Source organism: Carettochelys insculpta, chromosome 3, assembly GCF_033958435.1.
Source record: "Carettochelys insculpta isolate YL-2023 chromosome 3, ASM3395843v1, whole genome shotgun sequence".
NCBI classification, from domain to species: Eukaryota; Metazoa; Chordata; order Testudines; family Carettochelyidae; genus Carettochelys; species Carettochelys insculpta.
This window is the reverse complement of record NC_134139.1, coordinates 142,430,973-142,503,061: the sequence shown is the minus strand read 5'-3', so window position 1 is coordinate 142,503,061 and position 72,089 is coordinate 142,430,973. Positions and strand designations below refer to the sequence as shown.

General features: G+C 45.1%; 1 protein-coding gene across 1 annotated transcript; it reads left to right on the top strand.

Annotated features, from left to right (window-relative positions):
* The first annotated feature begins 56,406 nt into the window (after positions 1 to 56,406).
* Positions 56,407 to 66,109, top strand: HTR1E (5-hydroxytryptamine receptor 1E). The gene is made up of 2 exons (XM_074988857.1): positions 56,407 to 56,453; positions 64,829 to 66,109. The coding sequence occupies exon 2, from the start codon at positions 65,015 to 65,017 to the stop codon at positions 66,107 to 66,109; it is 1,095 nt and encodes a 364-aa protein (XP_074844958.1). The 5' UTR covers positions 56,407 to 56,453; positions 64,829 to 65,014.
* Positions 66,110 to 72,089: the final 5,980 nt, after the last annotated feature.

Here is a 72,089-nt window from a genome sequence, read left to right as displayed (position 1 = left end):
GCATTTCCTGACCTCTTTTGAAAGAGTGGCCAGGGTGTAGCCACTGTCTATTCAAAGAGTGAATTAATCCTTCAATCTGGTCACGATCTTTCAAAATAATTTTTGGAAGAGATCTTGCTCCCTTAAACTTCAAGAGAAATGATTTCCCAACTTCACTATTATGTGCAAAAAGAGCAAATCTGAATGAGAACCAAAGAGCTCCCCACATTATTGCTACTGGGGTCCATAAAATATTGGTCTTCCAGAAACTGGAAGCCACCAAGAGAAAGGTGCTAGCTGAAGTCAAAGGGGCACTGAGGGAAAAATCAGGTAAGTAGATTCCAGGTAGATATGGATGTACTCTTTAGCCATCAGAATTTGGATCATCAAGTGGGTGATTTTCCGGTGGATTAGATCACCCACTGTCTTATGCTCATCGGAATACTCTTATCAATGAAGATGACAATGGATTACAACAATGCACAAGCCAAGAAAAAGAAATAATGAGGAAGATAAGTCTGAGATTAAATGCAAAGACATGTAAAGTCAGACTTAGAGGGATTATGGGGACAGAAATCAAAACTGAAAAATAGAAATGGGGGAAGTGGACAACTTTATGTATCTTGGAACTACCATCAGTCAAAATGATACCAGTTCCAAGGAAATAAGAATTGAGAAGACGAATGTTGCATTTGGAATAGTCAGAGACATACAGCAACTCAATAACATCTCCCTCAAGATGAAACTAAATGTGTACAAAGCAAATGTTATTGCCATCTTAACACATAGCAGTGAAAGATGGCAACTTACCAAGAAAGATACACAAAAGCTGGATACATTTAATCACAATGTCTGAGAAGAATATTTGGAATAATCCATAAAGCTAGAAAAATGAATGAAGAAGTTTGTAAAATTACTGGACGCAAGAAGTCTACAAAAGAAGACCTCAGTTGCTGGGACTTGCAATGAACATGGAAAAAATGTTTACCAAATCTCACCCTTGAATGGAAGCCAGAAAGTGCAAGAAGAATGAGAGGAAGACTGAATAAAATAGAAATGAACAGTTGTGACTGACATCAAGTACTTCAGTATGAAATGCAAAGATGTGGAGGGAAGAGCAGGTGATTAAACCTTAGGGAAGGCAATCCAGACTCCCATAGAAAGGCAGGGCTGGAGGAGACTTTGAGAGATCCAGTCCCCTTGCACTGAGACAAAATCAAGTAAACTTAGGGATCCTAGAAATCTGTTTGCCATGGGCCAATGCAAAATTTACATCTTTCAGAGACTCACTTGGGAGTTAGTAGTTATACTGAAGTTTAGCCAACTGTTCAGAGACAAAAGAGAGAAGGTGGGTGAGGCAGTATCTTTTATTGGACCAACTTCTGTAGGTGGTATAGACAAGTTGTCAAGTTTCTCAGAGCTCTTTTTTCAATTCTAGGAAAGGTAACTAGCATGTCACTGCTAAACAGAAGGTAGGACAGACTGTTAACTATGGGGAGTTTACATATATCTCAAACAAAAGGATGTGCCCCCCTCTGCAGTGACACAACAAAGGGCAGTGTGTAGATTACAGAATGTTGTAATGAGCCATAAAACTAGCGTCTCTGTTAAAACAATGGCTTTTTGGCTATGTCTAGATTAAAGTGATCTGTCGACGGAAGACTTTATCAAAAGATATCTCCCAGCAAAACTTCTGTCGACAGATCATAGGCAGACAGAAAAGCAGATCACTCTGCTTTGTCAACAGAGAGAGGCCGGACTGCCTGGCCACTCTTTTGACACAACGGGCATCCAGAGCATGGGGTACAGGGTCACAGGGATGGCAATCCCTTCTAGGATCCCCATGGAGACGGACCCTTAACCAGCCCCAGACACCCGTTCTCTGCCCATGCTGAGGTGTGCCTACCTCCATGAGGGACACCAGAACTGCTACAGCAGGTCTTCAATGCTTCCTGGGAGACACAGCTCTTTCCAGTGAGCCATGGTGCCAGAGCAGTCCTCGGCCATGCGCTGACCCCACTCAAAGGTACTTCAGCACCTGTTGCACCTCCTGACGGCTGTCCTCCTCTTCCTCACCGAGAGCAAGCTGACATTACCTTCGAGGAGGTTGTCGTGGGTGCCAGGCAGTCACACCCACGCCTGCCCACCTCAGGTGCAGAGGCAGATCTGGAGGCACTACGCTAGTTCTGACTGGTGGAACCAGCTGGTCATGGGGCAGTGGGACAACCAGCAGTGACTCCAGAACTTCTACATGCAGAAAGTCACCTTTCTGGAGCTCTGTGCCTGGCTCACCTCTGCCCTCTGGAGACAGGATATCCTGTTGCAGCCCACCCCTCCTGGGGAAAAGCAGGTTACAATGGCCCTCTGGAAGCTCGCCACCCACAATAGCTACTTTCCCGTCGGAGAACAGTTTGGGGTGGGGGAGTCCACCATCACGGCCCTCCTCATGGAAGTGAGGCACCCTTGGGCTGCAGTCCCTGCATGGGGAGGGTGTGGTGTCCTGCCCAAGTGGGACCCTCAGGAAGTGGGATCAGGAGTGCAAGGGATAGTGTTGGGTAGGGGGAAGCCTCGTCCCTGGAGAACCGTGCTGTCCTGCCCTCACACAGCCCTGTTGCTGGCAGGGCGGCCTCACAATGAGCTGGGGCAGAGGTGGCAGCCATGGGTGGCTAGGCCATCATGCCTTGCCAGATGCCAATGTTGGCGTTGAAGTGGGACATGAATTGGTCCCAGGCCCACAACTCCCACTCCCAGTCATCCCACAGCCGCTGCTCCAGGGGGTCCAGAACCCTCCAGAGGGCAGGAGTGTGGGCCATTTGGAGATCCTCATGCACACAGCAACAGCCCCCCCAGCTGTGGGCCCACCCTCTTGGTGGGGTGGGGCTGTCTCGCTTCTGTGCTGGGGGGGGCTGGCTCACTCTGGCGGTAAGTTGAGGGTGGCTCAGCCCTTGGTCAGTGCGGGTCCAGCTATAAAGAAAACAAGGAGGAGAGATGGTGAGTCATTCATGCAATGCAGCCCCTAGGGTCCTGCCCCCCCATTGTGAGCAGCAACCAACATCACCACCCCCAAGCCAAGGGAATGTCCCAAAAGCAAAGTCATGCGTGGCCTGCACAGTGGGCTCTTGTGAGTGGTGGGTGAGCCTGGCACTTCCTGCCCCTCCTCCACGTACATCTTGCAGCCCTGTCCGCAGAAGTGGGTTCTGCCTCCAGCCTGCAGGCATGCCCACGTGCTGGGAGCCGCACTCCTTGGTGTGTCCAGAGTCAGGCCAGTGCCCTTGTGCCTAGGCTGCTTCAAGCCATGGCAGGTGCTGGCAGGGTCCCCTCTCAGGTGCCTGGGGCTCATCCGGCCTCCGTGCCTAGGGGATGCTTGCTGGGTCTGGCTGACACACACTACCTAGCACGTGGTTCCACCCGAGCTGGCCAGGTGACTCATCTGCACATGCCTCCCATGCCCTGGGGTGTGTACTTATGGGGGGGACCTTCACCTAGCTCTGAGAACACACGGCAACTCCAGCACAATCATGAGGGTGCTCTCGCTCACCTCAGACCCTCTGTCCACCTCCAGCTTTGGTTGTGTTGGGTCTCTGGATGCTGCTCCTCCTCCTCCGGGGGCTCCGGCTACAGGGGAGGCCTCCTGCACTGTGTTGATGGGGGAGGTCAGAGGTGATATGTTGTCCCCGCCCCAGGATCTGGTGCGGCTCCCAGTAATAGGGAAGGTTGCTGATCCTGCAGCAGATCATCAGCTGGCATCATGGGCCCAGGCATAGCCCTGGTAAAGCTTTTTTACCTTTGCCCCAACCTGCTCCATGCTGTGGGCAGGGTGGCGCGGCTTCACAAATGCAGCGGCCATTCGTCAGGCATAGGCGGGGGCATTGCGCTGCTTGTCCTTGAAGCTGAGGAGGGAATCCTCCTCACCCCACAGGTCCAGTAGGGCCTGGACCTCAGCCCCAATTCAGGAGGGGGCAGCCACTTAGTGCCCCAGGGTGGCTGCTGTGACCCCTCCAGCTGGTCCCTCAAGGGCCCAGAGGGGTCTCAGGATGTTTGTTGCTCTGCCATCTGCGAGGGCTGGCTAGTGGAGAGTGGCTGAGAGGGCGTGGAGGCCTGCAGTTTATAGTTCTGCTGCTCCAACACCCTCACTTCCTGCCACGGGGTTTCCCAGGCTCCCTGCAGCTTTAAGAAGGGCTGGAGATAGGAACCATAGCGCTCTGATTGCTGTGGACTGGGTGTCCCCTGTGGCACCTGCAGGGCGCCCTGGAGGCCTTTTCTGTGGACAGAAGGCCCGATGGAATGTCCAGACTGGCTTTCTGTCGACAGAGGCATTCTTCCTCCTGGGGAGCTGGATAATGCTGTTGACAAAAGTGCTGAGTTGTGTCAATTTACCGTCCACATAACGCCAAGGGAATCTGGACGCTCCACGGGTTGTATCAACAAAACACCAGTGTTGTTGACAAATCCCTCTCATGTAGACATAAGCTTAGTGTTTAGCAGACTTCTGAATGTAAGTACCCTTGTTTGTTTTTGAAGGAGTTGTGCAGTTTTCCTTCGAGGACAAAGACACATAGGTAAAAAGTGCTCATCATGGGTGATCGTGCTTTTTGTCTTTTTTATTACTTTTATGTGAGTTCGTCTGAGAACACCAGGATTGAGTTCACCCATGTAGTTGTTGCTGGGACACTTGATGCAGTGGGTGAAGTATACCACATGCTGTGATAGGCATGTGTAGGCTGCAGAGGCCTTCAATGTTTATTGTGGGGCTATTTATCGTTGTAGTAGAGGAAATACGTGTGCCAGTTTTTTCTGGCAAGCTCTGGTGCTACTGAGAGTTAGTACGTCCTGGTCTGTGAGATGCTTCCTTCTGAGGATGAGCTTGGCAAGGCTGGGCTGTTATCTGAAGATCAAAAGGGAACCATATCCTGAAATAAAATCTTTCTCAACTGCCCCATCAAGCATGACTTGTATCTGTCTGAAGATTTCCCATACAGATTATAATGTGGCGTAACAGATGACAATTAGGGATTGATAGTAAGAGGGGGGTTTATTTCCATCATGAAGCAGCTCCTCTTGCTGTTTTTAGGTGGTCCATTTCATGATGCAATCTTTTTCTTTGGTGGAGTCACCTTGTTTAGTGAAGGCAATGTTTGTATCCCAGACTCTCTCTTCAGAGCATATGCTACGGTACCGTATTGAATGGCTGAATTGAATAGATACCTTGATAAGTTTTGTGTGTGGTAAGCCATCTGCTGCACACTGGCAGAAGAAGGGTTAAAACAACCCTGGGGAGGCTTTACAGCAGCCAGCGAATTAGGAAGGAGATTATAGAGACAGCCATTCATGAGGTTTAGGGCAGCATTGTCCAATAGGAATTCAAAGCTTGCCACACTTGTGGTTGTCAGCTTTCCAGATTCGCCACATTATACAAAACTTTATTAAATAATCTGAGAATATTGGTAGGTAAATAAATGCCCTCCCCCTCCCTCAGAGCCCGGTGCCCTCGGCCCTCCCCACCCCATTCCATTCTATTTCAATGCCAGCAACTCACCAGAGCTGCCAGAGTTGCCACTGGAGCCATCGCTGGGACTGCAGCTGGAGCCACTGCTGAGGCCACTACCAGAGCCGCTGCTGAGGCTGCTGCTGCCACCATACGCTTCTCCCACCAAGCGGTGGGACGTGTGTGTGGAGTGGGCAGACAACACTCCCCACACGTGGCTCTCTTGAGGAGACGCATTTAAAGGCTCCGAGAACTGCATGTGGCTCAAGAGACACAGGTTGGCCACCCCTATCTTGTGAGTTAGGTATGCATGCGTTCGCCACAAAGCCGTGTCCTATTCGCCACATGTGATCAGTAGCAAACATATTGGATACTGTGGGTTTAGAGAGACAGCCAAAAAGGGCCAGGTTGGGACCTATAAAAAGGGCTTCTGAACAAAGCAGCTTCAGTCACTCCCTGGAGTTTGAGAAGGGAGGACTGGCTGCCCTGAAGGAAGGCTGCCCCCAGAAGCTGCGTCTACACGTGCACGCTACTTCGAAGTAGCGGCGCCAACTTCGAAATAGCGCCAGTCACAGCTACACGTGTTGGGCGCTATTTCGAAGTTAACTTCGACGTTAGGCGGTGAGACGTCGAAGTCGCTAACCCCATGAGGGGATGGGAATAGCGCCCTACTTCGACGTTCAACGTCGAAGTAGGGAACGTGTAGATGATCCACGTCCCGCAACATCGAAATAGCGGGGTCCTCCATGGCGGCCATCAGCTGAGGGGTTGAGAGACGCTCTCTCTCCAGCCCCTGCGGGGCTCTATGGTCACCGTGTGCAGCAGCCCTTAGCCCAGGGCTTCTGGCTGCTGCTGCTGCTGCTGCTGCTGCAGCTGGGGATCCATGCTGCATGCACAGGGTCTGCAACCAGTTGTCGGCTCTGTGGATCTTGTGCTGTTTAGTGCAACTGTGTCTGGGAGGGGCCCTTTAAGGGAGCGGCTTGCTGTTGAGTCCGCTCTGTGACCCTGTCTGCAGCTGTTCCTGGCACCCGTATTTCGATGTGTGCTACTTTGGCGTGTAGACGTTCTCTCGCAGCGCCTATTTCGATGTGGTGCTGCCCAACGTCGATGTTGAACGTCGACGTTGCCAGCCCTGGAGGACGTGTAGACACTATTCATCGAAATAGCCTATTTCGATGTAATGTGCACGTGTAGACATAGCCAGACAGAGCAGTGCTGGACTGGAACATGGGAGCATAGGTGACCTCCCACCTGAGTGCTGCCAGACAAAGGGTCCTATACAAGGATGGAGAAGGTGCTAGGGCTGCAGAAAAGTGGCCCAGGGAAACAGACAGTGTGAGGGAAGGGGTTTGTAGGTAATGCTGTGCATGACTGCAGGCTAAAGGGTCCTTGGGCCAGGACGCAGCATGCAGGGGACCGGGGTCTCTCTTCCTTCCTGTTTGTCCCCACTGGCCATTGGAGGGAGTGGTTAGACCCTGGACTGAGGCGTGCTACTGCAGCAAGTGGCTGACAGAGTAGAGACAGCCCACTGGAAGTGAGGAGAGAATGTAATGGGGCACAGCCGGAAGGCTGTGTCCAGAAGAGGAGACTGCGTTCCTGAGCATATTACAGGTGCTGATGACAGCAAGATGCCACTTGATGAAAACGCACCAACAAACCAGAGCTAATTCCCAGGATGGCCAGCAGGAGGTGCTGTGGTGGTGAATGATGGCCTGTTACAGTGTAGTTAGGGCATCTGGGGAGGTAAGTCTGGTGGTTTGTGAGTTTCTTGTGTATAATTTCTGTAGGTTTCCATTGCTGAGGCAGATCATGACATCTCAGAAGTTGAAGCTAGTATGGGAGTTTTCTAGGGAGATGGATGGATAGTGGTTGAAGTTATGGTGGAAATCAGTTAGGAAGTTTAGGTTGCCTTCTCCAGAGAATGAAAATCTTATAGCTGTTGTTCAAATATATCATCGATTGTGTGGTGTCTTTCCAGAAATTCTTTTTTGATGTATGTTTTTCATATCCTCTGACCAGGACAGCTACAGCAACAATACATTTAGATCACCTGATGAAATACAACAACCCTCAAAACATAAATTCTATTACATCAATATCTACAATTGAGACATTTTTCAACCCACTCTCATGAAAAGGCAAACCAAAGCAGAAAATAACAGAATTTGAAAAATTACTCATTACACCAATGAAACACAAATGCTTCCTCTCAATTCTACACAAAGTAACTTCCCTCTGCTGTTTAGAAGAAATAGCTACATCTGCATCTGCTCCAGTCCCACAGACATAGACCAAAAACTTCAAGATCTCTACCAGGCATTTGTAAAATTTAATTACCCACCAGTTTGACAGGGCCAGCCAAATACCCAAAAACCAGCTACTGCAGGATAGGTCCAAAAAAGTTGATAACAGCACACCACTTCTCCTCACCTACAGCACCCAACTCAAACCTCTCCAGCACATTATCGCCAATCTACAACCTATATTGGAACATGAGGCAGCACTCTCACAGGCCCTTGGAAACAGACCTGTGCGTTCCTACAGGAAAACTCTCACAGGCAATCACGTGCCACACCACAGAAATACTAACTCTGGAACTTCTTCCTGCACCAAGCCCTATTGCCAACTCTGTCCACATATTTACAGTGAAGACACCACCACTGGACCTAACCACATCAGTCATATGATCAGGGGCTCATATATTTGCACTTCCACCAATGTGATATATGCCATCATGTGCCAGCAACGTCCCTCTGCCATGTATATTGGACAAACTAGACAATCAGGTCACCAAAGAATGAAAGGACACAAATCAGACATTAGGAATTTGAGTATACATACACCTGTCAGTGAGCATTTCAATCTAACAGGTCATAGCATCCACAATGGAAAGTCTGCATTCTAAAACAAAGAGACTTTGACATCCAGATGACCAAGGGAGACATCTGAATTGGAGTTCATTCTCAAGTTTGACACTTTTTACCTCGATCTCAACAAAGATGTCGATTACTTTATGCACTACAAGAACAGTTTCCCCACCTTTGATATTCGTAGTGATCCCAGGCAGCTCACTTAGCTTAATGGACACTTGGGCTGTGTTTACACTAGCACTGCACTTTCGAAAAAGGCATGCAAATGAGGAAATTGAAAATTTAAATGAGGTGCAGATTTACATATTGGGCACCTCGTTTGCATATTCTTCTTTTGAAAGAGCTTCTTTCAAAATTAAAAAAGCAGTGTAGATATGGCTTTTTCCAAATTAAACCCTATCTTCAAAAGAACCTTTCTTCCTAAAACAAATTAGGAAGAAATGTTCTTTTAAAGATGTTTCAAAAATGTTCTTTCAAAATGTTCTGTCAAAAACTTTTGAAAGAGCCTCATCTACGCTTTTTTTTTGAAAGGAGAATATGCAAATGAGGTGCCAGTTATATAAATCTGAACCTCATTTGCATTTTCAATTTCCTCATTTGTATGCCTCTCTTGCAAGTGCAATGCTTGTGTAGACACAGCCTTGGCAAAACTACTTTCTTTCACCTCTCCCAGCCCCATTCTGTCATATCTAGCTGATTCATCAGCTTTTATTTCATTTTTTTCAATCTCTCTGTTAAGTTTTCTTCGTCTTAATTATAATTATCATTTATCAGGATTTTCCATATCTGAAGAAGTGGGTCTGTCCCACAAAAGCTAATAAATTACATTGTTAGTCTTTAAACTGCTACAAGACTACTTTTTTGTTTTATTAAAAAAGAGAGTTTATGGTACAGAGATGGGCAAATGCTGGAGATAATGTACGGAAATGGGAGGATTTATCTGTATGTAATGGACATGCCCAAAAATTAAGACATTTTTGGGAAGCCACTTGAAATTCCACAAGGAAGATAGCAAGGTATCAGCTATCAAATAATTCCTTAATACTTTTAGTAAATAGTCTTGGAAACTCTGTCATAAAAGAAGTAATCACTTATCCCCCATTGCTGCTAAAATTACTTTCGCAAGGTGGTGGTGGAAGATGAGTGACTCCCCTAAAGCTATTGACTGGCATCAAAAAGTGTAGGAAGTTCTGGTACTAGAGAAATTAGCTTAACAAATCAGATTTTCACAGAAGAGAAGGAAAAAAAATAACCATTGAGAAATCTGGTGGCGCTTTTTGTTGTTGGGTTATCAATAGCGTCTTCACCTGCTACCGAAACCTTATCATTTGAGAATTCCTTTGAACAGTTAGGAAGGGAGAAACCCTTTTACAATAATTAAAATTAAACTCAAAGTTAAGATACTAGAATAAGGAAAATTGGTAGGAGGGAAAAGGAGAAAAGCTTAACATTGTGTGGTGTTTTGATAGGACAACTATAAAAGAGTTTGCACAATTAAATATAAGAAAAACAGAAGTTTGGACCTTGGCATAAGATGAACAAACACTATCAACAGACAAGACTGAAGAAGACAAAGAGCAGAAGAGTAGCAACCACTATATGTGATCAATATCACGTTGAAGAAAGTGACTGGTAATAAGTCTTGTCAAGACAGCTTTAGGGATTTTTTAGGCCAATTTACAGTTGTATATTTGTATACATACTAAGTTTACCTTTATTTAAGTTGTGAAACAATTTTTACAAAAATTATGTTATAAAATATATCTGTTAACAAACAAAACTTTTTTAAAAAGAACATTATTCCCATTTGGCCAAAAACGTTACCTAAAAGACATCTGAATTATTTTTGTCTCACATTCGCAAAGCATCGTGTTGTGCAGTTTACAAGTTCTACATGTCAGTCGTGGCTATACATGTGTAACTGATAAAACTGCAATAGAAAGTAATCAAAAAGAGTCAAGGTTTTGCACATACTATTTTAAAAATATAGTGCTTTCCATCCCAGAGGAGTTAACAAACTGTGCTTCTTCATACACTCACATGTGCATAACTATTCAGAGGAGTATCTCATTCAGTTCTCTGTGAAACTGATCTTGCTTTTTTACTATTCCCAGCTGTGTCTTTCACCTGTATTTTCTGTTGCTTTCAAACTTCAAATTCAGTCAGAAAAAGCATCTTCTTCTTCAGTGTTTTCAATTTTAAATATTGCGCTTAGACATTTAGAGTTATATGATTTTAATCTACCAATCTTTAGATACTCATCTATTTGTTATCTAGGGCCACGTCTACACGTGCACGCTACTTCGAAGTAGCGGCGCCAACTTCGAAATAGCAACCGTCACAGCTACACGTGTTGGGCGCTATTTCGAAGTTGAAATCGACGTTAGGCGGCGAGACGTCGAAGTCGCTAACCCCATGAGGGGATGGGAATAGCGCCCTACTTCGAAGTTGAACGTCGAAGTAGGGACCGTGTAGACAATCCGTGTCCCGCAACATCGAAATAGCGGGGTCCGCCGTGGCAGCCATCAGCTGAGGGGTTGAGAGACGCTCTCTCTCCAGCCCCTGCGGGGCTCTATGGTCACCGTGTGCAGCAGCCCTTAGCCCAGGGCTTCTGGCCGCTGCTGCTGCAGCTGGGGATCCATGCTACATGCACAGGGTCTGCAACCAGTTGTCGGCTCTGTGGATCTTGTGTTGTTTAGTGCAACTGTGTCTGGGAGGGGCCCTTTAAGGGAGCAGCTTGCTGTTGAGTCCGCCCTGTGACCCTGTCTGCAGCTGTTCCTGGCACCCTTATTTCGATGTGTGCTACTTTGGCGTGTAGACGTTCCCTCGCAGCGCCTATTTCGATGTGGTGCTGCCCAACGTCGAAGTTGAACGTCGACGTTGCCAGCCCTGGAGGACGTGTAGACGTTATTCATCGAAATAAGCTATTTTGATGTAGGCTTCACGTGTAGATGTAGCCTAGGTGTGTGAAAGTCTCTTCAGAGAATTTCTGCTACATTCTCAAGACATCATTGAACTAATAAAATACTTATAGAAACTTAAAAGCTACCTGACATTTTAATCTTTTTAGAATAAATTGAAATGTACATTTTAATACAAATCTATTTTCCCCTGTGAAACAGTCTGACTGCATACTGGAAGATGTTTTGTGTGATATATTAGAACCTGCTCCTAATATGCAGTGTAATTGAACAAATCTGATATCCATTTTGATCATTTTTAGCAAGTCTGTAGTTTCCACATTGTTCCTTTTCATGGCTTTTTTTTAATTAATTTTCTTTCCAGCATCTCATTGTCACCAGGCACCATAAGTTCATTTACAGTGGTGCCATACAAAAGACATGGGCCAATTTTTGTTGATTTTAACACATCCTAAAAATACAGTGAAAAAGTACATAATTCCAAGTAATTACTGAGGATAAATTGCATAGACAGTTGCTTGACTGCACTATGGTTCATTATGAAATATAGTAGCAGCAGCCAGCGGTCCACACACCCGCCCCTGCAGGAGCAGTGCTTGCCCTGCTCAGTGCTATGCAGGAGGCAGCTGACCACCTTTTATTCGTGGAAGAGGAGCTGCCCCCAGGGGAGGAGGAAGCAACCCAGACCTTGCTGCCCTCCGACCCCCCACCCCGGCCGCACACACCGCCGGCTGTGGAGCTACCCCATGAGCACAGACTGGTGGGAGCGGTTGGTGCTTGGTGAGTGGGACAGCGACCGCTGGCTCCAGAATTTCCGCATGAGCCGTCAGACATTCCTGGAGCTCTGCCAGTGGCTGACCCCTGCCTTACGGCACCAGGACACCCCCATGCGATGTGCCCTCATGGTTGAAGCTGGCCACTCCAGACAGCTACCGATACATAGGGCAGCAGTTTGGCATGGGCAAGGCCACCGTCGGGGCTGTCCTCATGGAGGTAAGAGGACCCGGGGGGGGGGGAGCCCTGGGGGCGGAGCCCTGGAGCGGGGAGCCCTGGGGTGGAAGGCCAGACACACCCTACACACCCCTCACTGGTGCTCTCTCATGTCCTTCCCCTGCAGGTCGTCCGCACAATCAATGCCCTGCTCCGCCACAGGCTCGTGCGGCTTGGGGACACGGATGCTGTGGGGGATACAACCATGCCCCTCTGTGTCGTTGCAGACGCGGCGTACCCCCTCCGGCCCTGGCTCATGCACCCTTACACGGGCCATCTCACAGCCAGCCAGGAGCGGTTCAACACGCGGTTGAACCATGTGCGCCAGGTGGTCGAGTGCACTTTCAGCCGCCTCAAAGGGCGCTGGAAGTGTCTCCTCACCCGCCTGGATGTAGGTCCCACCATCATCCCCCAGGTTGTGGGCATGTGCAGCGCACTCCACAACCTGGTGGAGAGCAAGGGAGAGGCATTCTTCCAGGGCTGGGCTGTGGAGGCTGGCAGGGCTGACGTGCAGCCACCCGCTGCCCCCAGTTGCCAGATGGACCCCGAGTGGATCCGGGTCCGGGAGTCCCTGCAAGCCCATTTCGACCAGGCCGCGGGGTGAACGCTGGCAGGCCACCCACTGCACCCCCCATCCTCCACAACACTCCCTGCCCCCACGCCCACACCACAGAGCACCCAAGAGCACAACCCCCCACTTTTCTTGCAAATAAATGGACCTGTTGTTTGAAACCAAACAGTGAAATATCTTATTAATACAATATATATATATATATATATATATATGTATAGAAAAAAAAGGGGGGAACTATTTACATGGGGGGCAGGTACCAGAACAGAACAGGGGTCCAACACAAACTATATACAAATAATGGGGGATATGTACAAAGGGAGGGGGGGGGCCACGTCCTCAGCCCCGCACCCTACTGTCCGGCGCCCAGGGTTGGAGGGCGCGACCCTCGCCTCGGCCGGAGCCCTGGCCGAGGCTGGGTGGGGGCCGGGCGAACCGGCAGATATGGCCGGCGGGTGTCTCCAGGCCCCAGGTCTGTGGCCGTCCTATGCTGGTGACTCCACCGTTGGCCTCGTCCTGGGGCTGGTCAGTGCTCTGCCGAGGGGCTGACCTGCTGGGATGGCCTCGGTGGGCTCTCCGGGACCACTCACACCTCGCCGGCGCTCTCCGGGCCCTCCGATGGTGCAGCTGCAGAACACAGGGGCGAAGAAGAGTGGAGACAGCCGTTAGTGTGGGGCCTGGTCCGTGGCCCTTGTCCCCCCACCCCTCTGCTGCTGGTTCCCCATCCCCATCCCCATCCCCAGGAGATGCTGATGATGATGATGGGTGTCCCACCCCCCCCCGGGGGACCCTAGGTTCTGCTCCCCCCATCCCCAGGGATGGGGCATGGCGCTGTCCGGCTGGGGGGCAGGGGGTGATACACTCTTCTGAGGGACATGCCACTGCTGTCCTTGGGGCCATGGTCATCTGGGCATGTGGAGGGCCTTGGTCATGTCTCTTGTCCCCACCCCTTAACCCCGGGGGTGTGCACTGGGGGGGTACATACCTGACGGTCCACTCCCACAGTCAGGGGACACCCACTATGTGGATGCCCTGCTGGAGCTCCGGGATGGGAGGGCAATCCGGAGCCCCCCATCGCTGGAGGAGTCCCCCTCCTCCTCCTCCGGCATCCCAAGGGTGGGCTGCTGGGGGGGCCCCTGGGGTGCACAGCTTGCCTCCGGGGCAGACTCCATCTCCGGGGAATGCTGGGGCTCGTCGGCCGTGGTGTCAAGAGTGGCCGGGGGTGAGGAGGTGTACCGGGGGCCCAGGATGGCCCTGAGCTCCCTGTAAAAGGGGCAAGTGGCGGGGGCCGCCCCAGATTGGCTGGCCGCATCCCAGGCCCAGGCATAACCCTGCCGCAGCTCCTTGACCTTACTCCTGACGTGGTTGGGAGTGCGGGCAGGGTGACCCTGGGCAGCCAGGCCCTCGGCCAGCCGAGCGAACACATCCGCGTTCCGCCTCTTGCTCCCCATTACCTGGAGCACCTCCTCCTCGCCCCAGAGCCCCAGCAGGTCCCAGATCTCGGCCTCCATCCAGGAGGGGCCCCGCTGCCTCTTCCCAGGCCGGCTGGCAGGCTGGGAGCCCTGGCTCCCCTTGGGGGGGTGTGCCCTGGGGGTGCTTGGGGGGCTGCCTGGCAGCCATCAGTGCAGGGTGGTGGGTTGAGGCTGCTGTGAGGCATGCAGGCTCGCCGTGTGGCAATGCTGCGGCCTGCACGTGCTCTCAGCTTCCTGCACAGGAACGCAGGGGGCGGGGAGCTTTAAGGGGCTGCTGCACGCGGTGACCATAGAGCTCAGGGGCTGGAGAGAGCGTCTCTCAACCCCTCAGCTGATGGCCGCCATGGCGGACCCCGCTATTTCGATGGTGCAGGACGCGCATCATCTACACTTGCCCTACTTCGACATTCAACTTCGAAGTAGGGCACTATTCCCATCTCCTGATAGGGATAGCGACTTTGACGTCTCGCCGCCTGTAGCCAGACATGAACCCCCATTTGGCCTTTTCCTCTTCTCCCCTCCCCCACTGGGAGAGACAGAGAGAGAAACAAGCAGGGGAGACAGGTAGTCTTTGATGTCCTGGGAACGCAGGTGTGCTGTCTCACCCAGCCTCTCTACTATACACAAAAACCAGATAGTGAATGGGCTAGCTAATGGCCGCCCTTCTGGCTGATCTCATTGATTGACACGCCTGATCACTTCCCCAGGAAGAACAGGGAACCCCCACCCATCACCTCAAAAGGTGCCCAATTGTCCACAATTCACAGGTGCAAATTGAGCCTTGCACCTTCCCTGGGAAACCTGGGGTTCAAAAACATTCCTCCCGATTGGCCACTTGAGACCAGGAAGAAGCCTCTGTGACAAAAGGGGTATAAAGGGGTTTGGCAGCCCACCCCCCCCTTTGAGTTTCAATCACCTACACCTGCTGGCCAGGTCTAGAATTAGCTCCCGAGACTGGGGACGCCTGGTTCATATCTACTTCTTCCCGAGGGATTGAGAGAGATTCTGGGTCACACCAGATCTAGGAGGCAGGGGTGAGAATTACACCTGTATTACACTTCTTTCCTATAGGAATTGAGGGAAAGACTCTGGTTCCACCAGGTCTAAGAGGCAGGGGTGAAAATCACACCTGCAACTTGCCTTTCTTGTGTACACATTACTTGTATTAGTTTAAGCTAGCTAGTATGTCTAAAACTTTTCTTAAGTTAAATTGTGTTGTTTCCCCTTTAAAAACCGCGGGTACTAACTGTTTTGGGCTATAAACTGCTAAAAACCATTAGCCTGTCACTCAAACCTAGGGAAGCCCTTGCCTTATCTTTAAAACCCGTTTACCCCTTTGATCTATTAGAACACTGGGATCCTCCACTATCTTTTACACAGAACTGTAGAAAATCATTATCTTGTCTATCAAACCACAGGGGGTCCTTATCTTACCTTAACTGGCAAGCTGCGGTCAGCAATTACCTTCTGTAAACATTAGTAACCACGAGAAAAATCATTATCCTGTCACTCACTCGGCGGCCATCTTGGTTTCATTCATAAATTGAGCGGTCAGTTTAAAACTCCCTTTTACACGCGGCAGCCGCTTCTGTTGAAAAATCGCTGCCAGCGGTTTCCTATTAACTGTTAGTAAAGTTATAAACAAAAATTCACAATTGTGGTACTTTGATCACTTGTCTTAGTTAAATTGTTTCCATCTTTGTATAAATAAAAAGTAACTGTTAAAGCCTCTCTAAGTGTAATTTTCCTCTTGCTGCTGTACCCAAACTAAACACAAACCAAAGAACCCAGCCTGCCCTGGCTGCTTAGCATAGCTGCTGGTGTGGCATCACCCCCTTTTGCCCCACCAAACGCTTAGCTGGCACCTGGGCATCGGCTCACACTGCCTTACGTCGATTTCAACTTCGAAATAGTGCTCGCCACGTGTAGACATGGTGGGCGCTATTTCAACGTTGGCACAGCTACTTCGAAGTAGCCGGCTCATGTAGATGCGGCTCCAGTTACACATTTCAGATGGCATTATTTACATGCTTGTAAAAGTTACACATCCCCTTACACTAAAACACAACCCATCAGGTTGTCCGACTTCCCTAATATGTTGTTCTATTCCTTCCTTATCTTGGGGTATGTCTGAACTATGAAATTAAGTCAAATTTGTTAAGGCCAATTTTGTAGCACACAATTTTCTAAAGTCAAGAGTGTATGTCCACACTGGCACATAAAGTCGATGGAGGCATCCCCATTAGGGTGGGCAGCTTCTATTTTTTGTCAGCAATGCACTCTGGATACCTATCCCACAGTTCCTGCTGCCCCCTTGCACTCTGGGTTAAGCTCCCAGTGTCTGATGGGTACTGCGGTTGGTTCCGGGTGTGTCATCAGCCTCCCACAGTACACTTCTCTCCTCTCCGCTGCTTTGGAATGCAATGGTGTTTTCATGCCATTTTCCATATCCATGCAGATGCTATTGCCAGGCAACAGCCCAAGGCACATATTCACCCACACGCCTCTGGCATATTAATTCATTTACTGCCTACAGACCTTCAGACATGGGTTTTTGGGGTCTATATGTGGACAAAAGAGAGGTTATGGCACCACCTTATGTACAGGTGTTAGTCAAGCCATAACCAAAAATAATCGCTTAACTTCCCCTAATGTTGTGTTGTGAAATAAGCTGACACAAGTTAGCCATATTGGTTGTAATCAGATCTATCAAGAGGTCTATTTACAAGAACACCAACCACCCATCAAGTCTATGTTCTTGCCAAGTTTCAAATTTCAGCTGCTTTTGCTATAGTGCCATTTTAAAAAATGCTTTTCCTCTCTCTAAAACTATATTTTCTTCCCAAAATCCCATCTCTCAAAAATAAAATCACCTTTGTCAGAGACCTCCACATGGAAAATGTCACTCGAAAGTGAGTGTTTCTGAAAGGCAGAGGTATGTGAGTAATGGCTATCATACTATAATCTTCTATATATTTTGGTTTAACTATACTCAGCATGGTCAGCGCCTACCACTCCAAATTGAACGAAGGATGCTGTTTTGCTAATTGGCTTGTAGAGCAGTGAGTGGTGGACAGTAAACTATTGAATGCTGAGAGTTCACTATTTCTAGAGATCATTCTTTTACTTGAGATAACAGAGAACTTCTCCTAACATGGAAAACTCAACTGAATCCTAGGATCATTCTGATTAAGGAGATGTAACTACACAGGAATGTAAGAACTGCTAAACTGAGTGACATCCAAAGCCAGCCCAGCTGGATCCAGCTGATGGTGGGGGCTCAAAGTGGCACACTAACAGCATGGCCCAGCCGGTGGGTGGTGTATGCAATAGCCAATTGGAGCACAGGACCCTGAAGGTGTGGGGCCCAAAGCAACTACCGTCCTTGCCTTGCCCTAAGGCCAGGCCTGGTGATATCTGAAGTCCATCTGGTTCAGTATTCTGTGCCTGACCATAATGACACCAGTTGCTTCTGGGGAATATGCAACGTACGCTTAAGTGGACATTTGAGTCAATTTCCTACTGCTAATGAAAAAGATTGTGGATAACAGAGTGAGCCTTCAGGGTAACATAAGGCTCGGTAGAGTACCCGTATATACTGTACGTACCAATCACATGCACATGCCTATCACATTGAAAACTCTAGATTTTTTATGCATCATTTTCTCATCCCATCTTCAGGGAGTGTCATCTTTCAGAATTTTGGTTTAAAATTGCTAACACAACATTACTCTTGTTCACTGAGAAATTTAAAAGGTTTCAGTTTTGTTGCTAAGTTACGGACTTATTTGATATGCAGTAAAGTTCCACTGGTATCTAGTAATCTTTAATAGCTAATGACTACAGCAATCAGTTACAAGAAGTCTCCTGTAGATTAATTTCATGATCTTTGAACTATAATATGTTAATCTGTGAACATAAGAAATGAATAAATGCCAATGAGGAAAAAAAGTGGAGTCAGGAGGTTGGTAATTGGATGAAGAATATTAGGGGTTCCAGGTAAAGGCTATGTCTATGTGATCATTGTATTTGTTTTTGGTATTACCCATAATGTGGTAGTCACCAAAATAAACTGTTCGGTATATGTGAGCTGGTTGTCTCAATGCTGTTTACGGTATAACTTCACATTTAACAACAAGGCATCCAGAGGGACCTTAAAGACTAACAGATGTAGTAGTCTTTTATGTAGGAATGGTTTGCCAACACTACCCCTTTAATATATGGCCTCCATTTCTCTATTATCTAGCTGCCTCGCAATAAATAATATCTTCATTCTCAACAAACATTTGAGTTAGGAAGGTGCTATTACCCCTCATTTTCAGAATGAGAACTGAGGCACACAGAGAAAGCAACTTATCCAACATGCCACAGAAAATTAAAGACAGAGCAAAAGAATGAAACTCAGATTTCTCATGTCCCAACTTAACATCTTAAACACTGGTCCATTCTTCTTCTGCACACGTGATGAGAATGAACATCTATTTCAGCAACTATAGCTGTCTTTCCAGCACCTTTCAGAACAACTGAAATTCATTTAATCTTTACAATTAAGAAAGGATAATTACAAGACTTAATTGGTTTGTGATGCTTTCCTTGACAGTCACTCCACCGTGACTGTCAGCAGCTCTTAGCCATTCAGCTCTGAGTGACTTGATATTTGTTCCTTTTGCTGAGATCCCACGGTCGGGGTAGAAACCTTTCCTTAAAAACTTTATTTGCTCAATATTGCTTTTGCACAATCAGGAAAGTTCTAAATTATAGTACAACTATATTTTTATTGTCTACTACTTTGAGAAGTTGTCTTGAAGGCTCTGCATAAGTAAACATTGGATGAATCCAAAACATCCTCTAAAGCAGATAGGCTGAACTGGGTGTAAATCATTTATTCTAGATGTACTTGAGATATGACTTAAGAGGGAGGATAGAATACTTTAAGCACTACTTGGGAGAGATGGTATGTAGTTTTATGACAAACTGTCTCACTCATCCTAATGGGTACTAAATAAGTATTACCTTTGAAATAGATTACTATGCCTGTGTCTACACTACCACCTTCCTTCGAAGGAAGGATGGTAATTAGGGTGTTGGGAGTTTACTAATGAAGAAAACTCATCGAGCAAATTCCTCCCTACAGCAATTTCTAAGTTTTAAACTTTGAAGTACCGGCACGCATCGAGCTGCGGCACACCGGCCAGTACGTCAAAGTGTCAGGGCAACTTCAAACTCCCCTTACTCCTCAAAATTTTGAGGAGTTTAAAACTTTAAAACGTTTAAAACTTTAACAAGTTTACAAAGTTTAAAACTTCAAAGTTGCCGCAGGGGAATTTGGTTAATGAAGTGCTGCCTATGCACGGCAGCACTTCATTAGTAAACTCCCAACACCCTAATTACCATCCTTCCTTCAAAGGAAGGTGGTAGTGTAGACAAGCCCTATGTGTATTTAGGTAATGCCTAAAGGCCCCTGGTGTCTCCAGTATGGTATGTACTGTGAAAGGACAAAGAAGAAATGTTCCTAATCCCCAAATGTTTACAATCTAAGTAGGCCAGGCAGAAAGTGCTGTGAAAAGTACCAAACATTAACCTCACAAGTGATGTGGCTTACAAGATACAAACCACAAAAGAATATTTTTCCAGTTTAATGAAAACAAATTGCACAATGGGACTTGCTTCTCCGCTCCCATTCGGCATCACAGGAAGGAAAGCTGCCATAGTTGGATGCTTGCTTATTTGGGAGTTGTTTAGTTAAAGAGGTGCTCGATGAAAGAAAAGAACCAGTTGTGAGGCAGTAAGGGAGCTGTTTTCACAGGGCCAGCTGCACCTCTGACAAAGCCTATGCTCAGCATAAGCTGACTAATACTTAAGGCCCTTGCAGTGGTCAGAAGTCACCACCTCAGAAGTCACTGGTGTGGTGCCCTGACAGGTCTCCTGCTCTGTCAAGCTGCGTCTACACGTGCACGCTACTTCGAAGTAGCGGCAGTAACTTCGAAATAGCGCCCGTCACGTCTACACGTGTTGGGCGCTATTTCGAAGTTGAAATCGACGTTAGGCGGCGAGACGTCGAAGTCGCTAACCCCATGAGGGGATGGGAATAGCGCCCTACTTCGACGTTCAACATCGAAGTAGGGACGTGTAGACAATCCGCGTCCCGCAACATCGAAATAGCGGGGTCCTCCATGGCGGCCATCAGCTGGGGGGTTGAGAGATACTCTCTCTCCAGCCCTTGCGGGGCTCTGTGGTCACCGTGGGCAGCAGCCCTTAGCCCAGGGCTTCTGGCTGCTGCTGCTGCAGCTGGGGGTCCGTGCTGCATATACAGGGTCTGCAACTAGTTGTTGGCTCTGTGTATCTTGCACTGTTTAATGAAAGTGTGTCTGGGAGGGGCCCTTTAAGGGAGCGACTTGCTGTTGAGTCCGCCCCGTGACCCTGTCTGCAGCTGTGCCTGGCTCCCTTATTTCGATGTGTGCTACTTTGGCGTGTAGACGTTCCCTCGCTGTGCCTATTTCAATGTTGGGCTGAGCAACGTCGAAGTTGAACATCGACGTTGCCAGCCCTGGAGGACGTGTAGACGTTATTCATCGAAATAGCCTATTTCGATGTCGCAACATCGAAATAAGCTATTTCGAAGTTGGGTGCACGTGTAGACGTAGCCTCAGTGATGTTAATGTGCTGCCCCAAGAAGCTCCAAGGACCTCCCAGTCAGTATGTAACAGGGGTGGGCAGAAGGGTTTAGAGCCCCCACTGGGCCTGCACAGCATCTGACCCCATCCATAGGCTCTGGTGCACTCACACTTTTACCTCTCAGGCTGGAATCCCAGAACTGTCCCACTCTCAGACTGCACCCTAGGCTGCAGTACCCTGCTTCTCAACCGTTCTCACCCTGCAGACCTGACAGGGCTCAATGAGAATCTGTGACCGCTGCATTACCGGGAACGCAAGCAGCCCTCCTGAAACCCAAGTATTGATTCTTGAACCACAAGTATTGATTCAAAGCACAGTTTAAGGGTAAAAAGGGATTTTAAAACAAAAAGGCCGCTGTCACTGGAGGACAGGCTCTCTTACATGAAGCAGGTCCAGTTACCCGTCCTAGCCTCCAGTCATTCATGGAAACAGCATTCTCAAAACAAAACAAAGTTCAAAGCTAGACCCAGACATCTCCTCCCATCTGTGACTATCACAGATTTCTCTGCATTGCTAAATTCTCCCACTCCTTCCATGCCTACTGGCCATATTTGGCTGTTGTTTGACTAAGAGTCACCCCATCCATCCATCACGCTGGAGAGAATGCAATGATACCATATCTTCAATTTGAAATAAGTGTGACATTTCCAAACATCTGTTTCAGCTTTCCCCCGGCTTTCCCTTGGCAGTAACCCTGGAAATATGTTTGTGTTTCAGGCAATATGGTTGTGAATTAGAACAAGCAGAACCCAGGGCTGTTTATCAAAGGACAAATTCTGCCCACAGCTACATACATTTTGCTCACCTTGACTTCAGTGGGAGCCACACATGAGTACCCCGGTCTCCCTATAATCCAAAAATGTTGTTATAAAACACTTCACCACTTTACTCCTTTATATCCACCGAAACATGATACTTTGCATCCCAAATTCAGATATGTCAGCTTGAAGCAGGTCTGGTAATGGAATGGTGGAAAATCACTTGGTAAGAAGGGTAAGCCGAAACGTCTAGACACGTAGAAATTACAGGAAATCTATCAAACTACAAACACAACAGATGGAAAATAAATTAAAACAGATCCAAATCATTTTTAGGAATCTGAACAGGCAGAAAATATATTCTGAGTAAAACAAGCAAGCGTTACTCATGGAGAAAGTAAAGGGGTATTTCTGCTGCAGATACAGTTTTTATTTTTATCAAAGATGAATAAAAAGTAGTTATTTTCTTATCACACACATTATTGTAGCTATTACAGCCACAGCTATGCTACCTAATGTTTTTATTAGCTTGATCTTACTTATCTTTTAAAAATACATTAGATGTTAACACTGCCTTTATTGTAAAAAAAAGAAAAAAACAGGAGTGCCAGTACTCAGTGAGCTCCCTGCCCCCACCCTTCAGCCAGTCCCATTGCTGGGGTTGCCAAGGTACCAGTATTTGGTACCGCCAAGTACTGGCACAAAAAACACTGGACGTTAGTCCATAAAGGGTTCGCTCTAACCAGCTTTTCAGGTGCTTTAGTCTGGCTTACACTCTGACCAGCCTGTGACAGTAGAAGGCATTTTAAATATTGGATCGTATATATTCTCAAGTACAAATCAACTGTTGACTTCACTTCTACTGATAACAAATCAGACTGTGACTACTGTCCCTGCTCATTTCTTTTCCTGCTGCCAACCCTCCAGCTGAATGGCAGTCTTTGCCAATGATATCATTTTGCATCTAGACCTGCCCTGTCTGGAGGATTAGGCATAGCTGTACAGATACCAAGTTTAGATGGTCAGACTGGGGAGCATCCAGCCAAAATCAGCGGCACACAGTGGCCAGTTCAGAGTTTACAGGATGTGGAGGGTCCAGTTTTCTGATTTTGTTTTGTAGTAAAAGCAACACTTGTTCTCATTTTGATGAGTCAATTCCCAAATTCCTGGTTTCTGACAACAAATTGGCAGGATCCAGATGCCAGAACTGAGTACCGCTGTGTGGAGCTAGTCCAAGCTTTTAAGATGCAACAGGAATGGCTAAGCAGAGGTGGCCAACCTGTGGCTTCAGAGCTGCATGCAGCTTTTCAGACATTAATATGTTCCATTAATACATTAATGCGAGGTTCCTCGTAGAAGCCCTGACTCCAGGGCTGGAGCCACAGGCACTGACTTTCCAATGTGCCAGGGAGTCCTCTGTGCTGAATGCCTGGGTGTGCCCTAGGACCTGCCCCCACTCCACCCCTTTTCTTAAGCCTCCAGCCTTCCCCCAAGCGTGCCATGCCCTTGCTCCTCCTGGCCCCGCCACCGTCCTCCAATCTCATGGCAACCACAAAACAGCTACTCAGGAAGGGTGTGAGGTCAGGGCAGGGCTGCTAACCGGTGGGAAGTGCTGGAGTTTGGGGGCGTTGATGGAGCACCGCTAAAGTATTACAGGTTGAACCTCTCTAATCCACAATTCTCTCATCCATCAACATCCATAATTCAGCATAATTTTAGTCAGCCACACTACCACCTACCAGGGCGGGGCCAAGTTTCCCATGGTCTCATGAAGTTTATTTCCAGCCACCACCCGCAGGCCCTCTGTGTTCTGTGCCGTTATTGTTGTCATTTACCCCGAGCCTTTTCTAAGAGCCCAGTAAAGAGTGGAAGTGTTGGTAATGCGCTACACAATATCGACCACCCGTGGTCCAGCAAATTCTCTCGTCCGGCACCAGTCACATCCCCAGGGTGCCGGACGAGAGAGGTTCAACTTGCACCTTAGTTCTTTGGCAATGTACCTCGGTGAATTCTGATTTGTTCTCAGACCCAGGTCGTCCCCAGCTAGAGACTGTCTGTTCCTCAGGCAAACGAATTCGGGGGCGGGGCGGGGCGGGGCGGGGGAGAGCAGAGATCGCTACTAGCAGGATCCCGGCCCTGGCTCGGTGGCTTTTGCAGCACTCTCGTGTTTGGGCCCCGCGCACGTGGCTGGAATGAGAGTGGCTCCCGCTTCTCGGTGGACGCCCGGAGGTGGGAGTCCAACGCGGCCGAGCTGCGCCTGGCACCCCGCGGGGTTTCCATCGGGGGAGCGGAAGTCTGGAGCTGGGGGACTCTGCTTTGACCTTCCCCTCCACCAGGCGCCTCCCTCGCTGCCTGCCTCATGCGGGAGCTGCTCCTTCCCCGGCCCGGGCACCTCGGCTCCAGCAGGCGCCAGCGAGCCACGTGGGGCGGGCTCTGTCGCTCTCCTCCCACCGGCGCCCGCGCGGAGCTGGGCGCGTTGCCCCCTAGTGCCCGCCGGGGGGACTTGCGGCGGGAGCCGGCCCTGGCTTCCCAGGCAGAGTTTTCCCGGCAGCCAGAGAGGAGTCAGCCCCGCTCCGCTCCGCTCCGGCGCTTCCCCGCCCTGCGCCGCCTCTCCCCGGGCAGCTCCTCACACAAACGCTGGGATCTGCTGAGTCCCCGTGGATGGACTCGGCTCCCAGCCCCCGAAGCGTGACTGGGCTGGACTTGCCGCGGCTGCCTGCCCCGCGCCTGGGACGGCTGCCCCGCAACCGGGCGAGCCCCGGAGGAGCTGCGTGCAGGCTTCTGGCCGTGGGAGGCGAGAGCTGAAGCCATCAAGGAGCGAGCGCAGGGGCCAGAGGAGATCATGGGGTGCGGCGAAGGCGGGAGCGCGGCGTGCCGGAGGTGAGTGCAGTGCAGCGCCGGGGCTGGGCTGGGCGGGGCGGGGCAGCGGCTTGACCCCCGGGGCACAGCTCTGCAGAAGCAGGCAGGGGTCGCGGGTGTGCTGGCAGCAACCATTGTTCACTGGCTGCTATAGGCAAAGTTCCTTTGGGGCTTTACCTCCGGCTTGGAGGCGGCGGGCAGCCGGAGGGCGGAATGAAGGTGGCGCCTAAAACCTAGCCCGCGAAAGTGGGAGACCTTCTCCCCGGCAGGGAGGGGAGCTCCGGGCGCCAAAGGCTTTTCTACCTTTCAGTCTGTGGTCCTGGGAGAGGGGCGGTGGGAGGAGGCGGCGGCGGCCGCAGTTAGCGAACGCTGTGAGTGGGACGCCAGGAGCGCAAAGGAGTTGGGTAACTCCGAGGGAAGGGGGCCACCCGGCTCCTCTTAACCCCAATCACCCAGCCCTGCTGCAAAGGGCTGGCACGTCCCTTTTCCCTTGCAGTAACACCAAGGGCACGTGTGTTCGGCTGCCTGGGGAATGCCAGCTGAACAGCGCCACTCCGGCCGTCCTCCGGCTTCTTTTGGCGAGGCTTCTTGCAAGGGGGTTGAGTTGGTTGACAGCAGTAGGGACAGTGATGCGCGTTGGGTAATAAACTCATCCATATGCCTTATGCCGTACTCTGCATTCCTCTAATGGAGTTTATTTCTACTGAGGGTTTCAGAGACAGCACAGCTACTCCTCCGTTTGGAATGGGCACCACACGAGATACGTATCAGAGGTAGCCCTGGTAGTCTGTAGCTTCTAGAGCAACAAGAAGTCTTGTGACACCTTAGAGACTAACAGATATTTTGGAGCATAAGCTTTCCTGCATCTGCTGAAGCGGGTCTTTGCCCAGGAAAGCTTATGCTCCAAAATATCTGTTAGTCTCTAAGGTGCCGCAAGACTTCTTGTGGTACACAAGATAATTATGGTTACAGTTAATGTAGGGTGGAAAGGCACCCTGTGTTCCTTGCCCCAGTGGTTCCCAGCCTGGGAACTGCGGACCCCTGGGGCTCCATGAGGGTATTGCAGGGGATCCTCGGGGCAAGGGGGGAAGGGAAATAAAAATGGTCTTAGAAAATAAGTTTTAAATAAATTGCAAAGTTATAACCAATTATTTTAAATTAAATCTCTTCCAGTAATGCTATTAATTGCTGTCTAAAAATATATGTTGTGGTTTACTCTTTCATGTACATAGCAGCAAGAATTGGCTTTAATATGGGTCCACAAACAGTTTGGGGAGGGGTGATTTGGAGTTCACACCAGTGAAATGATTGGGAACCATTGACCTACGGAATATGGCTTTGTTTCTTATTCTCACTAAGCAGGTTAGGAAACAAAAAACAGAAGAGGATAATAATGACAAAGCTAATGGGAACTTCTTTGCAACCACTGTCAAATTCTATCTTTGCATCCATTCGGCTGCTGCAAAGTACTTCTTTGGTCGCAAACAACAGGGGACCAACGATGAGTCAGCTGTTAGACAGCAGGCTGCATTGCAATTTCCTGTGAGCAGTTTTTAGTCCACTTTAAATCATATTGCTTTAAAGTGGGGGCTTGTCTGTCCATATACCTAGAGGAAGTGACTATTCAATTTTTAAAAATAAGTGGCAGTTTTTCTTTAATTGGACATCCCTACCAGCAGAGGGACCTAGGTGACCAAACTAAAATAGCACCAGTAGAAATACTGACACCTTTGCTAAGTATTCTATGGGTATGTCTACCACAGCAAGTTGGTTTTGAAACAATTTATGCAATTTGCGCTATGCAAATTACATAAATTATTTCAAAATCCCTTGTTCCAAACTTGGTGCCATCCAAACAGTACAGAAGTTCAGCATAAGTGGTTATTCTGAACATTCTGGTACCCATTGTACAACGAGGGGTACTGGAATCAGAATAGTGCGCTTGAAAAGCCACCGCTATTTTGAGCATGGGGAAAAGCCAGGGCATTGCTATTTCAGGATACATTTGTTTCCTGAAATAACAGTTGCGGTGTAGACATAGCCTATAGCCCTATCGTCTTCTGGACAGAATAATAAGATGAAGAAAGACATGCAAAAACGGTCCAAAAAGCAACTGTTTACGTCCCATTGACTTCAACAGATCAACTCTCATGCTCGAAGCTGAGCATACCCTTAAGTGCTTTGCTGAACCAGGACCTGGATCCCAATCCCATCAGCATTAATTCCTACTCCATACATTCAGCTCTTGAGAGATGAAGTAAAGACTAGGCAGTGCATACAGAGCAGTACTGACAGCAGTCCTAGGAAATGACATGAAGCAGCAAGCCATCAGCACAGACAATGTGGATTTTTCTTGCAGGTCTTGGGGCACATGAAGGTGTGGACGACCATGCTCCTGACCACACCATGGGAAAGAAAACCTTATCTCCAGTCCCACATGGGTTACATGATTTCTTGAGGTCAACAAGCAAAACCAGTAAATTGTCTCCTGCAGTTTTTTCTCAGGAGACCTATTTGGTAAAATTTATGTTTGCTGCAGAGCTACAGATATCAGACACAAAAAAATGTCAACAGTATAATTACCGAACAGCTAATTTTAAAGGGACACTACCAAAGCTGCCAGGTGCAAAATGTACCATTTTTTTCCCAAATCTGATTCTGAAAAGAAAGCAAACCGCCTGTCTAAAATTAAAATGGGAACATTATTAAACTCGTTTTTCTTTTCTACCAATCAACAGTGTATCAGGGGTCTAGAATACATCTGTGGTCCCTTTCAAGTCTCACCCCACTTTTCCGAGCTGCTCCTTTTAGGGAAGCAGACAGTATATTAAAAATCAGAAGTACTGCAGACTAAAACAAAACAAATCCAATTTAAAGTATTTCACATAGAATTTAAAAAATCCAAGTCAGAAATAAAATGCAGCACATTCGTCTAAAAATACCCTTCCTGGAAGGGATTTGGCTATTTAAATTGTCAAGGCACAAGATACACACTGTGATAAATTCACCATTAGCATTAGCATATGCCACGTTTCCACTTAGATACCTGTAAGCTTCTCACATCCATTTGGGTACTTGTAACGGGATAGACGCCTGCTGTCCCACCCTGTTAACACATGTCAGGAAAAACCTGTGTGAAGCTGCTGAAATGTTGTTGAATGACGACTCATTGTGCAAGTGCAGCTCCAGCCTCTCACAGAAGGGGAAGTCCCAGATGGAAAACCGAGGGCCTGCCGTGCCCAGGGAGGAGGTTTAGGCTGAAGTTTAGGTAGTGTTATTCTGCTTCCATTCTCTATGAAGCCCAAATCCAATAAGGGGACAAGTTCAGATGCTGGCTTAGTCTGTTCACAGCAGCATATTAATAATAGGAAAGATTTTTATTATGCCAATAGTGAATTTGGCCAACTACATCCCTCCTACCCAATTCACAGCTACCATATGTGATTTTGGGTTTGCTCTTGGATACTTGTACACTAAGCACATCCACTGGTGCTGATGGGTATTTTGGCAGCTCTAAAAATATAGGCATGAACTATTAATGTATTTTTAAAGGCAATTCTAAATGATTGAATTATTAGTGATCACTGGAAGAGAGCTAATTATATCTTCTAGCTTTCCTTACATAACTATTTCTCTAGATCTACTGGTAAGATTTGTTAACTTGGCTTTTTTTTTTCCCCTCTCTATCAAAATTTTGAGAGTTTAGATGTATGTGGTCCCAAGTTCCTTCAAATCTGAATAGATTTGAAGATCTTCTTGTACATGAGTTCATTGACAAGCTTATTTTCCCAAGACTGAAAAGATCTGATGTAACCTGTGTGTCCTAACAATTAATATTCATATCTCCCGGATATATGTTTTAGACCAGTGTTTCTCAGCCAGAGGTACATACACTCTTGAGGGTACACTGAGGTCTTCCAGGTGTGCATAAACTCTTCTAGATATTTGCCTAGTTTTATAACTGTCTACATAAGAAACACTGGTAAAATCAGAACAGTCTACAAGTATCAGAGGGGTAGCTGTGTTAGTGTATATCTGCAAAAACAATGTGAAGTCCTGTGGCACCTTATAGACTAACAGATTTATTGGAGTGTAAGCTTTTGTGGGCAAAGACCCACCTTCTTGTAGTCGTGCACAAGAAGATCTTTAAATCTGACATGCATCTGACAAAGTGGGTTTTTTCCCATGAAGGCTTATGCTCTAATAAATCTGTTAGTCTATAAGGTGTTACAGGACTTCTTGTTTTTACAATCTAAAAGTTCATTCAGACAGTGACATGTTTCTGCTGCTTCATATGCCTTATGATGAAATGTAAGTAATAATATTTCCATTCCAATTCAGTTGTTTAATTAAAAAAAGGTCGAAAGTCAGCAAGTTTTTCAGTTGTAGTCTTCTGTGATATTTTTGCATGTGTTTGTAAGAAAGTAGTTTTTAAGTGAAGTGTAACTTGGTGGTATGCAAAACAAATCTGGCTCCTGAAAATAGTACAGTAATCTGGACAGGCTGAATGGCACTTGTTTCAAGACCTCAGGTTATCTTAGGACCATGTTTCTTAACTGGTGGTATGGGTATGTGAGAGAAGTCTGGGGTTACTTTTAATTTTTTAAAAGTTATTTTTTATATTAAAAAACATTGAGAAACACTGTTTTAGACCAGATACAGCCAATCCTGCCTTCCCCAGCCCTACATCTGTGAGCATGATCACTTCTTGTTTTGCTGAGCACCGTGATGTTGGGATCCAATAAGAGAGCCCACAACCCCTCTTTTTCACAAAGTGCTGGGGGTCTGCTGGTGCTCCAGCTTATAAGGAACTAGAAAGGAAGTTAAGTGGAGGAAAAAGGAGGGGCCAGCGCATCTCTGATCATGTCGCCTTGGAGTTTAGACTCCAAAGCCTATTGAAAGGAAAGCTTAAAATACAGTTTAAAATGTATGTGTGTGATTTCATTTTAATGTGCCATGCAGCTTCATTTTACCTGTTTTCCTGTGGTTTATAGTTAAAGGCATGGTCTAAGCAGCTATTTTTATAGAAGGTTCTTGTAAGATTAAGAGCCAAGGTATAAGAGTCCTGTTAGTGCTAGACTTGCAGCTGAGTGATTTCTCAGCATGATAGTGTAAGGCAATGATAGTAATACAAAGGTGGCATTAACAGTAGTAGAATTTTCATAATTTCATCTCTAAGCTTTTGTTCTGCAGCTTGGCACACAGTGGGCATTATATCAGGAAAACCAAATATATATATATAGTGTGCATGGGGATGTCTGTCCTTTAAGAAGGGATGTATTTATTTAACCCCAAGCTGTTGTTGCTACCAAAATCTGTGTTCAGTCTATTACACATGTTCTCTTGGCAACTGAATTTTACATTGATAATTGCTGCCTCCCATAAGCAAATCATGCGAGAAATTTTTTACTTTGGGACATTTAAACAGACTGTGCATAAGCAGTCAGTGCAAGAAAATGTCTGTTTTTATGTACTGGTCTTTGAAGAACTTTACTAGCTAGTGTAGCTACAGAAACATTTTCATTGTGGGCTAGATATTAGATTCTACTTTAAGCTATTCGTGGAAAGAAAAATGCTTCTATGTACGTTATGGCTGTGTATGTGTCACCGGTAAATTAATGCAGCATGAACTTTAAAATGATGCTGAACAATTATAGTCTCCAAGTTTCATGTACTGTGGAATTGTTAGACTCTGATAAGGGAAAGTCACTGTGTTTTAGAGGTCAGTTGATTTCAAAGGGAATTTGGAATGTGCAAGGAATGCAGGACTGGCTTCTAAATAGCTGCAGCCAGATTCCCTCAGGATCTGTGGAAAGTTAAGACCCTGCATGCTGACAGCCTTCTCTTTCCCCCAGCAATGTAGTTTCATTGAGTCATGCTGCTAAGAACTCCTCCTTAGCTGTGACAGCTCTAAGAGATCAGAAGAGAACTCAATGGAGATGTTAATACAGCCTTCCACCTGAAGGAACATTTGTCACAAAGCTGGAGCTGGGACAATGTGCATGTCCCCTCTGACCTGACTTCACCTTTTTCTTTTCATGGAGCCTGGAACGTAGAGAAACATGTCTGAAAGTGTGCAGGGAGAGGATGAAAAGAGGAGTGGATGAGGCTTTAGTAGCCTCTTCTGCAGAGAGGAGGCAGGGCACACAAACAGAGGACAGAGATCAGAAAGAGCACAAAAGTGCTGCTTTCATGGCATTTCTATGCCATTTCAGAACAGCTGCCAAATCTGCCACTAGATTTAGGGGGAGAGGCCTTCATATAGGAACATAAGTACAACCATACTGAGTCAGACCAAAGGTACATCTAGCCCAGTATCTTGTCTTCACATAGCACAAGGTGAAGGAACATGTCCTTATCAAGCATTCCCTCCCCGACACTCATTTCCAGTTTCTGACAAACAGGCTTGGGACACCATTCTTACCACATTTCTTTGTGGCCCTTCTTCTCATGTCTTAGCAGAGGAATACTATGCACTTTGCGGAAATTAAACAGCATTGTAACCAGTTTCTCCAAAGTGCTTGCTGTTCTGAAAGTTATTTATCCATCTTTTTATCTCACTGCCAACAGTACGATGAAGGAAAATTTGTATCCACCTACAGAAATACTCAAGAGCCTAGTAGAAGGGACTATCACTGAAAAGTGCAGTTGCTGAGCTACCACAGGTATCTGGACTTCACAATAATCCCTTCATTTTCATGGCTTTAAAGCCATTTTCTCTCCTGACTGTAATGTGTAGCTTCCAAATACCATGCATTTCCTTCACATCGGGGCTCAGGTACAAATAGGCAGAGGTGGGGCTTGAGTTTAACAGCTCTCCCTCAGGGAGTGAGATCTGTAGGAGACCACAAACTGGTAGGAACCTCCTGAGGATCAGTGAGGAGCACAATGAGCAGCTGCAGACTGCATTCTTGTAAAGACAGCCCTGTAGTCGTCTTCCAATGTTCACTAGGGCAGAGGGGACAAGGCCACTGTTACATGCTTCCCTGTTAGGTCACTGAGCAGTACTGGCAACATTTTTCTTGTGCTCAGGTTGTTCAAACTGTGGATGAATGTGGCAATAACCCACAGTGTCAGCTACAAGGTTCCTGACACTTCAATTAAAGCAAGGTATGCTCCATTACTTCCTGTCAATAACTGGCTTGCAAACCACACTTCTTGTAAACAGCAACATATAAAGAACAAGTAGAATTAATTCGCTCTTCTCTGGCCACACACTCTGCTCAAAACCCAGAATGACAAGTTATCCAGTACATGTGACGTATTCCCCTGACCTATGGATGTTAACTTTTTACACTAGTTTTTTCTCTAGGAATGTTGTTGCTGTTTCTTCTACCTCTCACCAGAAGAGAGAGAAATGATGTTAAAGTGATGACAAAATGGAGACTTGTTCCTAACAGACAAACTAATGATCTGTTCTGTTTGATACCAGCATTAGTATCAATTATCCTTCTTTGGTAACACTAAATCTTTCAGTAAGGTTGAATAACGTCAGCCTGGCTCAATACTAATCTGACAAGCAAAGATCTCTTCAAAAGCACTGTCTTGCTGTGTCGAGATTTCTAACATTACAGGCTGAATGAGCTCTCATAGAGACCTCTGTGCCTGAACAGTTCCACTAATCTCAAACCAACTCTTTTGGTTTTGGTGGCAGTCCAGAATAAAAACAGCAGAGTTAAAAGGTTAAAGTGCATGTTAAAGTCCCCAGGTCAGAGAATCGTGTGAAAATGTGCCAGGTAATCTGTGTAATCTGTGATTTTGGGTCTTAAGGAGAAAGCATAACAGCCAGCAATTGAATTCAATTTCAATAAAGCAGTAACACTGGGTCTACATCAAGACTGCTGCTGCTTCAGGTCAGAGCCACTGTTCTAAACACTGAAACTTCCATCTTTATTTCCAACAGTGTAAGAATGTCAAAGTCAGTGTACTTAGGTAATCCTAGTACAAGCTTCTCTGGACATTTAACAAGTACTAGCACATTCTTGGACATTTGTTTTACCGCGGGCTGAAATAGATACTTGCCAACTCCTCCATGATTCCTTTATGGTAAGAGCTCACAGGTTCTCATGTCCTCAGTCAGGTATTAGAACTCAGCCTTTTCAGACTCGGCCTCTTCAAAACTCCAAGTTCAGTTCCTTAATGGAGCCTCCCAGCAGCACAGTACTCATCTTAGCAGCCTCTAGGTCAAATTTACAAAGCTGAATCAGGACATGCTGACAGGTGTCCCAAGTCCATGAAATGGCTTTGAGAATCCAATCTCGTCATGCAACTCTCATGATTTTAAATAAGGAGATTTTTAGGGGCACATGGCAGATGAGAATGGGAATGGAAAAAATAAAGTATAATTAAGTGTAATTATATTTGCTCAGTGGGTCATTAATCTTCTGTGCCAGCCTTCCACTCTAAGCCTCGCAGAGTCTACTTGCTCCATTCCCCTGTTCCACAATTCTCCATCAAAAGTGTTGTAAGAAACACACGGGATCTTTATAGGGAAAAAGTAATACACTGCATTTATTGAGAATACAACAGAAAAGCAGCTAGCATATGCTTAACACACACATGTCCTGCCAGTTGATGTTTATAGTTAGTCTGTTGCTCGCATTAACCGGGAGCCCAGAAGGCTAAATGCTAGGGGAGAAGCAGGGTTCTATTGGTTGGAACTTATGCGCCAGGATCCTTTGTCAGGACAGAATCTGGCCCTTATGAAAAAACATCCTCCTTCTGCAATGGTGGTTCTTCAGCAGGATCAATGAGTTTTGAATCATCAGGCTGTTTTCCTGAAGGATGTTTATTATCTCAAGTTTTTCTTCTTGTTCCTTATCTTTTTGTTTTGCCATGCTAAGCTGGTTCTGCACCTTTTCCCTTGGGATCCTGAGTTGTCAGTCTGTCCTCTTTTGATATGAAGTGACCCCCGGCTCCTTTTCCTCAGCTATTGGGTCCTCCCTCTGTCATCTAGCCAGCGATGGCCTTCACGTTAATCTCCCATAAATTCTTTACTCTCATGCACATTACCAGAGTAGACAACAAGAATATCAGAAGAGCAGATCATTACATTCTTTTGCAATATATATTACAGTATCTACATTAGAAGAACAAACTAATGACCATAAGAAACTGTCTATTTCTGCCTCAAAATGGTTCAGCAGAATATACAACATAAAATATGTTAAGACTTAGTATATCAAGACTTGAGTACTCAGAATGTGTTATTTATCACTAGAAATAGAAAATAGGAATTTTTTACTAACTTAGTAGTAGTAGAAGGCATCCTTCGATCCCAAGGGATCATGGGTTTGCGCCCCAGTTGGACTGATTCGAGCAGCGTCTTCTGTGGCTGTGCAATCCAATCCGGGAGTGGCAGTCCTTTCCGCACTGTGAGCAGCAGTAGGCAGATGTCGCTCTGGTATTACGGGCACAGATCTTCTTGAGGGCTCTCCTGTCTTCCGCTTCCTTCACCAAGGTAGTTTCATACATAGCAAGAGCTTCCTTCAGTCGCTGTTTCCAGGCATGCCTGTCTGAGGCAAGCGAACATATCACCTTAACATTCAGTCAGCCTAGGTGCTTCTTTGAAATGTCATATGCTGGACAGGGCCAGTACAGATTGGCAGCTCTGAAAGCCAATTGCTACCCTGCTGTGTGATGCAGTAAGAAGCCTGTAGGGGTTCTGGGCTTTAGGGGACTGAAAAAACTGTGCCACCTGATAAACGTCTCAGGATGGTATAATTTGTATTTTCAAAGGTTACAACAGCCTGCATTTTTGCAGGAAGTCTGGGTGGTTGAAGACCCCATCAGCTGGCCATGTAGTCCTGCAGGACACATGCATCTGATGTAATATCACTGGCAGACTGCATGTCGAGGAGTCATTCTGAGTGCGAGCTGCTGTTACACAAGGGGCTTGGATGGCACAGCAAGCAATAGAAAAGTCTGCTTTAAATCAATGATGTCCTGAATGTCCTTTCTAGTCTAATTTTCTGGAGCACTCACAATGTAGTTCTCAGCTCGGCAGGGGAGCTTTGGAGTGGGGAAGTTACTGACACATTTTCAGGTCACCTTTCAGAAAGGCTGAAGGACCTTTCAATTTACTTTGAAAGCATTTTAGAGTAATCTGAGTCTCCTTTGTTCTGTCAGATAGATAGCTTGGTATGATGATGAGGCACAGAAAACATCAAACTCCCCTGACAATAGTTTTCACAATGTTCACTTGGTACACAAACATGCAATTCAAAATCTGTTCTGAGAGATAGGTTCAGGGAGTCTGATCACCTGGGATCTACCACTACATCTCCTGAAGGACATTCAAATGAGATTGTAAGGTGTTTGAGGAGGGGACCATATTTTTCTGTGCTTTTGTGCAACACCTAGCACTACGGGGCCTAATTCAGCAATCTTTAACTTTTTCCCCATCAGCACAATTCATTCCCAGCTCTTGGTACATAAGCACTTGAACAGACCTATTGATTTCACCTGGAACTATTCCCACACTTAAAATTGGGTCCTTAAGTAGGTGTTTGCTGAACTGGGGCCACTGTGCATCATAGGTTGGACCCAAATCTCAGTAAAGTCAAGGGGAGTCTTTCCATTAATGTCTATAGCCTTTGAATCAGAGCCCAAGAAAATATACTGGGGTGACAAGGTGTCTTGCTCAGATCTCTGAAAATCATGCCACTCGTATTGAGATGCCTACATCTGAATTCTGGTACCTAATTTTGGTTCTAGAGTTTGAAACTTTGTCTTAAATGACTTGGCCCATATTAGCCGTGTCTACACGTGCACGCTACTTCGAAGTAGTGGCACTAACTTCGAAATAGCGCCCGTCATGGCTACACATGTTGGGCGCTATTTCGATGTTAACATCGACGTTAGGCGGCGAGACGTCGAAGCCGCTAACCCCATGAGGGGATGGGAATAGCGCCCTACTTCGAAGTTGAACATCAAAGTAGGGACCGTGTAGTCGTTGCGCGTCCTGCAACATTGAAATAGCGGGGTCCGCCATGGCGGCCATCAGCTGAGGGGTTGAGAGACGCTCTCTCTCCAGCCCCTGCGGGGCTCTATGGTCACCGTGTGCAGCAGCCCTTAGCCCAGGGCTTCTGGCTGCTGCTGCTGCAGCTGGGGATCCATGCTGCAGGCACAGGGTCTGCAACCAGTTGTCGGCTCTGTGGATCTTGTGTTATTTAGTGCAACTGTGTCTGGGAGGGGCCCTTTAAGGGAGCGGCTTGTTGTTGAGTCCGCCCTGTGACCCTGTCTGCAGCTGTGCCTGGCAGCCTTATTTCGATGTGTGCTACTATGGCGTGTAGACGTTCCCTCGCAGCACCTATTTCAATGTGGTGCTGCACAGCGTCGATGTTGAACATCGACGTTGCTGGCCCTGGAGGACGTGTAGACGTTATTCATCGAAATAGCCTATTTCGATGTTGCCACATCGAAATAGGCTACTTCGATGTAGGCTTCACGTGTAGACGTAGCCATTATCCCATAAATCAACGACGAAGTTGGAACAAACACTTAGTCTACTTAATCAGACCTCATCTGTCTCCACTAAAAATGAACTTAGCAGGCCACAAATTAAATTAATCATCCATGGCTGACTCTTAGCTCTAATATTTTTCCATTTACATTTTGTAAAGTAGTTGTTCCATTTTCTTGTTTCTTTACTCTCATAAATTTAACTTTTGTGGCAGAGAATTAGAGTGTGAGAAATAGACATTATAGTTTCCTGCTCTTTAACCCTGAAAAGAGAATTGTAGAGCCTAAGCTACAACTAAAAATTCGGAGTAACTTGCAAGTCCCAATAAATTGTGGGATGAAAACAGAGCAGTCATGTTAAGTTGTCTGCCATTCACTAAGCTGAAGGACTCTGAGGTTTTGTAGTGATAATACACACTATTTAAGCGTTCTCTTTATGTGTTTTGTAGCCTAACATCTCATTCAAAAGTCATGTTAACAGGCCTCCAATTTATGTAAAAGTTATAGCAAATACTTGGTCTAATAATACAGACCCAGTTCAGAAAATCCAGACTAACACGGCTGCCCCTCTGATACCAGTTCAGAAAAGTGACAGATGAATATTCTGTGCTACCCATTCCAGGAACAGAGCTGGACTGGCAATGCCCACTAGATGATGCAGTATAAAATGTACTGTGGTTTTCAGCAATATTGCTGGAGATCCTTCTCTCATTTTTTTCCAACTGTTACATTTGGGACACTAGACACTGGATATTTAGTACAAAGATTGGAACATCCATCACCTCTTAATATAATACAACATAGGATTGGACAAAGCTAGCATAATAAGATCATAATCTGAGCAGTGTGATGGCAAAATTTGTTCTCTTTTATGTTTGGTCCCTGCACCAATTTCCCAGGGGCAATTGCGCTGATCATTTTTGTGTTGATTGAGAAGTATTGTCCACTCAAAAGACTAGAGAAGTGAAAAGAAAATCCAACAGGCACTAAAATGAATCATAAAAGGGAGCTTTTCAGAATGATGCCGTCTGTGATGACACCAAAGTTCAAGTACACAGAAACAAGAACAGTCACAAAGAGGTAGCTGTGTTTGTCTGTATCTTCACAAAACAAAAGAGCAGTCCTGTGGCACTTTAAAGACTAAAATTAATATGTTAGTTGATGAGCTTTCATGGGACAGACCCACTTATTCAGATCTGGAAAATTCTGAATGGTCTGTCCCATGAAAGCACATCACCTAATAAATTATTTTGTTAATCTTTAAAGTGCTCTTGAAACAAGAACATATGCTTTAGGGAAAAGGGACATGTTCAGATGAAACCAGGACTGGAACACCTCATAAAAGTACATTGTACAACATCATGGAAGATAAAGGGGCCACTTTTAAACTTTGAAGGCATTTTTTCTATACATTTATTAAACTTTTTGGAAACCATTTGATAGCGTAGTATCTGAAAATCCTCAGAACTTTGTATGGGACCTTGCAGGAATCATGAAAATAGACTTTTTCAAGAATGAGCTCAGCAAGGAAACCAGTCCCATTTGTAAGATGGATGAAAACAACTACCAATCCTACAGCTTCTTCCAATGTGATACCCAGTCAGGACGCCCATGGGAGTAGTAGGATTGGTTCAGCTGTTCACACTTTCAATAAATATTGTTAAAGTAATAAAAGCACACAAAATATCATAACTAGTCTCCGGAGGTGCCTACTATTTCAGTTATAGATGATGGGCCTTTGGTAGGGCGACCATATCTCCTTGTCCCAAATGTGAGACAGGGTGATATTGGGGGGAGGGACAGCTCCTCCAAGCCTGGGGAGCTGGGAAGGAGGAGGCAGCTGCCCGCAATCCCCGAGCCCAGGCTGCAGCAGCCCGCAGCATTCCCGGGAGCCTCAGGGAAGCAGCAGAGATGGGGCAGCCACAGCACTTCCCACCCACCCCCTTCCGTGAGTCCCAAGGAAGCTCAGGGCCAGGGCAGCTGTGGCACTTCCCCCCACACTTCCGCAAGCCTCAGCGGCAGGGGCAGGGCAGCCGCAACTGCCAGTGGAAAATACAGGACAATTAGTCCCTTTTCTAAAATAAGTGGGAATGCCTTTTTGGCATCCCAAATACGGGGATGCCTTTGGCCTAAGTACACAGTTGTAACTTCCTTCATCAGTGAAGGGAGAATTAAGTAGGTCGGCGTGGCCAACCCACGGCACTCAAGCCTCATGTGGCTCTTTGAGCCATTAAACACGGCTCCACCTCAGAGCCTCTGCCAGGAGTGCCATCTACTAGTCTGTGAATGCGCCCCACCGCTTGGTGGGAGAAGCATGTGGTGGCTGCAGTGGCGGCGGCAGTGGCGGCAGGGGCTCTGGTGAATCATCAGCCTTGAGTTAGAGTGCTGAGGGCGGGGGAGCAGGGAATGCCTGGCTCTGGGGGATGGGAGGGGCGATTGGGTTACAGCTGGGGACTGGGGATGCCTGGTTCTGGGGGAGGGATGGGGTTGGGTTATAGTGGGGAGTTGGGGTCTCAGGTTCTGGAGGAGGGGGAGGGCATTGATCCATGCATTATCTATTTATTTTTATTTATCTATAGATAAATATTATATCTAGCTAGATAAACATAAATAGCCACTGTGTGGCTCATTGCACTCTGTCCGTGGCTTTTCGTCCCTAACTGGTTGGCCACCCTTGAAATAGGTAAAGATTCCCCCACAGTCAGTATACACCCAGGATACCATTGTTCTGTGGCAATACTCACTGAAGGATTCCTAATTCTGAATAAGCAGTTCTGTCTCAGAAGATTCCCAGACAGGAAGCTCACAAAACTGGTTTGGAACGCGGTGTACCACTGCACGCATATATTAAACTGCACCACCGGATGAATTGTTGGACAATCTCCACATATACCCAAATACAATTTTAACATGATAATTTGTAAGCAAGTGCCTGGATCTGCCTGGCAAAGCACTGACAGCAAGAGCTGAACCATTCTAAATGTGTTCCTCAAGAATAAGGAAAGATGTCAGCTACTTCCTCTGTGTTTATACTGTCTCCCTTCGATTTAGCGTAGCACAGAACACACAGGTAGTTTTGCACCCTTCTGATCTAGGCTGCTGCAGAGTTTGGCAACTTCCCCTGGGTGGAAGTACCACCAATGCAACCTTCAACTCTACACTCTGTCTTGCCGCCAGCATCGACAGACCTATCACCCACAGATTTTGTTTTAACTCTATTTGCCTCAAACCCTAAATGGCCTTCTCTAGGGCTGAGCTCACAACCCTGGGTTCAGGAGGCCCATGTGCTAACCATTAAGCCAACAGACTTCTCCTTACCCATCCTCTATGTCTGATACACTTCCATTGCCAGTAGCTTTATTAGACAACATAAGCTTTTGTGTGCAAAGGTTAAAGCAACGGGATTTCTCTCTTGGCCAGATCCAAGGCTGTAAAAAAAAAAAAAGGCCATATCAGATGGGGAAATAGTTTCCTGTGTGTCCCATAGCATTGAATAATAAATAAAATAACTTATTTACTAATCTAAAGCAGTGGCTCTCAGCCTTTCCATGCTACTATACTCTTTGCAGGACTTTTGTCTAGCAAACTCCAAGTTTCACCTCACTTAAAAACTACTTGCTTACAAAATCAGGCATAAAAATACACATTGTCACTGCACGCTGTTACAGAAACATTGCTTATTTTCTCATTTTACCATATAATTATAAAAGAAATCAAGTGGAGTGTAAATACTGTACTTGTACTTCAGCATATTGTATATGCAGCAGCATAAACAAGTCCTTGTCAAAATCATATTCATTTTGTACTGACTTCTCTAGTGCTTTTTATGTAGCCTGTTGAAAAACTAGGCAAGGATGGAGATGAATTGATGTACCCCGAGGAATACTCTCCCACTGATTAAGCATCATTTGTCTAGAGGGCTTATTATTGATATAGCATATAAAACAGCTATCCTGACTTATATTATTTAACTTGTGGTGGCTAAAGATTGTTGCATCGGGTATTTCAAGCACCCTTTAAATGTGGTTCTGTAGTCTATGAAAAGTACTGCATAAGGTTATCAGCGCGTGGGGAAGCTTCACTACTATTCCTAGCTTGTGTCTTTCCAGGAAAAGGTTAAACCAGCTTTCACTAAATTCAGGAAAAAATTAAGCAGTTCCAACAAGCTGAAGTAGGGGAATGACGAGTCCCAGGGCCAGCAGGTTTTTGCCGATTAGGCCTGCAGAAAGTACCAAGAACGAGGCACAAGCCTGGACTGGCAGTGTGCAGCACAGCCTCTGGAAACATGCTGCAACTCAAACCATAAGATAGCAGTGGCTTGGCAAAAGGCCAGCAAGTCTCTGGTGATTCTTCAAGACAAAATGTTCCCTGTGACATTTCCCAGCTTGTAAAGGATGTGATTCACTAGTCCCCACAAGCCCTCTGTTCTGCGTGTGCCCCACCGACAACAAGAGATCTCACCCATCAGCCAGACCCTAATTCACTGGGCCACCCCCTATGGCTAGGACCCAGGAACAGTGACAATACTCACTCTTCAGAGGGGGTGGGGTGGGTTGCGGGGACTAATTAAGCCCCATCTCTTACTCTTCGATCAGATGAGTAGGATGTTTAGTGCCTCACGCTGTGGATTAGTGGCGCAGGGCTGTAAGGCCAGGTCTACACAGCAAAATTATTTTGGAATTACTGCTGTTATTTTGAGATAACTCCAAGCGTCCACACGACACAACCTCTCTTTCGAAATAAATTCAAAATAGCAGCTGACTTATTTCAAATTGAACCTCATTTCACGAGGACTAGCACCTATTTCAAAATAGGTGCTGTGTAGACAGGGAATAGAGCCTATTTCAAAATAAGCCATAGTGCGTCCAATGGCTCCATTTCAAAATAGGCTCTGTGTTTAGACGACGTATTTCAAAATAGCCAAGTGTAAAAGTCACTTTTTGCAGCTTTGCGTAAACCCCTTCCCAAGGGACATAAACTAAACCATAAAAACCACTTTTGCACCAGTGTCCATGTGGGGAATTACTCCACAGAAGCGAATGCACTTCCTGCTGGCACATGTCCCCATGGCTGGGTATAGAGTAGCATGTTCCTTGTCCAGCGCTCCTGGTGAGATCTGGCCCAACCCTGCAGTAGTATGCCTGTTCTTCTGACTCGACCCTCCTCTTTGATCCCATTTAGTTCCACCTCTGTAGGTGTAAGCAAAGCATCCAATATACTAAACTCAAGACAACTCTTCACCCCAGCCAGACTCACCACTCCAGAATATTCACCTTTCCCAGGTGTTGCAGAGTCCAGGGCCAGGAGTGTCAGTGGCTGCCATTTCTCCAGGGCTGGGAGTGCCAGTGACTGCCACTTCCCCTGCCCCCCACAGCCCTGCCGCTGGTCTCCGCCTCCTTCTCCCCGCCCCCCACCCCACTGCTGCCTGGGAGCCCACTGCATTCGCAAAATTCAACATTCACAAGGGTTCTCAACACCCAACCCTTGCAAATGTTGCAACCCTACTGTACTGCCTCTTGTGAGAAACTAGATAAGATGGTACTAAGTACACAGTATACATGTACGTGTGATGAAGGTGTTTGTGAGCATCTGCAGAATGTAATTTACTTGAAATCACTATTGTAAAATGAGCCGGGCCAATGAGCTTTTACGTTCCATAACACAGATATTTGGTAGATTCAAATACGTGTTTCTAGGCCGCTGATTTACAGTGTGGAGATAGTGAAACTCATACAGCTTGAATAAAACAAAGGGTTTCTCTTTTAAGTCAAAACTGCACAAAGCACTTACTTTGAATTTCACAGCATGATGCAATTCACAGGCAGTGTTTTAAAGCTGTAATTTGTAAATGCAGTCCACTTCTATATGGAGTTGGGAATCTGTCTCTCTGTGTTATCGTTATGGGCAGAAAAAAAAAGTAGAAATCCAAAATAAAGTTACCTTTACCCCTCATGTGTCTCTACATAAATATTTGAGTATGTGCTATACTGAACCTTTGGCATTGTATAGGGATTAAGTCATTTTGTAGAGATTACAATTTAATGATACCAATTAGATAAGGACACTAAGGAAAATATTAGTCCATTTTTACTTTTTCAGATATATTGCAGGAGTACTTAACATCTTAAAAACAAGTACGCTGCAAATTTTCGAGAAAAGATTCTGACGTGATTAGAAAGGTTGTCATTATGGTTGACACGTGATTTCACCTCTGACTTTCCCCCCTGCCACTTTTCAGCTGCTCATAACTTTCTGAAACAAGGATCTTTTCAGCCTGGAATTTCCCATATTTAGTTTCAGTGCAAAAAAGCAGGCTTCTTTTGAGTTTGAGCAAAAATCTCAACTCCTTCAGCTGACAGGAATAAGGGGATTTTGACGTTGGCAGTGTCCTTTCGAAAAGGACCCCTGTGCAGACGAGCCATGCAGGAGCAAAAAGAGGCACTTACGAAGTGCTGCAGCTGGCAGCAGGCTAAGGAGGTGCTGAATATTCATTTTCAGCACCTCATTAGTATTCTTCGATTTGGCCATTAGCACAGCCATTTTGAAGTTTTTAGTAAGTGTAGACCCGGCCCATGTGTTCAACATATAGTCTTCTTGATTCAGTACAAATAATGTACTGTAAACAAGTCAAATATAAAGCTTTTTGTATTATCTCCATTGTACCTCACTGATATACTTAAATACTACCTGAACTGAGGTATATAGTGGAAAAAGCTATGCCATGCCAGCTGGTCAGTTTTTCAGCACATGGGAGAACAGTTCTCTCTTTTTTTTTTAATTTTAACCAAAATCAGTTAGAGTACATCTATACTAGGAACTAACTTAGAAGTTAACTTTGAAGTTAGGCACTTTGCTTCAAAGTCCTTACTCCATTCCTGGGAATGGAGTAGTGTCCTGCTTTGAAGTAGGGTGTGTGTAGATGCTCAACTTCAAAGCTGATTCCTGGATCATCAACATTAAAAAGCAAAGTCCTGCTACAGTGCCAAAGTAGCAAGCTTGTATTTCTGGTGCTGAAAGCTCCATATTTAAACCTACTGACAAGCATGGGATACGTGTGCATGTGGCTTTGGCTCATAATTTAAAAAAATACCCCCAGCAGGATTTGAACATCTGTTCATCTCATATGCTTAGGCAAGACTGTCCAGTTAGACTATTTAACACACTCGCCTAATCCTTGAGTGTGTGTCTTCCTCTAGTGGTTGATTTCTGTGACTGCACAACCAAGGAATTTTCCCTTAGCTGAAGTGGTAGAATTTGTCTGTGATTTTGGTAGGCAAAGTCCTGCTGACAAAGGGGGCATGTGCATGCAGCCATTGTTTGTTACTTGTACAAACCTTCAAAATGATCCTCATATGCTTTACAGAGATCTGTACGTGCATATTAAAATCTCAGTGTATTGTTGTTTGAAACAAAAGTACTTTAAAGAGCAAGTATGTTCAAAAAATTAGCTTTGTAAAATTGTCCCCCTTTCATCATATTAAGGCTCATTTTTACTTTTCTGACTAAAGCAAGGTTTTTGACATGTTTACCTCCTAAAGAGCTAGTATCCCTGTGTGACAATAAGCTGGATTTTTTTTCTATAACCAACTTAATTACAATCGTTTGCACACAAAAAACAAAACAGAACACAACAAAACAAAAAAAGAGATCCCAAGTGCATCCACTGGGCTGGAAATTAGAAAACAATCTTTTTAAAAACTGAAGGCTACTCTACATCCAAGCTGCCATTTACAAATTGATTTTTATAAACTGATACATACAAGCCCTACTTGGAGGGCTTGTAGTGATTTAGCTACATTTGCTAAAGGATCAGTTTAAGATAAATTGACGTAAACAAGGTTTAAATTGATTCAGGAATATTCACACAGAGTATTACATTGGCTTAACTAAATCAGTATAAAAAACGATTGGGTTGGCACAAGTCTGTGTGTATACCAGGCCTGAATAAATCAGATGTGGTGTCACTGAAGGTCAGTAAACAAGGAAAGCCATAAAACCAGAGAGGTGTTTTGAGAACTCCACTATAAAAGATAAACTTTTCCCAAGTAGGTCTTGGCCCGTACAAATGAGAAACAGTAATTATTGTAGATGCATAATTACTATTCACAGATAAGTACTGTACTCATTCTTACCCATGCTTATTAAGAAAACTTTAGTAAATCTCAGGCAAGCCTGTCAGACAGTGATGAGCTGTAGTTTTGCATAAACTAACATGCACTGTATATTTCATGATACATGTAAGGGATACTGTTCTTCACAGATGGTAGAATATCCACATTGCCAGTACAAAAGATGACACTATAATTAAAAATCATTTAAAAATAATTCTGAACCTCTGTTGATAGCACCTTAGGCTCCTGAGTTTGAATGTTTAAAAATATAACTTCTTTTCCACCATAATAAATATTTAATACTTTTCATTTAATTAATGTCACTTCTTGTGAACCTATACTGCTGTAGTGGTCAGGCTGCAAACTCTGAAGAGGAATAGTCAAGCTAAAAGAAAAAAGTGGTTCCATGTAATCTTTACTTTTGTAATGGCCTGATGAAGTTTGTGACATCCGCAGGGCAGAGTTGTGTTTTAGGTTTCAGTAGTATAAGACCTATGAGTGCTACTCTTTCAGATCAAGTGGTGGAGACCTATTATTTTACTGAGCTGAAAGATTTTACTGAGCTTCCTTAAAAGGCACTGAATGGTTGTTGTGAGCAGTTGTGACTGTCAAGGTCCCAGAAACCTGTGAATTTGTTACACTGTTAATATTATCTTTTAAAACAACACCTAAAGTTAAGTTGGTTGGGTTATCCTAACTTTGCATTTCTATACAGCCCATTTGTATTAAAATTTAATCTTTTTTAACTTGCAGAGCGAGAGTGTGTGTGTTAATCTTTTTTAACTTGCAGAGAGAGAGAGAGAGAGAGAGAGTATTCAGGTGCATTCCTAATGCTTTTATTTACCTATAAGCTTATATTTGCTTTAATAATATTTTTTTCTTGGAACATACAAAGTTTTTGCAAGATTGTATGTTGGTGATGGCTTTCTAAAAAAAGCAAAAGGAAATATTCTTCTGGGGAAAATTGTGACTGTAGGAGGTGTTGGGAGGGGAACAGAATCTCTGCTTTGGGTAGTGCGGGTGCTCGAATTTGGAGAAATGCTATGCTTTTCTGGAAAGTCCGACATTTCCAAATATACAAGATCTGCAGTTGTTTATGCCTTTTTTATTCATCTGTTCCCTGACACTACATTTTGCACTTTTAGTTGACTATAGGAGCACAAAAGAAAAAGAAAAAGAAAAAAAGATAAGGAAAACGCTCAAAGCCAATAAAGTGCGAGTTAACATATTGAGGATTGGCAGCTCCCCAGGGACTTTCATAATCTTTCCGCCTCCTGTTCAAAATTCCATTCAGACTATTCATTGACTATTTGACTAAGATCTGCAGTCAGATGAAATACTGGTGGGAGGACAGCTCAAATAATGAGAGAGCTGACAGCTATGTTCTGAACTCCCTTAGTATAATTCAGAGAGGGAAAGTGTCATCTTTATTACTTACAGAGCTGATCAGAGGAGACTATATTTGACTGATCTGTCTGGCGCACAGTGGTTAAGGTACAGTTTGCTAATACGTTTGAATTGCAGAGTGGGGATGGAAATATTAAAGGGTTTATTTCCTCTTTGGTGTGCACATGTAACTTGCCTCACTGTCCATGTGTGTTTGGCTCATGCATCAAAAAAGAGAAAAATGAAATTTCCTTTCCTGGAAATTAGTATCTGTTGCTTCTCAACAGTGGGTGGGATTCAGTCTCTTCACTGCAGTGTCTGGATGTGTGTCAAATAAAAAAAAACAAAACCATATCCCTCTGTTGCCTGCCCCAGAGAGCTTTCTCTCAAAGCTACAGATGTTAAACATGTTTGTGTCTTCAGAAATAACAGAGGAGTTTCTGTGTACAGATGGCATCCAGTGACAGCAGATACTAATTCCAAGAAAAAATAAACTGCCTAGTCATGTATGTTTAGCCGCACATAGTCAGTGTGTTGTCTACTTTGCCTCAGATTTGTTCTCTGAAAAAAAAAGTGCTCATGTTCATAATGTAAACAGATCCAGGAACCATCCAGGGGACCTATTTTAAGGTCAAATATAGAGGAAATTTTGAGTGAAAGGGGCCCATTTCCATTCATTAATTGTTCTATTGCTGAACAAAGCTTTAAAAGGTACTCAGAAATGCAAGTTTTGATGCAGATATCGTCAGGAAAACAAATGAAAAAACTCTGCTATTTTTGTATAGCCTGTTGTCTAAGTAATTTGGAAGCTTCTTTGGGGTTCTATTTCCAACTTTTTGGACTTTGAGGCCAACATTTTTTCTCCTGGATTTGGAGAGAGCCATTCTGAAGATGAGGAAAAGGTTGAATCTGTACAACCACTCATAACAGATGTAAGTCACATAATATATTCTGGGAAAGCATTCATGTAATATGGTCATGAGGAAGTTGTAAGAAACTATACGCAATAAAATAGTACAATGTTTAGATTTTATTTTGTACTTTTTGGAGCCTTTATGATGGGACAAAGAGATCCAGGTGCTTTCAATTTGTAGAAATAAAGCACCTACTTGAGCCTCGAACAATGTGTGCTGGGATGCAGTAAGAAAGACCCTCAGGGGGAATACAACCATGGAAGGCAGAAGAAACAGATGAAAGGATTGTCAATCTCTTCTAAAAGCAAATGTGGTTTCATAAGTGATCAGCCCATGTTTAAGCCACATCAGTGGGACATGTTTGAAAATTTAGTTTCTCCCTTTAGGTCTTTGAAAGACAGCCATCAAATTCAAGTCTCTGGAAGCCAAATCTGATCTAGCAAGATTTACTAGGTGTAAAAGTTTTTATCATGTTTTCTTACACAATATTTCATCCAAAATTTTCACAGCACTTTACAAAAATTAATTAAACCTTACACACTTCTGGTACCAACTGATGACTCAGACCTTCAGCCAATTACTACCAGATGTGCTGATTACGAGAGTGGTTCACTGCTGATTCCCACTGGTAAGCACTGCTCCCGGTATTGATGGTGAAATTTAAAGAAAGCCCTTTAAATCCCATTTTCAAAAGTGATTTAAGCACTGAGGGGCCCAAGTCACATGGAAAATCACTGTAGCCTAGGCTCCTAAATCACTTAGTCACCTTTGAAAATTTTGCAAGTGTGGTTAGAATTGGGTTCTTACACTAGAGTTGAGGTTGTGTGCTAGGATCATGACACTAGTAGTGAGAGCTAACATGACTTCAGTTCTTTTCAATTTATACTACCAACTAGGGTGACCACCATTGAAAAGGCAAAAGCAGAACAAACGCAGAAGCCCTGCCCCCTCCATTGCCCAATCCCTGCTCCTCTTCCATCCAAGCCCAGACCCCCACACTTAGAAACCCTTAAAGTTGGTGAAACAGACCCTATAGTGCGGACTGATTGCTTACAAAATCAATCTAAATTTGACCTAATCTCTTAGTCTATGTCTAGACTGCAGGCTTCTGTCAACAAAACTTTTGTTGACCAAAGTTGCGTCGACAGAGTGCATGTCCAGACTGGGGGCATTCTGTGGACATCTGTGTACACCTTGTTCCACGGGTGGCCCCGTGTGGATGGGCAAATGTCAGAAAAGCCTCTCCCAATAGAACTGTCGGGAAAAGATTTGCAAATTGTGGTGTGCAATTTGCGTATCTTTTGCCAACAGTTCCCCACAGTCGAGACACAGCCCTTGTGTAGGACAGGCCTTTGTCTTCTCCCAAGCCACATCTCCTGGTCAGGTTGGAAGCCAGAACTGTCCAGGGAGCCTGGGCCCCAACCCATGTCTCTGCCCCACTGGGCATGCCACCTAAGGCAGGTGGAGAGTCTCTGGCACTGTAGAGTGACCTGGGTTTCCTGGCAGCTCTTACCATGGCTGGGCTCCAGCTTCTGGCCAGGCCAGAGATTGGGTCCTTGGGGAAAAGAGGAGGAGCACTGTCAGGGCCTCATGGCGAGGCAGTTGGAAATGGGGGGCGGCTAACGCACCACAGGGAATCCAGACGAATGATGTCCAGAGTAATTCTGCTTAGGGCTGGGACTTGAAATCTGCATTTTGGGCTGTCCCATTCCATTCAGGACAGGTGATCATCCTACTACCAACCCATAAAATAAATGTGTCATAGTCCACTATCCCAAATCCCCCAGATGCTTTTAGCCTTTGGGGGTAAAATAGCAACAACATATACATTTTTAATGTGGAAACCTTGTCTTGTGAATGCACTTCCACTTTACTTCTCATCTGCTGCTGAGAAACATGTCAAACACATAAATATTTACCTCAGAATCAGCAAATGTCATTAATTCAGCTCTGGGGAAATGATCCTACTTGGATGTACATGGAGAGTATCATTTTGTACAAGCTCAGTGTTACGTGTATGCCTTGTTTTTAAAGTCAGTGTTTGCTTCTGTATAATGTCATTACAGTTCTGTTTCAGAATGCTATTATTCCATGCACAACTGTGGTTCTATCATTCTTAACAGCTCATTTGTATAAATTAGACGGGTTAAAGCTTCTTATAACTAAATACAAAAGCTTGGAAGGGTTAGATTTTTTATTGGTAAATTGACAAATGTTGATTTCACCATACACACACAAACCAAAAAAATATTTCTCTCAGTAATAATTGAAATAATTTTAAATTTATTTATAGGCAAAGTAAGAAAAATTCTGCTTGAGAACTAATAAGGGTTTGATTTAAGGATATTTACTTTGTGTATTTTGACATGTGATGTTGACGGTTTGGGTTTTAATGGTTCTAAAGCTTTAACTTTTTTCATTTTGAAATCTAATGTCATTAAATAATGATTCTCTTACCCTTGTCTAATACTGAAAATTTAAACAGATAACAATAAAAGTGCTTAAAATAAACATGACTAGTATTAATCAAATGATTTTAAAAATCAAAGTCTGCTAAGCCTGTGTAAAAATGTGCTAGTGAAGTGGTGCTCAGACCTCAGTGGTTCAGGAGTCAAATTAACAATCAACATTACTGAAAAGAGCATAGGAGTCTGAATTCAGTGTTTCATTTACACTAATAATGAATATTCTTATTTAAACAGTATTACAAGGGAAATATATAAAAATCACATAAGAAAATGACTGACTAAGTATTATTTTATCAACTACAGTTGGTTAATAACACAATAAAAGCATCCTGCTTAGTTAATAAATGGGAATGGTTAAAAATGAAATTACACTGTGTTTTAATATCATGTGTAGAAAGAGCCACAGGAGACACATTTAAGCACCATTTGCACTTGTGAGCCTGTGTCTGGTGAGGGCCATCCTTAGGATTTATGAGACCCTATGCAGTATTGTTAAATTGGTGTCCCCTGAAGATTTCCCCTCCCGTTGCTGACACACACCAAGCTTCATAGACAGCAGGTGCTGTCGGGGAAATGGGGAAGATGAGACAGTGAAGGATACCAAGCTGCTTGGCCCACCTCATGACGGCAGAAAGTCATAGTTGCCTGCAAAGATGCCGTACCCTCTCCCTGCCGCAGAATGCACCCCAGCTGTGCGTTTGGCTCTGTAACTACAGCCCAGGCCTAAGGAGACTGCAGCACTCAATGAGTGTGCAGGAGCCCACCTGATTTTACTGCTGTCTTGGTGGAGCCCCAAATGCTCAGCTGCCCCACATAGTCATGTATGGTGTGTGTGTCTAAGGACGGCCTGGAGTCTGAGTATCACTCAGCTAGGGCATAATCCAAACACACTGAAATTGATGGAAAGATTCCTGCTGAGTGTTGGATTATTAGAAAATATCTGTACATTTTCTACTGGGTAAAATGATGCAGCAACCTGATAGACTATCTGTACGTTATATCCAAAAAGGGAAAAGTGACACTATTACAAATAAAAATGGTTTCATTGCTGACTCTGATATAACGGCAGTCACATTTTTCTCATATGGAATGCCATGTCACAGTGAAGCCAGGGGTGCTTGGTGAAGGAATATGAAGATACACATCTCTCAGAACTGGAAGGGACCTCATCTGCTCCAGTCCCCTACCCTCGTGGCAGGAGCAAGCACTATCCCCCCTGCTTTTTTTTTTTTTTTTTTTTTTTTTTTTTTTTTGCCCCAGATCCCTAAATGGCCCCTGCAAGGAGTCAATGCGCAACCCTGGGTTTAGCAGGCCAATGCTCAAGCCACTGAGCTATCCCTCCCCCCAAGAGAAAGGCACTCCTTGTGATGGGGTGTGGTCACAGAAGACCCCTTAGGATTTTCGCCCATGTGCTGATCATGCCACTGACAACTGTCTTCTTGCTGTCTGGGGATCCCCACTACTCTGTCCTGATGGGCCAGATCATCTGCTCTCCCCCAGCCAAGGGACAGAGTTGGATTACTACTACCACTTCAGAGCAATGCAGACACTGTGTCATCACAGCTCTGGTGGAAGCATTTCTAAGGCACAGTACCCAGGGGATCAACCTCCAGAAAGGATAAAAACCCCATGTAAATCTGTCTCTCTGCAAAAGATTTGCGTAGAGAGGGCTCATTAGGTAAGTCCCATTATCAAGGAAAGGGAAATATGCAGAGTGGTAGCCCTTTCCAAGTAATAGTTATTTACACTGGGCTTGATCATAGACAAAAAAGTGTTACTAATCAAAAAGAGTAGGCTTTTAGTAGTTATAAGTAAAAACAGATGGATCGAAGTGAGTTACCAAATTAAAAGGAAACACATAGCTAGTTCTATTCCACTAAGAATCTAGTTGCACATGAGTTCTTGCCCTAAACAGCTGTTCTTATATCAGGTGAAAGCTTCATATCAGAAATATGGAGGAGCCCTCATGTCCCTCTTTATACCTTACCCAGTGGAGGAAGTTCCATTGTTCTCTTTGTGTGAAAACATACTCCCAGATGGAGGTTGTCACATAACTAAGTCACCTGTCCACATACCATTCAGCCCTTGTTCAGGGTGCAGACATTGCCTATGTGGTGCTCTAATCCATCACATCAAAGTTCCTTAGATGTGAATTGGTACCTGTTAAGACCCTTTGTCAGTTAAGTACTGTTATTTGCTTGATAAACCACCCTCTCACAATAGGGTAGCCGCACCTGCTGTGCACATCTTCACAGACATTTGGAATACAATTATGTAGACAGTAGTCATAATTTCAAATACATAAAACAGATACATGCATAAAACTAGGGTATAAAGTTTCAGCAGATTTTACCATTGAAAAGGATATATTATGGGAGGTGCTTTGTCCAAAGCATCTCTGAGTTATTATATTCATAATCAATTTTCCATAAAGCAGGGGGGAATCGGTCACCCAACTGTCTGTGATAATAGGGCCAAAAAGGACATACTGGAGTAATTTCAATACAAATACAAGGTAGTTAGTGTACCTGAATTCTAAAAGTCCATGATTATAGGTTCAGAGATTCTGAGGTGTGAAGGGACCACTGTGATAACCCAGTCTCACCTCCCATATGACCCAGACCATAGAACTTCTCCAAAATATTTATTAGACTTTTCTTTTAGAAAAACTATCCCATTGTGATTTTAAAATGGTTAGTGATGGAGAATCCACCATGACCCTGGGTAAACTGTTCAACTGGCTAAACTTTCTCACTCTTCACAGAATCACAGAATCATAGGGCTGGAAGAGACCTCAGGAGGCCGTCTAGTCCAGCCCCCTGCTTCAAGCAAGGATCAACCCCCACCAAGTCATCCCAGCCAGGACCTTGTCAAGCTGGGACTTAAAAACCTCAAGGGATGGAGAATCCACCACCTCTCTAGGCAATGCATCCCAATGCTTCACCACCCTCCTGCTGATGTAGTTTTTCCTAATATCTAACCTACACCTCTCCCTCTTCAACTTCAGGCCATTACTCCTTGTTCTGGCATCTGACACCACTGAGAACAGTTTCTCACCCTCCTCTTTAGAGCTCCCCTTCAGGAAGTTGAAGGCTGCTATTAAGTCACCCCTCAGTCTTCTCTTCTGTAAACTAAACAAGCCCAAATCCCTCAGCCTCTCCTCATAGGTCTTGTGTTCCAGCCCGTTAATCATTTTTGTTGCCCTTCGCAAATCCACATCCTTTTGATACTGGGGGGCCCAAAACTGGACACAATATTCCAGATGTGGCCTCACCAGTGCCGAATAAAGAGGAATAACTACTTCTCTAGATCTGCTCGAAATGCTCCTCCTAATGCACCCTAGTAAGCCGTTAGCCTTCTTGGCTACAAGGGCACACTGTTTACTCATATGCAGCCTTTCATCTACCATAACCCCTAGATCCCTTTCCATCGTACTGCTGCTGAGCCAGTTGGACCCCAGCCTGTAACAATGTTTGGGATTCTTCCACCCCAGGTGCAGGACTCTACACTTCTCCTTGTTGAACCGCATCAGATTTCTTTTGCCCCAGTTCTCCAGTCTATCCAGGTCACTCTGGATTCTCTCTCTACTCTCCAACGTATGTACCTCTCCCCCTAGTTTTGTGTCATCTGCAAACTGGCTGAGGGTGCAATCCAGTCCCTCATCCAGGTTATTAATAAAGATGTTGAATAAATGTTAGGGTTAAAAATATTAAAACTGTTAAAAATGTACATCTTATTTCCAGTCTAAATTTGTCTATCTTCAACTTTTAGGCATTGGATCATGTTACACCTTTCTCTGTTAGACCATAGAGTCTATTATTAAATGTTCTTCATGTTGGTACTTACAAACTAAACACATCTCCCCTTTCACCTTCTTTTTATTAAGCTCTAGGTTGACCTTCTTGAGTTTATCACTACCAGGCATGTTTTTTAATCCTTTAATCATACTTGTGGCTCTTTTCCAAACACTCTATAATTTAACTAGATCCTTCTTGAATTGTGTGCACTAGAAATGGACACAGTGATCCAGCAGCAGTCTCACCAGTGCCAAATACAGAGAATATTCTAACATCACATGAGCTCTTTGGAGCACGGCATCCCACTCTGAGCAAACCTCAGTGTGTTTTGCCACTGACTTAAATAAAAGCCGTTTTCAACCGTCATTGTAAAAGGTTCATGCAGCCGTAACCTTGAGTCTCTGTAATTGAGCTAGACATATCATGAAGATAGACTCTTGTGAAATTTCTGATGCATGTCATTGATCTAGCATAAAAATAGCCTATTTATTGTGCTCCTGCACTTTTACAGTATAGTAATGCAAACCACAGCTGGTGCTCTCACCGCTTGTCTTCATTTTCTCCACAATATTGCAGGCCCCAAAATCTCATACTATAAGGGAGGTGGGAATAAGATGCAAGTTGACAAGCTGAGCTTGTTTTTATAGCTTTGACTATCCCCATTGCCTAGCTGCTGCACAAAGCTCTTCCAGTACTATTTGTTCAATAAGGGTATGTCTACACTATTGTTGCAATTTTGGGATACAAATGTATCCCAAAATAGCAACTTCATGGCTACTTGCTGGGCTTGAAATAGCACAGCTACCCTTTGTCATGAGAAGGGTAGCGGAAACCTCAAAATAGCCACTTATTTTGAACATTGGTGCCGTTTGGATGGCACCTAGTTCGAAATAAGTTAACTCAAAATAGTTTACGCTGATTTCACATTGTGCAAATTGCATAAAGTATTTCAAGTTACGGCTACAGTCTAGACATAGCCTAGGAGAGGAAACTGTCCTATATTGTGCAGTCAATTTAAAAAAGCTGTGGAAGAATGATTCCTGTACCGTGAAACTCTACATATGAGTATAAAGAAGGACTAATGCCCTAGAATATAATACATTTTAAAATCAACTGCCTTCAGTTAAGCTAAGCAGTGTGACTGGCAATTAAAAAGCAAACCAAGACCAGCATGTTTTTTTTTTCCTCAAACAAAAAATTTCCCTGAATACCTGGTTCACTGAGAAATTTTTAATGGTTTTTATTCTGATTTGGAATGAAACCAAAATTCAAAGTATCACTTCTCATGAAGTGAAAATTCCAAGTTATGCCAGTTCCAATGCTCAGATTTAGGTATCATTGTATAGCACTTTGTAAAATGCAGCATTCAGTAGTATTTTCCACAAGATATCGCGTGTTCAGTAAAAGAGCCATATTTTCTTCCCATTCAAAATTGTAGTCATGAGAAGGCCAGTAGCCTGAAGCAGTCAAACCAAGTCATGTAATGGAAGTGCTTATACTTCAAATTGATCTGTGACTGCCAAGGGAACAGAGATATATTATTTGTGTACTGTGGACTTATAACCTAGAGGTAATTTTAAAAGAAAAAAGAATCAATGGAATCTGGATTATCACTGTGGACAGTTCCCAAGACAAAGTTTGCTTATTTGAGAAGATGACGCCTTTGGATAGCTTTAAGCATATGAACCACTCTGAGAGAGGATAGCAGGCTAGACTCTCCATTTTCCTGCTCCTTGTGAAGCTGCTTACAACAGTGAAAAGGTGAATGGACAAAGCCGACAAATTAGAATGGTAATCATTTACATGCACTTCAGACTGCTGTAAACGAAGCCAAGGTGCAGGGCAAGGGAGATTCTGGCCCAATGTGTCCAAGCAAGTAACACAGCGTTTTAGAAAACTTTGACTGATTCCAAGCTACCACTAGGGGTGGGAATAAGAATGAGGGGGCAGGTATACATACAAGAAGCTGTGGCTCTGGAGTAGAACTGAGGCTGGTTTAGTGAAGAGATTGAGACAAGGAGCATGGAGACAGGAGCAGTGGGTCAAGGGGGACTGAGATTGGTTGGGGAGCCTGGAACTGGGAGGCAGTGTTGGAGAGAGGAGAGGCAGACTAGACAAAGAGCCAGGAAAGGAGAACTGGGATTAGCTGAGCAAGGCAACTTGGGCACAGAGTTTGCTGGGAGTGTCAGACTGGGACTGGCTGGGCAAGGAGACTGGGATTGGGATAAGAAGGCTCAGCAGTGGAGACTGGGATGAGCTAGATGAGGATGATGGGACTGGGACAAAGTTGGGGCAGGGAAGAGGACCAGGGGAGGTTGCAGGGGATGGAGCAGGAGGGGTCTATATTACTGGTGTGGGAGCAATGTCCATGTCCTTGTGAGGGTGTTTTCATCCCACACATGCTGGGAAAAGGTTAGTATGGTCTTAAGAGACCCATTAACCTGCCTGTTTGCCCCCAGAAGGTGGGCCAGTCCTAATTAAAAATTAAGACCAGCTGGGGAAAAACAAGGTCTATCTCCATAAAGAGCACAGTGAGCCCAGCTGTGGGGAGGAGAGCCTGAGAAGGCAGAAAGTTCAATCTGTCTGGGAAGCAGCCTGAAGAAAGGCTGAGGAGCCCGGTCCAGAGTAAAACTGGAAGCCTGAATGGAGGTGGGGGCCCTGAGGAGACATAACCTGCCTGAAGCCTGAGTGACGAGAGGAGTGTGCTGCACCGTGGGCTGTGGGCTGAGCAAGGGCACAGAAGGCTGTGGCTAGTCAGAAGTCCAGTACAGAACAGCAGAGACATGCCTGGGATTTTGTGATTGCCAGCGGAGCCCTGGGAGCCAAGCTTTGCTTGTGATGACATTGCTGTGGGACTTTAGGTATTATAAGCCTCAAAATGGTCTAGCTGGAGGGCCAAGACATCCTTATGGCCAGATAAGGCCAAACGACAGGAAGGAAAACCAAGGCAAAAGTTGCTGCAGCACCATAACTGGCCGGACTGGGAGGGAGGTGTTGGAGCAGCAACTTTGCTACAGTCCTCTAGAAAAATATTCCCCTGTAGAGCCTGCAGTGGAACCCAAGGGTTTTTCTCACCATTCCTCTGTGTTCAGCAAACGTGAGTGAAACCCACTGGCAAAGTGTTGGTCTCAGTCTTCACAAGGGCTGGTCCATATCGAGAAAGACAACCTTCTATTGCTTTCAGTTATTCCATTAGCTCAGGCAGCAGAGGTCCATGTGGTGGCTTAAAGCTCCCAACCTGCAGATGCTCCCTGGGGATTTCAGTACAAAGCTCCATGATGGATTTTCTGTTTTATCAGTTTGCTTTTCTAAAATTTAGGAAATTACACACAAAACCCTATGTTAAAACAACAATATTCACTTTGAAAGTCAAACACTCAAAAGTTAGGAAATACCAGAAATGTACAACCTTACTGTGGCCCACCTGTGCCTAGGCATCATGACGGTCTCTAATTACATAATTACATGTTGGTTTTTCCATAGGAACCCAGTCTCATTTCGTGCACAGGATGGGCCTACTTTGGAGAGGAATCGGAGTTGTGTAGTAAATGAGGCTGTCGGTCATAGAGCATCTTGACCATTGGTTGCAGATGTGGGAAGGTGCATATTAAGGAGACAGGGGGTTGCAGAAGAAGAAAGGGCAAACTTAACAGTTGTTGCATCCCAGCCTGCTGAACTGATTCTCTTGCTCTGTATGATGCAAAGTAATGTCATGGCGGCCAAACTTTTGACAGGTGATCACTAATTTTGTGTTCCTCATTTTCTGCATGCCTTACATAAGACCCTAGGGTTTGATTTGCAGAAGAGCTGAACACTCTTGGATGTTAGTGAAGTCAGTAGAAGCAGTGCCTGAATATATGAAGTCTTGTTGAATGCTAAAAAAAATCAGGTTCCTGGTGTCTCAAATTGGACATCCAAAATTAGTGGAAACTTTTGAACTTTGTCTGTCTCTGCTTCCCATCTGCACAATGGGGGTAATACCACCCTGGCCCATTGTGAAAATAAATTTATGTTTATGAAGCATTCAGATACTAGAGTAATAGGCAATTAATAATTCTGTCTCCAGAGCTGAGTTTTAATACTGTGCAATAAAAAAAGCCTGGGGCTACATATTGAACCCTCAGAATAAAATCTGAACTATTGACTAGCTTATCATAAAGTCAGAATTGTGCATTCTATACACAGTGAATGAAACAGCGGTCCTATGGATAATTTAGCGTGGGACCATATAATTCAAGGCCATAGTGTAGTACATACTCAAAAGGGCAATGCATTAAGATTGCACAGTCCAAATTCATTCTGGCATTTCCTAACTAGTGACATTGACTTTACAACCTTAATCCTGTTCTATGAACATAGCTACTTGTGTTTAATGTTTATTTCCATTATCCCTCATGCTCAAAGTCCATTCCAATCACTGAGTGCAGGAATTGGGAACAGCTTTCATATCTATGGATTTTAACGTAAAGGATCAGAATGCAGTTGGCCTTAAACTGACCTCTCAGCCTGCTTGGTCTAAAGTACCTGCACATTTATGCTTTACAAAGAAAGGTAGTTTTGGTTTGGTCTGGGGTTTGTGAGGGTGAAGGAGTGGTTTGTTTTGCTCAGTCTTGTCAATTACTGCAGTGGTTTCCAGGGGGAAAATCCATTCCCCTTGAGCAGCAGAATACAAACAAGCCAGTTGCTGATGTGCAGACAGCGGAATGTTGTGTTCTAATGAGAGCATTTGCTCCTGTGCCTATTAAACTGGGAGAGTTTAATTTAAGGATGTTATACTAAGCAAGAAAAGAATATGCTTTTCAAGGCATCTATTAACATAAGAATGGCCAAATGGGATAAGACTCTAACCCAGTATCCTGTCTTCCAACCGTGACCAGTGCCAGGTGCACCAGAGGGAATGAACAAAACAGTAATCATCCATTCCTAGCTTCTGGCAAATATTCTGGCTAATATCCATCTATGTGCCACTAATGGACTTATCTTACATGAGCTTATCTAGCTCTTTTTTGGGCCCTGTAAGGATATCTCTATACTACAGAGTTATTTCAGAATAGCTTATTCCAGAGTTATTGTTCCAAAATAAGATGTTCCTGAACATCTGCATTACAGGGAAGCTCCAAAGCAAGCAAACCTTATTCCTAAATAGTTTCCACACACAATAGAGCCCATTTGGTATTAGAGCCCCTGGAAGCATGCCAGTTGTTGTCCTTCAATCTCAGTAGACCTTCTCCACATTGTCCAAGGTCTTCCTCTTATGCATTTTCCTTGCAGGTTCCATGTGAGAGCTTCATGGACTATGCGGGGTGATGGTTTTCTGAGCGTGGCCTAGCCATCCCCACTGCTTCCAGGGACTCTTATCTGAAATACTACGATATCTATACAGCAGCTTGATTTTGAAATAAACTATTCCAGAATAGTTTATTTCAAAATCGTCCCATTCCCTGTCTATACAGCCCCAATTTTGAAATATCTATTTCAAAATAGCTGCTATTCCGTATTCAATGAGGTTTACCAAAATAACATGCCCAGTATTTCCAAACTAGCTCACAAAGTTATTTTGAAATAGCAGAAGTTATTTTGAAATAGTTTTGCTATGTAGACAGACCCAATAGTCATGGCCTTTACAACATCTTGTGGCAAGGAGTTCCACAAGTTGACTGTATGTTGCATGCAAAACAACTTCATTTTGTTTGCTTTAAACCTGCTCCCCAGCAATCCCTAGTTTTTGTGTAGCAAGGAGCAAATAACACTTATTTACTTTCTCCACACCAAGCATAGCCCTCTATCATATCCCCCTTTAGTCACCTCTTTTCCAAGCTGAAAAGTCCTAATCTTATTAGTATCTCCTCATATTGCAACCATTCTGTTCTCCTAGCCATTTCTGTTGCCCTTTTATGAAACTTTGCTAACTTCTGTAAACATTTTTTTAGAGATGAGGTGACCACATATGCACAGAGTATTCAAGGTGTGGGTGTACAATGGATTTACATAGATTTACATAGAGATAATATCTTTTTTTTCCGTCTTATGACCCATCCCTTTCCAACATTCTGTTCATTTTTTTGACTGCTGCTGCACATTGAGTGGATATTTTTGGAGAACTATCCACAATGACTCCAAGATCTCTCTCTCTTGAGTAGTAACAAGTAATTTAGACCCCATCATTTTATATGTATATTTGGGATTGTTTTCCAGTATTACTTTCATTTATCAACATTGAATTTCATCTACTATTTTGTTGCCCAGCCACGCAGGTTTGTGGCATTCTTTTTGTGGTTCTTCAGTGTGCTTGGGACTTCAGTAGTTGTGTATCATATGCAAATTATGCCACTTCCCTGTTTACCCCTTTTTCCAGATCATTTATGACTATATTGAAGTGTGTTGGTCCCAGTGTCAGGAGGGCAGAGAGACTTGCCAGGCCCCTGGGCAAGGTGGGGAGAGGGCCGGATCCATGATCCAAGAAGGGGCAGGTCTTGGAGCAGTCAGCCCTCAGCACTGCCTGGAGCACACCATGAAGCCCCCTTCTCTACCCCAGGCAACCCTGAGAGCTGCTGGGAGCTTGCCACATGGCATTCCGGCATAGGTCTCCTGTGGTAGTGGCAGCTTGGAGCCGCAGGCTCTTTTAAATCACCGGGCCCTGGGGCAACTATCCCTTTTCTCCCCTTGTTGGCAGGCCAGGCCAATACAGACCCCTGGAAGACACCACTCCATTCTGAAAACTGACATTTATTCCTATCCTATATTTTCTGTTTTAACAAATTACCAGTTCATGAGAGGCCCTTCCCTCTTATCTCATGACAGGTTACTTTGCTTAAGCGCTTTTTTTGAGAAACATTGTCAGACTACTTACTACTTAGCCCTTGTTCTCCACGTGGATCATAGGTCATCTACAAGTTTCCTTCACTTCACTCTGTCTTGGGTCAAAACTTCTAGCTGGATCCAGGAGTACCCCAGTTGTTGTCCTTCAATCTCAGTAGACCTTCTCTATGTTGTCCAAGGTCTTCCTCTTTTGTGTTTTCCTTGCGGGTTCCATGTGAGAGCTTGATGGACTATGGTGGATGATGGTTTTCTGAGAGTGTGGCCTAGCCATCCCTGCTTTCTTCTCTTTATTTCAATGTCAATTGGCTCTTGTCCTGCACTGTTCCAAAGCTCATTTGTGACAAAGTCTTGCCATTTGATGGGAGGGATGTACCTGAGGCAACTGATTATGAATGTCTGTAGCTTGTGATTTGAAGACTTTTTAGTATGCCAGGCCTCAAGTCCCTACAAAAGCCCACTTTTCACTTTTGTGTTGAAGATCCAGTTTCGTCTTTGCAGATATTGTGAACTCCTTGTGGGACAGGGAGTCTTGAATGCAGATGTTGCTTTTCAGATCGTGGCATTGATATCCTTATCTCTTACTCCATCAGTGTCCATAATACACCCTGAGTAGGAGAGCTGCTCCACATCTTGCAGGTCATCCCCTCCCAGTGTGATGGTGGTGGTGCTGGGCTGGTTGATCTTCATTGTCTTGGTCTTTCCTTTGTAATGCTCAGTCCAGTCTTTGAGGCAGTTTTGTGTAGTGTTGCGACCTTTTCTTTCATGCTTTCATGTTGGTGTGAGAGGAGAGCAACATCATCAGCAAAATCAATGTCCTCTAGCTGTTTGAAAAGTGTCCTCAGAGTGCCTCGTTGATGGCTGTCTGTTGTCCTGTTCATAATCCAGTCCACTGTGATCAAGAACAGGAAAGGTGACAATAGGCACCCTTGTCGCACTCCTGACAGTATGCTGAAGGATTTTGTCAAGACACCATTGTGAATAACTTGGCATGCGAAGGTTTCAGCTTCCTTTCAGCTTTCCCTGCCATGCTCCATACTCAATCTGAGCGGATTGTCAACTCCTCCCAAGACTTGTGTAGTTGTAGGTTTCTTTGTAGATGTTTCTGTAACTTTTGTTTTTTTTAAGAATAGGGTTGTTAACCCTAAACCAACCCCTTTTACCTCAGGGAGAGGTGATCCAAATTTGTCTGGTCTCCACCCTTTGACCTGTCTAGTTTGGGTAACCCTTCCAGGAGCCGTAGCTCCCTCTGGCATAGCCCTCCAGGTCCCTGAGACACACAATCCACCTCACCACAACAAGGAATGGGCCATGAGGTAGAACCTTGTCAAAGGCTTTCTGAAAATCTAGGTACACTATGTATAGACTGGATATATCTACTCCCCTTGTCCACATGCTTCTTGATCCCCTCAAAGAATTCTAGCAGATTTGTGAGGTATGATTGCCTTGTACGAAAGCCATGTTGACTCTTCCCCAACAAATTATTTTCATCTATATGTCTGACAGTTCTGTTCTTTAATATAGTTTCTACCACTTTCCCCAATACCGAACTTAGACTTACCAGCCTATAATTGCCAGGATCACCTTTGGAGCCTTTCTAAAAATTGGTGTCACATTAGTTGGCTACATTCATTTGTTAGAGAGGCTGATTTAAATGACAGAATACAAACTACAGTTACATTTTTACACTTCATTTGCAAAAAAAGGATGCTCCTTTCTAATTTTCTCACTGGGGTTTAACTTCCACTTTTTGAAGGATGCGTTTTTTCTCTCATAGCTTCCCTTGTTGTATTACCATAGTGGCACTTTTTTGGTGCTCTTACTATGTCTTTAATTTGGGGTATACATTTAAGCTGAGCCTCTTTTATGGTGTCTTTACAAAGTTTCCATACAGCTTGTAAGGATTTTAGTTTTGGTATTGTACGGTTTAATTTCTGTTTAAGTTACTACCTTACTATTGCGTAGTCCCCTTTTCTCAAATTAAATACTACAGTGTTGAGATACTGTGGTGCTTTTCCCATCCCAGGGACATTACATTTAATTATATTATTGACACTTACCAAGTGGTGAAGCTATATTCGCCCTTTGGTCCAGATACTCCTAGGACTAAATCAAGGATTGCCTCTCCTCTTGCCTCTCCTCTTCCAGGGCCAACTGCTCCAGGGCCAGCTGCTCCAAGAAGCAGTCATTTAAGGTGTCAAGGAAACTATTTCTGCATCCTGTCCTGAGGTTACATGTATGCAGTCAATATGAGGATAGTTGAAATCCACTATTATCACTGAGGTGTTTTTATTTTCATAGACTCTCTAATCTCCCTGAGCATTTCACCGTCACTATCATCATCGTGGTCAGGTGTTCGGTAATATATCCCTATTGCTATATTCTTATTATTAGAACACAGAATTACTATCCATAGAGATTAATTCTATAGGTTGGTTCATTTAAGACTTCTAATTCATTTGATTTCCACACTTACTTTCACGTGTAATGCCACCCCCCATCACTACCAACGGCATGACCTGTTCTTGTCCTTCTGATTAATTTTGTACCCTGTTATTATCGTGTTCCATCAGTTATCCCCATTCCACCAAATTCCTGTGATGCCTCTAATATCACTATTCTCATTTAATATGAGGCACTCTAATTCACCCATCTCATTATTTAAACTTCTTGCATTTGTCTATAAGCACTTTAAAAATTTGTCACTTTTTAGCTGTCTACAATTACATGATATATGGAACTGATTTTCATCTGATTGTTTCTCATCCATTCCTATGCTCATTTCATCATCTTCCAAGCCCTCTTCCTTATTAGGACATAGACAATCTCCATTAATAAATCCTCCTTTAAGAGATGTCTCTGTCTGAACCACATGCTCCTTCATAGCTGTTGGCCTTTCCCCAGCCGTTAGTTACAGAACTGCTCTATGACATTTTTAGTTGTAATTGCAAAGAGGGGGATCTCAAGGACTCGGTTCCCTAAAAATAAATCAGAATGAAAAGCCATTTAAGAATAACTGCACTAATCACTTATGTCCCTTAAAACCGCTCAGACACACAGTGTCAGGCAGAGGCCATGTTGGGCGTATTCAGAGTTGCACTGCTCCCAGGAGATGCTTCAGGGGCCATTGTGCCTCAGGGAGTTGCACTGAATCCTGGAGTTCCCAGGACACTTGGGATAACAGCAGGGGACTGCATTCATTGCTCCAAGGTACACCATGTGCTTGCTTCTACAACTGCCTCCACAGCTGATGTGGAATTCAGTTGTGTCCCACTCCCATGGGCATGACTTGTGCCTAGGGAATACTCAGAAGGTATTTGTACTCAGAAGAGCATAGGCATTCCAGTTGTGTCTGGCCTCTGTGAAGCAGAGGCAATGGGATGAGTGAAGACGCTGCATTATCCCTCTCTGGCACAGAAAGGCTATGTTTACACTGCAGGCTTTTTTCCAAAATTATACAATTTGCACTATGCAAATTGCATAAATTATTTCCAAATCCCTTATTCCCAATTTGGTACCATCCAAATGGCACCAAAGTTCAGACTAAGGGGCTATTTTGGACATTCTCTTACCACTTCTATGGCGAAGAGTAGCAGAACTGGAATAGTGTGCCCGAAATCGCAGTGCTGTTTTGGGCTCTGTGAAAAGCTGTGGCATTGCTATTTCGGGAAACCTTTGTATCCCACAATAGCACCTGAAGTGTAAACATAGCCAAAGAGGGCAGTCAAATTCTGCCCCAAACTAGCACAATCAGTTATTTCCAAAAACTTGTCTTTTGGGTCATCCCAGCTAACAGTCATTTTAAAATAGCCACACTCTGAATCTGATGCATGTGTGAGCTTCTCTCACGCTTGTTCTACTTGTTTTTAATGAACAAAACCAACTTATTATCCACAGGTAGTTTATAGTAGAGGAGAGAGCTTAACTTTTGGGAGGATGTTCTTGCTTTTGTTTGGATCAAGCATTTAAATCTCTTCCTAGCTGTTTATGTACAGCCCCTGATATTACAGAGCTATCTGTCATCCTTCAGGTCTGATCCTGCTCCACTGAGGTCAATGGGAGTCTTTCCATTTACTTGAATGGCACAGGCCTCAAATTTACCATGTCCTCTATATTCAACTACATTATAACTGCAGCAAAGTTACTTTTTAAAACCTTCATGGAAATCTGGAGCTGCCTACTGCAGCTGTTGCTAATAGCAAGCTCAGTCCTGCACATCACGAATGCCCAAAATTCTCGCCAACCCAAGTCAGCTTGGGATGTCCAAGGCATACCAGGTAAGGTTCCCTGTAAGCTGAGTACTTGGGCGACCACCCAAGAGAGATTCAGTTACCACCCAGCTGACTGGAAGAATGCCCACAGATGACAGCATGTGGCTCTGTTGGTGGTGTACATCTGCACATGCCTCCGTGCATACAACAAAATTTATTCAGTCCACGGATGGAAAAAGTGAGTGATGATGAAAGATACACTGATAAAAACAGAGTGAAAATTCTACTCGGTGTCCTTTTTCAAAATAAAATCATAGAATTTTGTTTCACAATAGTGCCTTTTGAAATTTTTGGTACTTGTCCTCTCACTGGCCTCTGTGACAGTGTGAACAATTTGATGTGAACCTCAAAGCAAAGGCGTGCGGTTTTTTTCTTTCTCTCCCCCAAAGGCATGCATAGTAGGATATGCCAAATGTCAGCAATAATCACACATATCTGCATAGCCTCTTAGCAAGACTAAAGTACTGTGGAATGCTGGATATTTGTTATGAAACTTTAAACATTTGTTTGAAGGCTGCTTATTATAAAATAATCTGGTTATTTTTTTAAAACTGTGCTATTTTGAAGACGATATTGAAGACAGGTACTAGAAAATGAAAAATGACTTGAACTCCAGAAAATCAAGCAAGCATTAGCTGAAATGGGCTTTCTTTTTAAACAAGATGTGCAGAAGTAATGTATTTTAAGACAGCAATTAAAGTAACGGTAGATTTTCTCTACTCATAATAATGTTTTCAGATTTGATTTTCAAGGAGAGGGGAACAAAATGGATCTTCAGAGGGTATAAATTAGCATAGATCTACTAAAGTCCATGGGAATAGAGTAGTTCACACCAGCCCAAAAGTGTTTGTTGGAACTAAGCAGAAACAGGAAAAGAGAAGAGCAGAAAGAACGGGGTTTCAAAAAAGGACGTTACCAACATTCTTGTTTGAGGCAGTAGTATTAAAAGACTAGGATTTTTAGGGAAAGGAAAGTGTGTGATTTTCCTATATTGATTAACTGATATAATTTTTATTTTCTAGGAAAACTGGGCTCTCTGAGCAGAAGGAAAATTGGATGTTCTGAGCTAATCTGTTGAAAATGGCACATAAGGAAGTTCATCTCTGAAGCATCTATACGCTTTTCTGAAATGGAGAAATTTTAAACGGGAACAGTTAACATCTATAAGTGGCCACCTCTTTCTTTGTGTACCCTGGGGCAAGGGGGAGATGAATTTCACAAACTGCACTACAGAAGCCAATGTGGCTGTCAAACCGAAAACAGTCACCCAAAAGATGCTTATTACCCTGACCTTGGCCATAATCACCACCTTGACTATGCTGCTAAACTCTGGTGTAATTACCGCAATTGGCATCACCAAGAAACTACATCAGCCGGCCAATTACTTAATATGTTCACTAGCTGTGACGGATCTGCTGGTTGCTATTTTAGTCATGCCCTTGAGTGTTACATACATAGTGATGGATACATGGGCTTTGGGATACTTCATCTGTGAGATATGGCTTAGCGTTGACATGACCTGTTGCACATGTTCAATTCTTCATCTTTGTGTCATTGCACTGGATAGATACTGGGCGATCACGGATGCTATCGAATATGCCAGGAAAAGAACAGCAAAAAGGGCTGGGCTTATGATAGTCACTGTATGGACTATATCCATTTTCATTTCAATGCCACCTTTGTTTTGGAGAAATCATCACAGTATCAGTATTCCCAGCGAGTGTCGTATTCAACACGATCATGTGATCTACACTATTTACTCCACGTTGGGGGCATTTTACATCCCCCTGACATTAATACTGATCCTCTATTACAGAATTTACCACGCTGCCAAGAGCCTATACCAAAAACGCGGGTCAAGCCGCCACCTAAGCAACCGGAGCACTGACAGCCAAAATTCGTTTGCCAGCTGTAAGCTCACGCAAACATTCTGCGTCTCAGACTTCTCCACCTCTGACCCCACCACGGAATTTGAGAAAATAAATGCGTCAGTGAGAATTTCTCCTTTTGATAATGACCTGGACCTGGCTGGTGACCGTCAACAGATTTCCAGTACACGGGAACGAAAGGCTGCTCGCATCCTGGGACTGATCTTAGGGGCTTTCATTTTGTCATGGTTGCCATTTTTCATTAAGGAGCTTATTGTGGGCCTGAGCGTTTACACTGTATCTGTAGAAGTCGCTGACTTTTTGACATGGCTTGGTTACATCAATTCCCTTATCAACCCTCTGCTGTACACTAGTTTTAATGAAGATTTTAAGCTGGCCTTTAAAAAGTTAATTAGGTGTTGGGAAAATGCTTAAAGCACTGAAAAGGCGTGACTCCCTGGCCTTAAGAATGAGTGAAAGGAGCTGAGTTTAGCAACCTTTTGCTTGGTAAAAGGGATTTTTGTGTTTGTCTTTATGCTTGACTTCTCTTTGGCCTATAACCTGTTTTGGTGTTTTCTACCTCTTGTGTTATTCTGGTATACTGTTTCAAATAAATTTTATTATACTGAGGCACAGAATTATTGAGAAAATAAAGTAAAAAGCCCAGTTAGCTATTCATTTTTAAAATATCTTATTTAAGAAACAATTTTAAAAATACATCTTTATAAAACAAATGGCTGATTTAACTTGCACTTTGACATGGAGAGTAATCTGCTATATCAGTGGTTCCCAACCTGGGGTCTGCGGAGCCCCAGGGAGTGTGTGAGGGTACTGGGGTGGGTGGACAAATTTTAAAAGAAGATCCAAGAAAACAAGTTTTAAATGAATTGCAAAGTTATAATCAGTTATTTTTAAATTAGATATCTCCAATAATGTTATTAATTGCTGTCCGAAAACCCATGTTGTGGTTTCCTATTTCATTTAATCATGTGTATATAACAGCTAGATTGACTTTGATGGGGGTCCACAAATGGTTTGGTGGGTGATTGGGAGGGTCCACATTAGTGAAAAGGTTGGGAACCACTAACCTATAGCAACATATGTACATAACTGGTACAGTATAAACTCAGCTGCTAGTCATATCATATTAATGAAAGCACACTGAGCTATAAACCTGTAACATAGTGAAAACTGTGACATTCATTAAGAAGGGAAATAACCACAATTTTCATCTTAATTTATTCCCAAATAAACCTGCTCAGAACACAATCTGCTCTCTTTACACAACCACTGATCTGCAGTGATCCCAATAACAGAGCAATGCTTGGCTCAATCCTTCCAGAAAAGAAGCCTGACAACACTCATCTAAAATACGTTTTTGTTTTAGTTGGTACTGCTTGAGGAAGTCAAGCATTTAGGTTCACACAGCTAGGGAATCCAGCTGCAGAATGGCTCCTTATTATGCACATTTCTGCCCACGTGGGCAAAAGCATGAGGGTGCTGACTGCCATCTGTTTTACTATCAGAAGCCCAAGTCATGCGGGCCCTGGCCCCCAACATGGAGAAACCAGAGCAACATCTGCGTCTCTCCTTTTCTGAATCACCTTAGACATCATGAGGAACTGGAGACATGTATATGGCAATGCTTGGAGCCATGGTTGCAAAGCCACAGGCTTCCCGATTCCCTCCATCAGGAAAAGAACGCTAGAACCTTTGTGCCACACCCCAGAGCAAAGAGGTCATTGCTAGTAGACCAAAAGGTCCAGTAATCTGTGCAAATGCCTTAGGATGCAGACGACAGTATCTACCACTTGTCTGCTCAGCTAGCCCGCCTGGACATCCAGCTTCCTTTTCATATGTAGGGCTCAAAAGAGACAAGAGGTTCTGCACCCATAAGCAGAGAAGATTTGAGTTCCCGCATGAAGTGGGGAGGCTCTCACATGTCCATGTTTTATGATTAAGAAAAGGACCAGGGATTGCTGAAATGCAGTGAGCACAGCCTGGCTGATAAGGTGAGGCACTAATGTCACTGAGACCTCTCTGACTGCTGGAACTCTGCTGCAACTCCCTTCTTGTGCTACACTGATTGGTGCCCCTGAGGATGGCACTGGTTGCCCCAACAATGCTCCGACTGAAAATTCTCCTCCAGCTGCTGAAGCAGGGAACTTGAAACTTCTTGTCACTGGCAGTAGGGAGTCAGACTACTGTTCCGGGGCTTGACTCCCTCCTGGCAGAACCAGGATGCTAATTATATGCCCTCTGCCAGGGGGGCCATGGTGTCCACTGTTTGTCTCTAGAGCTCACACATCAAAGAAGGGTGCAGAATGATTTACATGCATATGGACTCCAGAGGTGCCTCTTTGACAGAGGCGCGTGCCTTGGTCATTGTTTCCATACTCCCTCCTCATCTAGTGCTAAGAGCTGCAATAGCTGGCTGAAGCTTCCTTCCCCATCCCTGCCCCCAGGCCAGGGTTGTGGGGGCTTACACAGTCATGCCCCTCCAGTTAAACTTCCCACTAGAGGGAACCTTTCTAACACCGTAACATGGGGGGCAAATATAGCCTGTTTTAAATGACACACACACGTGCACACCTCTTTCACCATGAGAAGGAGAGGGAAAGGGAACAGACGTGATTGCACTGAGGTGCACTTCAACAGGGAAGAAACCAGTGCATCACACAGGCTGTTGGAGTAAGAGGCTAACATACCACCGCTACCTCCAGAACGTGCAAAGCCTTACTTGTTATGCACCAGTAACTTCTTGATGTCAGGTATGAGGTGGCCTGAACTGCTACTAGTCTAAAGGCAGAAGTAGAGCTAGAGGATAGAAAATTTGCTAATTTCACTTTACAGCAGCTCTGGTAGGTACGCAGAAGGCTTTAGAAATGGACAGAAAAGCTGAAAAATTAAAGCATTGTACAATATTAATTTCTCTTCACTGCATCCATCACTGCAACTATCGCTCAAACTACCAATTAGTGTGAGGTTTAAGATTTTATTTAACTTTCATACTCAGTGATAATTAACAGTAAAACAGATCCAAATATTTTCCTTTTAAATAATGACTTGACATTCATTGCCGGCTGACTAGAGAGCTCCTAATTAAGTCATCAGCTAAACACAGAACTAAATTTTCTAACAAATGATGAAGACACCACATTGATGAAGACATCTCTTGTATATTTTCTCACACACAAACCAAAGCTGACAAACAGTTCAAATGAGTGTTTATTTACAATAGTTAAACTAAGCCCCTTTACTTGAATGTGAACTAGTTGAGGCAAATAAAAATATTCATTAAGACAGCCCCACTGTCTGGCAACTTCACTTTACTGGTTTTAATGTCAGTTGATTTACAATCAGATGGAGGAAGAATTGAGAAGCTTTTGCTTCATGATCTCTGCAACCATGGCTTCAGGTACCTTTCTCCAGTTCCATTCTGGCTTCCAACCTCTCTATGCCCTTGAAAATGCTCTGATAAAGGTCTTTAGTGACCAGTTCATTGGCCAATCCGACAGTCCACACTCTATGTTCATCCTCCTGGATTGTCCCACTGCTTTTCACGCTGTCAATCATATCCAGCTTCTGTCGGAACCATTTCCTTTTGTTTTCATTCTACTGCCCTTGCCTGGTTCTCTTCCTCTCGTGTGATTCTTTCTGCACCTGTTTTGTTAGAATCTCTCCCATTTGTCTTTCTGACTCTCTGAGGACCACAAAGATCTTCTTCTTCACTGCCTACACTTTTCTTTTGGTGATCTCTGCCTATATAGCTTCAACCACCACCTTTGTACCCACCAATCACAAAGCTGCCTTTCCACTCCCAGATGTTTCTAACAAGTGCCATTTCTCAGCCCATCTCTCTCATATTTCCTCCTGGATGTTTCTCTGCTGACCTAAATTTAACATGGGCCAAGCAATACCTGATTTTTTTTCCCAGTGCCTTCCCAAAGCCCCCACTCTTTTCCATTGTTGACAATATAAATCATTCAGGCCTGGTCAGAGATACCAAAAAAACAATGATGAACACAAAGTAGACATGTAGGCATTATAATCCTTAACATAAACAATCTCTCAGTGTTAGGCCCCTGTCTGGACCATGCTAAGACAGGGTTCTTCTTCGAGTGTCCCCGTGGGTGCTCCACATTAGGTGTCGGGCTCGCCCGGCGCCGCAGATCGGATCTTCCAAGCAGTTTCTGCCGGACCGCGCATGCGCCGGTGCGCGCCGCTCCCCCGCGCGCTCCCGGCCATGTGCGCGATCCGGTCCCCGCCAGTTCCTCTTAACCGCCGTCGGCTGCAGACGGAATCCAACTAGGCTAAGGCCAAGTAGTGTATTCAACGGCTTTATCTGTTTTTTCTTAAAGTTTTTTCAGGCACTTAGGCTACTATAAGCTAGCCGTTTGTTATTTTGTAAAAAAAAAAAAAAAAAAAAACAACAACGAACAAGCTAGGAGAGGGACAGCTCAGCCAGTCCCAGTAACAAGCGCCGGAGGCCAGGAGCTAGGGCTATCAGCCCTCCGGCTAAGGCAGACCATCGGACGGGGAAAACGGCACAAAGAAGGTGCTAAGTACCCACTTAAAAACACAAAGACTCACCAACAATGTCCTCTTCAGGCTTTTAAAAAAAAAAAAAAAAAAAAATGCTGCTTCTTGACAAGGCCCTCCAGCCAGAAGTGCCGGAGCGGCCGCAGCAGGAGGGACCCTCCGGGGCCCTTAAAAGGAAAGCTGCCTCCCTCAGCCCATCAGCGCAGAAACGGAGGAAAGTATCTCCAGCCCGATCCCTGCCGGCAGCAACAGCGAGCGGGACGGGAGGAGCAAGCAGCCCCCAGCCGCAGCAACAGCTGATCGGCGGCGGCACGGAGAGCCACGTGGAAGCGGCTCAGCCTCCAATACTCAGCCAGCCGCCCCGCACCGCAGGCAGGGCGGCGGCTAAGCAAACGCCGGTACTGGCGGCACCGCAGGCAGCGGCACCGACCCCCGGGGAACCGGCGGTGCAGAGCGCGCAGGCACGCAGCCTGCCGGCACCGGAGGACACCGCACATGCGGCATCGCCCTCGAGCGTGCCGAGCTCGGTGCAGACGGGGCCGGAATCCCCTGTATGCTCCCCAGCCCGATCCCTGCCGGCAGCAACAGCGAGCGGGACGGGAGGAGCGAGCAGCCCCCAGCCGCAGCAACAGCTGATCGGCGGCGGCACGGAGAGCCACGTGGAAGCAGCTCAGCCTCCGATAATCAGCCAGCCGCCCCGCACCGCAGGCAGGGCGGCGGCTAAACAAGCGCTGGTACCAGCGGCACCGCAGGCAGCGGCAGCGGCACCGACCCCTGGGGAACCGGCGGTGCAGAGCGCGCAGGCACGTAGCCTGCCGGCACTGGAGGACACCGCACGTGCGGCACCGCCCTTGAGCGTGCCGAGCTCGGTGCGGACGCCGGAATGCCCTGTATGCCCCCCAGCCCGATCCCTGCCGGCAGCAACAACGAGCGGGACGGGAGGAGCGAGCAGCCCCCAGCCGCAGCAACAGCTGATCGGAGGCGGCACGGAGAGCCACGTGCAAGCGGCTCACCCTTCGATAATCAGCCAGCCGCCCCGCACCGCAGGCAGGGCGGCGGCTAAACAAGCGCCGGTACCACCTACCCCCGGAAAACCGGCGGTGCAGAGCGCGCAGGCACGCAGCCTGCCGGCACCGAAGGACACCGCACATGCGGCACCGACTTCGAGTGTGCCGAGCTCGGTGCGGACGTGGCCGGGATCCCCTGTATGTCAGGGGCGGAGTTACCTCCTCAAGGGAGGGGGAAGACTGCACACAAGAGGAGGCATTGCAGCCCCTCTCCGCACAGGGCTGTGTAGTTGCTTTCTCACAGCCCTCCGCTATGTTGCAGACTCCAACTAGAAGGCAGGGGTCCCCCCCCTCCTTGGCCTACCCGGAGCCCCCTTCTCCATTTCTGCAACCAGCCTCACCCTGGCTGGGACCACCTCCACCCTTCCTGGGATTTGAACCGCTGGACTATTAGGCAAAGTCGCTCTCTCCAGGGTCTCGACGGTCTCCCTCCCCCAGACGCAAAGGGTATGCACCAAGGGAGTGGTCTAGGTCACCTTCCCAAGACCAGTGCTTATACTGCCGTGGTCGCCCCTACCACGCAGGGCATAGACACCATCGGCAATCTACTAGGGAAAGATCCCTACGAACGATCTCGTACCCCCAAGGGCAATTGTGACCGGGGACAGAGACTTAAGCATCTCAGGGGGGACTGGTTATGGAACCCCGAGATTTTTCCTCGCACACCTCTAGTGAGAGGGTGTACCATCATCAGCAGGAACCGGAAGGGTCCAGAAAGACGTACCCCAGCGGTTCCTCGCTTTCCTCCCCGGATGAGGCTACGGCCCCGGGGGGCGTCCATCCTCCGGACGATCTCAAACAGTTCC

Excerpts from the sequence above, each read along its gene's own strand:
- HTR1E (XM_074988857.1), top strand. The coding sequence starts at position 65,015 with ATGAATTTCACAAACTGCACTACAGAAGCCAATGTGGCTGTCAAACCG.